We start from the raw sequence: 70,682 nt of genomic DNA on the forward strand, positions 1-70,682 counted from the left end.
CCTTAGGACTGTCATTATCATTTTCCTTTTTAATAATAGACGTATGTCCGTGGAAATGGAGGTAACGACGACGGTGTGTTGGTGGCGACGACTAATAACGGTGGCGTAGGCGTTGGTTGCGAAGTGGTTATATGATTATTAATGTAAAAGTAATTAATATAAAAGGGTATTGTGGTTAATTTATAGATTGTCATTTTATAGGTTGAGAAATATATGTTGTAAATTATTTTATTAAAATGTATGTCCCGCGATGCGAAGGTCTTGTACTGGCAGAACGGGTGACAAGGTTTACCCCTATTAGTTATCGTTTTTCGGGCGAATTAAAAGAGAATTTTTCCTCTTAATAGATATTGGGTGGGGGTGCTCTTTAACACTTTAATGTGAACCCGGTTAAAATAACATAGTCGAGATTGGATCCGTACATGTGGGTAAAAAAACTAATACTTCATACAATGTGATTATTATTAAGAAATTGCTAACTAGTGCCCTATTTAATACGAGTATTAATTACAATCCAAATAATTTTAAGAAATAATAATAAGTTATTAATTACAATTGATCTCTTTGCTCATTTGAATTTAGGAAACATCTGCAATGAATCTCCATCACCACCATCCTTTGATCCTTATATGAATTTAGCCCGAAAAGGGAAACTCCGGTCCTTGCCATAAATCAAATTGATGTCTTTCCTTTTTTAAATTAAGGAAAGGTTGAAACAAGTCATGTAAATTCTGCTGGCATTCGTTAATGTGTCTTATTTATATTAAAAAAACACTCCTTAATTAATAATACGTACGAAAGATATCGATTGATTGGCGACCAAGCTTTATAAGTCGGCTATAAATATAGATGAAATAGATCCTAATGTTGCATACATAATTCGATCATATCATTCACTTTTATCATCAACCCAATAATATTCCCTTCGATCTTAACATACGAAATCGCATTGATGACTGTGTATACTTACTCACATCTCTTAATACATACCTGCCCATTCCAAAATAGCATTCACTTTTATCATCAACCTAGTTAGCTAATATTTACTTCAATTTGATATATATCTTAATAGTAAAAAGATAAAATGAAAACTTAAAAAATATCGAGAACCATAAAAACTCTTTTCTCATCAATATATATAGGGACAATATTGTAATTTTATAAAATCAATAAATATAATTAATAGTTTAAATAAAAGTTCCCCATAAATATCTCCTAACGGTTTTGTACATTTTACTAGTAACCTATCTTTTTCTTTTTCCAACTATTCTCATCATCATCATTTTTTATTTAAAAACATACGTTCATTTCCTTGATCATTAAATTTGTTTTCTCAAATTAAATTCATTAATTATATTTTCCTTTACTATCATATGTAGGAACGAGAATAATAACTATTTCTATGCCCATTGATTCTTATTAGATCGAAATCATCTACCACATTATAATATTATATAATAATTCATGATAATGGGTATGTAACAATGTTAAAATGTTTTATTATAACAACTATTTCTCCATATATAATTTTTACCATCTTTAAGTTATCATATTTCACAATGTTAACATGTGTGCACAATATTCTTCATACTTTCAGATACGAATGAATATAAAGATTTGTGAATGGACTATTTGCAAACTTTGTTAAAATATATATATATATATATATATCAATACACTTGTGAATACGATCATTCACATATGTACAACCCCAAAAATATATATAATCGATTTGCCGTTCATACGTGTACTAGCCAAAAATATATTGTTATATTAATACATTTGTAAATATATTCATTCACATGACCACATGTGTACTAGCCAAGTGAATAGGGTTGTTTACATGTATACCATCATTTTAAATATGATCATAAATCCTATATTAGCAAACTAATAAAATTGAAACAATTTCATGTAACTTTTGTTGATGGAATAAAAATACACATTACTATACAACTTGAGTTGCATTAGAAATCCGCTGAATAGATTAAAAAAAAAGGAAAATGCTAAAGGAAGCCCTTAGGGCTTCACTTAACGTGCATAAAAAGTTTGTACTTTTCCATATTAGATGTCGGTCCCTTGAATTTTATGGTAAGTGTGCAACTAATTAATATACCTTAACGAAAATCTTTAGGGCTTTGTTTAGCAAAACCCAACTTAATTTATTTATATATCATACCCGTTACTATTTTTAATATCTATGTATGCATTAATAATATAACGTTGTATAACTATATATATCAAGTTATGATATAACGTTTATGATATTCTTTTAATAATGTTTGTACTGACTTCATGTCTTTATTGATCTTGCGTGCTGATTAGTTTGTTGTCTATTTTGTGTAATTTTGACTTACTTTTCTATAATATTTATTTATTGTGTATGTTAAGAAAACTGTTCACTTTTAATTATTTATGTAATTATCACATGCATGATCTTAATACTCGGTAAAACATTTACAGTGGGTTAGCAGTTGACAGTTAATGTTCGAAACACCATGTACATTGATATTAATTGAGAAAGCCTAATGCATTTCATTAAAGTATAAAACCTTACTAATGGATCACCAATCTATTGATAATATTACTCATATTAATTAATGTTATTCATAAATATTTGTAATAAAATTAACATATTAACAAATCTTATTTTCTTGATATCAAATTACATGCAAAATCCTTTATCGAAGAATTAAACAACTAATTTATATTATATGGTAGTATCAAATCATGTACTATGTAGCATCGTGGATTCGTGGTAAAGATAAAGCCACCGAAATATTAATCTTAATCTTATCTTAATATATACTATAAGACAGTTAAATTAATAACTAATTAATCAATCAAATTTTTCAATTTCATCAAATTTACTCTCGCTTATGTCATCATTTTTATTAACTATAAATTAAAAATCGTAATTAATCATTATCCAAATATATTATTATATTAGTATTTATATTAATTTGTAGAAAAAGTTTCATTAATTTACAATTTTTAGTTTTTCATTTTACCCCTGAATACTTAATTTATAATTATTTTTACCCAATTGTATATTAGTATTAAATAATTTATTGAAAAAGTGTCATTAATTTACACTTCTTTGTTTTTCATTAATAATTTACACTTTTTAGCTCTAAATACTTCATCTATATTTATTTTTAGCCATCAAGTTGAGGAAATTTTTTAAAAATTTTAATCATTTAATTAATTTTATAATATCAACATAATCTCTCAATCAAAAAGGTATATAACTTTTTCCTTTTTTATACATTAGTTTTGTGTATCTTACTTTTAATATATATTATAAGACAGTTAACTAATGACTTATCAATAAATCAAATCGCTTAATTTCATCAAATTGACTATCACTTATGTCATCATTTAAATTAACTATAAATAAAAAATCATAATAATCATTATTCAAATATATTATTATATTAGTATTTATATTAATTTGTAAAAAAAATCTCATTAATTTACACTTTGTTGTTTTTCAACAATAATTTACACTTTTTAGCCCTAACTACTTAATTTATATATATATATTATATATATATTTAGCCATCAACTTGAGATGATTTTTTAAAAAGTTTTAAAAAGTATTTATATTTAATTTTCTAAAGTTACAATTGTTATTAAATCAAGAGTCCTAATTGTTATCAAAATTTATGAAAACAATCCTAATTTGTTATCTAATTATCATTCGACAAGTGATTGAAATAAACCTGTTCGTGTTATGGGTTAGCATCATGATCAAATACATATACTTGAATGTCAAGTATAAGATTACAATTGTTTTTATATTTTAATTCTTAATTATCTTTCATAATAATATCACATTATTAGTACAACTGATTATAAAAATTCCATGATAGATAAATTATTGTACTATGTGCCTTGTGGTATCACTACGACAAATAAATTCATCAATATGTCTCAGCTAATAATGACAGTGACGAACCTGTGATTATTGTACTACAACTTGCAAAGTATAACACTTAGAACCGTATATATTCAAAATTATAAGTTTTTATGAATTAAATGTATGAAAATCTAATATTAATAATATTGTAAATCTCATGTCCAGTGTTGGACACGGGTCTAAAATCTAGTAAAACTCCTTAAAGGGCTGTGGCATTTGGATTAGGATTTTCTAAAGCACTCCAATTTCATAGGTGAAGTTGGAATAACTTTGAAGAATCTCAATCCGTAACATTTTTCTTTCTTAATTTAAAAAGTCTGACTTCATTTAATTAAGATCAAAACCTCTTAATTTAAGAAATACTCCATAAGTTATTAATTAATCATTACAATGTATTTCCTTTTTTGTATTAGGAAACATAGATTTTCCTCATATGGTATCTAATAGTTCGAAAAAAGAATCTCCCTCACCTTATTTGAATTTAGCAAACGCGCGATTTCGTTTATGTTTTATTTTTTTATTTATTTTTTTTATATCCATAATCTTTTTTAATATTCAATAAATATAAATATATTAAAAAATTACTAAAGTATAGCTCCAAAAACATGTATAAAAATAATTAAACCTTTCATATCAAAAGTCGTCTTTAAATTTTAGAGTAAATTACACTTTTCGTCTCCAAACTTGGCAGCTTTTTCACTTTTCGTTCCTAAACTTTAAAAATTATAATTTTGACTTTAAACTTCTCCAATTTTTGCAATAAACGTCCGATTGGCTTACGGTGTGACATTATGGCCGTTAGCCATGACACGCGCTATTCACGTGAGGGCAAAAACGACATTTCGCCACTCCCATCATATATATACATCCCTTCTCCGTTTTTTTCACTCAATTTACTCATTTTACTCTAATTAATAATCAAAACACACACACATAAACCCTAAAATCGATCTTCCAACAAAACCCCCAAAAATTAGGTCAAACCCAATATCTGCTCGATCGACAATCAAGTTTCCATGGATGTTCGTTGCTTTTGCGGTCTAATAGCAAGTGTTCGTTGCTCATGGACTGAGAGGAACCCTGGAAGAAGGTTCTTTTGTTGTTCTCAAGTAAGTATAATGTAAATTTATTTGAAAACCTTTATTTATTTGAAAAAAGTTATAAACTTTGAATATGTATAATGTAAAATGATATTCCAGATCCCTAGCTATGGGTTATTTGCATGGATTGACCTACCGATGTGCGAGCGAGCTATTGATATCATACCCGGATTGCTCAAGGGAAGGAACAAATTGGAAGCAACAATAAAGAAGAAGGAAAATGAAAACCGCTATTTGAAGAGGTCTTTATTCCCCAGTTGGTGTATTTCTGGTTTGGTGATCGATTTTCTGTTGAAAAAATGTGAAAAAATGTGAAATATGACTACTAAAAGTCAATCTTTTGGGCAGTTGTGGTAAGAACAATTGTAGTTTGGGAATGTAATATGTAGATAATGTGGAACGTATTATGTAGATTATGTGTTGTAAGAACAATGGAAATGACAGAAGGAAGTACTTGACTATGTAGATTATGTGTTGTAAGACGGAAGTGCCCTCACGTGATTGGCACGAGGGCTAGTTAACGGCGAAATTATAACACCGTAAGCCAAAAGGCCGTTTATTGCAAAAATTGGACAAGTTTAAGGTCAAAATTGTGATTTCTAAAGTTTAGGGACGAAAAGTGAAAAAGCTGCCAAGTTTAGGGACGAAAAGTGTAATTTACTCTAAGTTTTATGGTAAATATGGGTTATATTTTTAGCAATACCCATATATATTAATATTAATATCTATAATACCTTATAAAGCAAACTGGATTCATACCTTAACTTAATTAAGAACCTGATAAGACAAAAATGCCCTTAAATAATTTTCCTTGCTAAGCACCCTCTCACGTGATATACCAACTATGCCCTTCAACCATTTTCGTCTATAGCAAAGTAAAACCCTATCAACGCCACCACCAGATTGTCTTCCCCATCACCGCCGCATTGCGCGGGTACCATGCTCGTTGTTATAATATATATTTGGCAACCATCTAATATTTGTAAGCCACGCTAAGCTTATATATATATTAAACCTTTATGCCGTAAAAAAAAACTATATCAAACAGTTATATCAATTGCCGCGCGGCCGGCTATTCACTTTTATGATCAACCTTAAACTTGTTTCTTGACAAATTAGCCAAAGTCAAAATCTTGTAACAATGTTGGCTTTGGATCAAATGGGGTCTTATTTTGCGGGAAGTATGTTTCTGCTGGCCATATTCCAACAATTGATTCTGGATGAAATTCGGTATCGAGTCAGCAAATACTTTGGTAAAGTTGTTGCTTACTTTGACCCTTATATCAGAATTACTTTTCATGAATACCCTCAAGGTGAAGAGGACTTCATCCAAAGCAAGACCTATTTGGCCATCCAACAATACCTCACGACTCACTCCTCAAATCAAGCTAAACGACTCAGAGCCAACGACATCAAGCATTGCAAATCCGTCGTCTTAAGCATGGATGACAATCAAGAGATCACCGAAGAGTTCCAAGGCATCAAGGTTTGGTGGGCTTTATCAAAAATCACACCACAAAAACCAAAAACTATTTTTGAAGAAAAGCGCTACTTCAAGCTTACTTATCATAAAAAACACCGCGATTTCATCACTAAAGTTTACATGCAGCATGTCATCGATGAAGGCAACGCTATCGCGCTTAGAACAAGACAAACGAAGCTTTACACCAACATTAAGGATGAGGATGTTTATGGGAATATTACCCCTTGGAGGTATGTCATATTTGATCATCCTTCAACCTTTGATACACTTGCCATGAACCCGGAAAAGAAGAAGGCTATCTTAAACGATCTTTTCATGTTTACCAAGTCTAAAGACAACTATAAGAAGATTGGCAAGGCGTGGAAGCGTGGTTATCTTCTTTATGGTCCCCCAGGAACCGGCAAGTCTAGTATGATTGCAGCCATGTCTAACTTTCTTAACTATGATATCTATGACATTGAACTAACCTCTGTCAAAAGTAACATGAGTTTGAGGAAGTTATTGATCAGTACGTCGAGTAAGTCCATAATTGTGATAGAGGATATTGATTGCTCCCTTGATTTAACGGGCCAACGCAAAGGGAAGGACGTAGTCAAGAAGACATTAGAAGATGAGAAGATCAAAAAGGCAAGTGAAGTGACTTTGTCGGGGCTATTAAACTTCATTGATGGGCTATGGTCGGCGTGTGGTAGTGAAAGACTAATCGTTTTCACAACAAACCATGTTGAAAAACTTGATCCTGCTTTAATTAGGAGAGGAAGGATGGATATGCATATTGAGATGTCTTATTGTTGTTACGAGTCGTTTAAGGTTCTTGCCAAGAACTATTTGGACATTGAGTCACATGACTTGTTTGCAACCGTTCGTAGAGATCAACATGTCTCCAGCTGATGTTGCGGAAAATTTGATGCCAAAGTCACCAGAAGAGAATAATGCTGAATGTTGCTTGAACAACTTGATCAAAGCTTTGGAGGATGCTAAAGAAAAACAACAAAAACCGAAAGTTATTGATCAAGAAGAAGGTGATGGTAATAAAAAGAAGAATAGAGATGAAAAAGTACAAGAAGAAGAAAGTAATGCAAGGTTGGCTAATAACAATGAAGGAGACAAGGCTGGAAAAGATGATGACACAAGCGACGGAGAATCAAGCGATGGAGAATCAAGCGACGGAGAATCAAGCGATGAAGACACAAGTGTTTAATTGGTGTTTTAGTTACGTACTTACTTTTCTTTTTCAAATTAGATCAGTGTTGTTTTTGTTTCGGCATTTTAATAGTGTTTTCGACTTTATTTTTATGGCAGAGGTTTAATATTTTCCAGGATTACAGTAGTTCTATAATTTTGGAAAATGTTCATATAAGAACAATCTGAATTGTAAGAATCATAAGAACTTATAAATTATAACTTGATGTTTATATGCAAATGCTACATGTGAACATATTCGTTTACATATGAATTATCAAATTATACTTAATATTATATGTTTCTTATATGACTTTACTTTTATATATATTTTCATATATATGCGTTCATATATTTTTTCATATGTGAGTAGTTCATATGTTGTCCTAAAAATTTTCATATATGACTCTACTTTTATACATATTTCGTTTATACGTGGCCGGAATATTCGTTACAAAACTATAAATACGTAAATTAATTTATACTAGCACGACGTAATGCGACAGTAGTCAAGGCGGCGACGGTATGATGGTGGGGGGATTGTTAGTAGTGGATGCGGCGTTAAGTGATGTAGATATTTGATGTAAAAATAATTATTGTAAAGGGTTAATAGAGATATTTAAAAAAATAAAAGACTGATTGTGTACTTTAATCATTAAACGTATTTTAAGACAATTCGTCCATGTAACTTTTAACCTAAGGCTATGTCTTTTATAAAAATAGATATAGTTTAATATATATTAATATTAATATATACAGTGGAACCTCTATAATTTAATACTCGATAAAATAATAACTTCGATAAAACTAATAATTTGTCCGGTCCCAACTTGGGACCAGTACAAAATTGGACCTCAATTAATAAAATAATAAGATAATAATTTTTTTGAAACCCCAATGTAAATATATTAGTCCCAATAAAACTATAAATTAATAATTACTTAAATATTTTAAAATTCTAACATTGTCTAGCAAAAATGAATCTATAGATTGTTTTTTTTTATATTGAGTTCATCTTTAAATTTGGCATATTATAATGAAAAATCTAAAATCATGTACATTCAACTATCTATCTTTAACTTAAAACAATGCACTTGACAAGCTCATTTAATTTAATGTATAAACATAAATTGAAAATGAAAATTAAAAAGGGAATTTTTGAAGGTCATACATGGACATCTTTAAATTAATAATTTATTAATTTATCGATATAGGAATATCTCGATAAATTTATAAAAAACCTTGGTCCCGACATTATTAATTTATAGAGGTTTTACTATACATAAAGGTATAAGAAAAAAATATTTACAGTTATAATCTATATTTATTATTATATGCATCAATATATTTATCAAATATAATAATAAATAAACAATTTCGTCAATTGTCTATACAAATAATGACCGGGATTGTTTATTATATAAGTTAACCTACAATAAAACGTCATACATATTGTGATGTGAATTGTTGATATATAATGTTCTTTTTCGGAAAGTTTGGATTACTCGCAGTGGACGGTCTTACAGAAGAAGAAACCACCTACTAAATCGCCAAAAGACACGACATTTAATTGAGATAAAAGAATGCACCCTCATCAAAACTCGAACTCGGGTCTTATATCACCGGAAAACTTTGTGAGATTTCTCTAATAATTTGCAAAGCTGAAACATAGGACATTAAAAAGCCTTGTATCATCTTCTTTAAGGAAATATATATCGCCAAGTACATATAATACTTTTAAATATATATCGCAATGAATGATAACCGTATGTTGATAGATCAAATCTCAAACCAGTGAAACATACAATGGGATTTCTTGACAACACTATTAAGCAGAATTTTTCAGAAATCTAAACGAAACAAAAATAATTAGACATTGTGTACTTTTCATCTAACTTACAAATGATTACAACATAAAATCCAACATAAAGTTGTGTTCATATTTTTTCATAAAGATAACTACGAGTAATATATTCATGTCGTTTGGATGTGCTCTTAAACGAACCCAAACACTAACATTAACATATAACCAGGTGTATATTACAATGCAAAGTTGCAAACTCAATATTACCAAATATGGACATAAACATATAAGTCAACTAACGTTTAAGAACTAATTAAACATTGGGGTCTTGGGGACCATAAACAAACAAACCAAGAATCAACTCCTGAAATAGGTTATCAACAGTTTGTTTGGTAAACCCATATTACACAGTATCTTCTATCTTACTACAATTTCCCTATATGCATGTTGAACTATGTTAGACTGTTATCAAATCAAAGCAAGTACTATTTCAGAATTCAGATTGATCATCACACCATTACATGCTGAACATTATAATTATAATTGTATTTTGAGAACTTGCAAGATATAAGGTTAAAATAGCATGAACAATGAAATGAATAATGATGAAAAGGAAAGCTAACTTTTCTGAAACGACTGTCTTCAATAAAAAAAAAAAAAAAAAGTTTAACATGTTCCTAACTCTAACAACAGAACTCCAACCACAAATCAAAACCTGAAAGTAAGGTGCAGAACATGCTCCTTCCAAAGACACCGCCTTTGAAAGAATGAAAATGAATAAGCATCTTACATAGCCAAATAAGTGCAACATTAACATCTTCATCTTTAACGACAGTCGCTGGCTATTCTTTGAGCTATTAAAAACGTTTTACAAAACAAGAGACATGTAGAAATAAATAAACTCAAGATGCTACTAGATCAGGTGTTTCTGCTTCAACGGATGTCAAAGCAGTATGGACCTTGCCGACCCAGCCGTCCAGCCGATCACGCAAAGATTTTATTTGAGCTATTCCCAAAACTCTAGGTTGCACCCATGACACGTAAACTGTTCCCTCAACTTGATCAATTATTCCCTCTATAAGATGCACCTGCAACATCAACAGAAGTATTAGTTTAAAGAAAATAATTTCAAAGGTTTTGGAGCCGTTTGAAAAATAATACGTAAACCAAACTGACCCATTCCCACCTTAATGTAAACAGAACAGACCCATTCTCCAAGAGAATGGTTCAGAACTGCCACCTCTGAACCACATACATGCTGGAAGAAATATACATATTCCATTAATTTAAACTTACAGATAAACTCTTCATGAGAAGATGTTCAACGTCTTCAACAGTAAGCTTTGTTCGCTCTGCAATGATGCTCAATGGGATAGTTCTGTCTTCTGATGGTCGGCTGCAACCAAAAAATGTATCAGAAAACATCTTCTGTGGTCCTAGTCATTACTTTAGAGATATATCACCAAGCATTAGGGCAAAAGATGTAAAGAAATAGTAAATAAATTTCACAAACCTGAAGATAATTTCCATCAAACAGAGGATGTTAATCTTTTCTAGAAGCTTCTTCTCATTCTCCACCAATGCAGGCTGAGCATTAAGAGAAGCAGCATGAACACGACATAGTTCTTGATAGCGAACAAGATCTCCAGAATTGAATGCTTCAAGAATATAGTAGAGCCATTCAACCTTTGTCCCTAACAAACTTTTGATCTGCACAAGTTCAAATACAGCATAAGCATCATTTAGTTTTTCATGCAACTATATCAATACGATTAATTCACGTGTTGAAATATTATCAATTATTTATTCTCGGAGTCTGATTCATATCCAGAGCTTGCATAAAAGTTTTAAGTGCAATTTTTTGTACATCAAAGATCTATGTCTCTAACTATACCATGCATTTTTAAATGTATATATTAAAGATCCTCAATCATGTTTTTGAAATCAGCAATTGTGATTTCAATGGATAATTGCATAAGCTACTTGTGGAGACCAACTTTTGCCTTGTTTGTGGAAACTAAAAATCTAAGACATATATACTTTGGATAACACGAATACAGAGTTTCGTAGCTGATAACATCATGTAAAATTCATTTGTATAATAAATATGGTTCAAGAAATAGAAAACAAATGAAGCCTAAAAGTAAGATAAACTAAATGTTCATGTTGTAAGGAACAGTAAAAAAGAATAATGCCATGTAAAATAGTGATGACAAACTCACTACTGGATTCGCAAGTAGTTCCCCAAAGTTGTAAATGTTTTCTCCGAGCAAAGCAGACAGCGACAGATCAAATGCAAGATCCTATAACCCAAAACATAAACAGTGAGATAAGAAAATGTAAAACATCCACTAAAGACATCCATATACTTCCACATAAGTTGGGTTGTTAGACATTTAATTCCGCGTTGGACACAGTAGACTATTTAGGCACTCAAACCAGGCATAAAAAAACGCTTCTGCTAACCTCAGTTCATATAGGAGTCAAACTAAGAATCTATCACTATCACCTTAATCCAAAAACAGCCAAAATATAAAAAAACTGTATCCAAAGGTGAACCAAACATGTATAGTATCACTAACACCATGTAGCTGTATCGCCGTACAATACAAAACCCCTCCCCGGTTCTAAGATTAGGTAACACCAATACAGAAGCAACACCTCAACATCCTCACCCTTTTTTCTCACTTAATAAAAATATGAACACCCCCTCTCTTCATCCTCTCTCACACCATCTCCACCAGCCCTATCTGACAGCAATTTAAATGTTTTTTTTATTTGCAAATAGTCAAGCTCAAAACTACCTGCAACCACATTATGTTTAGAGAAAGATGGCTGAAAAATAAATTACACACCAGCTTAAACGCATTCGACAGGGACTCTACAGATGTGTATGCTAAATAAAGTAAAGAGTTCTTGTAGAACTCAGCAAACTCCTGACGAGACTTGTGGTACTGAGATGACACCCAATAATAGTTGGCATATACGGACGGATCAATGTCAGTCATGCTATCAAGGGTACTCTTCCCATCCTCTAAGAGATTCTTGCACTCCTTTTGATCTCCTTTCTCGAGATTATTCATGGCTATCTGCATCTTAATATAAAGGATTGGCTCCTCGATACGCATCTCTTTTGTAGCTCGAAGCTTCTCGATCACTCCTTCAAGGTAACTGTTGGCAGCTTCTTTCTCTGCATACTGTCGAGATACTATAACAGCAAAATGTGCAAGCTTGAGAAGGTTGATCTTGGTCTCGAATTTGGTGATGAAATTATGATATAGTTGAATGAGAGCATCGCCAGCCTGAAATAAAAATAAAGGAAATGTGTGAGCCTATATGTTAAAGAAAATAAATAAGGAACTTATGCCCCAATTAAAAATATGTTAAGAAGTGAGCGCCATTGAAATTTACCCAAATCCCACGATGTAGGATGGACCAGTAACTAAAATCATGTGATATCTAGAATATCAAGACATATATGTGGGAAAGCAAACAGACACCTAAACGTTCTCGCTAAACAGCCTTAAACCACACCTCAACAAACACTAAGGATGCATAGTAGCACATGAGGTTGACAACAAAACGCTACTTATCAGTATGAGAGACGTCCATATAAGTTTTCTCACTCTGAATTATGTTATATAAAAAAAATGAATATTAACCTGTATTGTAATAAACAATGATAGGATTCAAAGGGGCTTAAGCAGATAACATAGTCGATCTGCAGAACAGCAGTAAGAACAGGACCACCTTAACCTTCAACTATTTTCATCATTCATTAACTACCTAGCTATTTAACCTCATTGTACTAAATAGCTGAACCTTTAGCACAACAAAACCCATATTATATAAGGAACTAAGGAAGTAAAACAGAAAAAACTAAAGCGGGAAGAGTCAAGCTTATCAACTAAACTTTATTTTCCAGGTTGAAATGATGTTTCTAGCTTAAAAGGTAGCTCATGTTTCTCCATATTCCAAGATTACATACAGCTAATACAACTAAAGGGCAACCAAACAGGGAAGCAGAACTACACTACCGCATCGGATAAGTAGCCAGGAGTACCGCCGGTCACAAAGTTCAATTTTGATTCTTAAAAAGTTCAATTCTTTGTTAGTACTACGAGCCTTGTTAAATTGGATACCGGTCCTCTTGGCTACAAGTCGTCTTTTTACTTAAACTTATTTACCGTAACGAAATCGCATTATTTTATTTTCTTTTAGATAATATTAAAAAAGTTGTGTCACTTCTTCCTACGATAAACCGAAAGCATAACTTACAATACACAATGTAAAGCTAGCAACATAATAGCCCTTCAATAAAGCATATATATATATATAACATACAAAAAAAGAACCTAAATTTTACAGATCTCATTTAAAGCAAAAAACCCTATCAATAAAAATATTCAAAAACTAAACCCTAGATATATAGTAGTAATAATATGCATATATAGATACAATATGTGTATGTATATATACCTGAAAGACAGTGAGAGCAATGAATTGATCAAGCTTAATAGTAAGTTGATGCCAAAGCTTCCTTTGATACAAATCAGCAATTGTTTGATACCAGTCCGAAAGCTCCGGGTGAGTTGTACATAATGAATTCAGATATTCAAGATCTGCCATCGGATTTTGATTTTGTAAACCCTAATTTGATGATTTTATATGATAGAAGATGAAAATAGATGCCTCTGTGTAGTTAACTTTGGGGAAAAGAAAGAGATCAAGGGCAGACTTGGGTTTTTATAATTGGTTTTGTGATAGTATTCGTATTCGTATTTGTTTTGCACCGCCCACCCGAACCGGTTTTCTACTAAATTGGACTTTTTATTAAGATTTGTGACATATTTATTGTATTTTTTTTTATGGTATTGCTGTACGTATTTTATTTATTTTTTTGACAAAATTAGTGAATTTTACCTTAGATGTGTGCTAATCACAGAACAAAAGGGTCCTGCATTAAGCGGATCTTAAATAGTTTTTCTCACCGTACCACCTCCTTAATTGCAAAATACCGTCAAGGAGAACCTATCAAGGCTCAGACCTTGGAGTAAACTCCCCCGGGACCCGCATAGCTTAATTAGGAAAGTTATGCAACCCGGCGTTGCCCGGGAAAAATAACGATAAGTACATTACAAAGTACTTTTAGTCCCTATATTGCGACTGAGTTTAAATAAGTTGTTTAAAGGCTTTGATATATCGAATATTGCTTTGTACTCTTTGTACATCATGATGATGGGTATAAACTACCTATAGGATTTAAAAAACTAATTCAAAAATAATTTGTTACAATACTATAATTATCAAATTTAAATGGAAAACATGAATATATATTACAAATAATGTCATTATTAATTTACATCAACTATTTAGTACCATCAAATAGTTTATAACTACTATTACTAATTGTGAAACATACTTATACTAAGTTTTATTAATACAAATATTATATTGGTAAAAGTGAGTGTGTGGTTGTCATGTACTTAAGTTAAGTATAGAACCAGTTACATATTAATTTTTTAATATTTTGAATAAATGATGGACCCCATGTATTTTATGGATTAAAAAAAAATGTGAGATGTTCTATATCCAAGCTAGGTACATAACAACCACATATCATATAAATAATAATAACAAAAAAAATTCTAAATAAAAAAAGTAAACTGAGGTTACTTATTATATGTTGCCACATATCAACTTATCAAATCTTCATGAACCAATAGAATGCAACAAAATTGATGAAGTTGAATGTTGTACCTTATGCATCATATGTAGTAAAAAATAGCTTTTTAGTATATAGGTAATTAGAGTTATGTACTTAAGTTTAAAAGAAAGTAATGATTTTGTCTATGTAGCAATATGGCTAAAAGAAAGTAATGATTTTCTCAGAGAGAAGTTGTGCAAATTTGGGAAAAGCTCATCGGGAAACAACTCGAAAAAACATACCTATCCGAGCAAGACTTTCTCAATATCATGAAAGGTGACAAACTAACACAATCTATTTCGTGTCACGTTTTCATGTTTAAGTCATTGTCTCTGCAATTTCATTCATGCTAATTTCAACTGTTACCATAGACATAGTTTCTTTCAACTGATCGGTTGATGTTCCGCTTATGTTTTGGGACGTTGTAGGTCAAGCGTATGCGGAGCAGGTTGGGTTGACACATTACTACCATGTCTACTACCAAGGTTGTCTTGCGAGTTTTGATATTGGAAAAGATGAAGAGGCTTCTGCTCTTTACCCAGATATCAAATACACCAAAGTGGAAGACTACCTTACACAATATCTTTAAAACCGATTATCTATTATATTATTGCAACCTGGAGCTGCAATACACAAGTTTGATTGTTTGGATCAATGTATTAAGTTTCTGAATATTGGTGTTATGATTACTACAACTTATATAGTAAAGTTGTAGCGAGGGACGATGTGTTTTGCTTAAAGAAATATAAAATGCTCTAACCAGTCGATACTATTTGCAAAAATAGTCTACATTTACAGTGCAGATACTAAGCCCTTACAAAATTAGTATGTGAGAAATTTCTTTTTTAAGCTTAGGTAAATGACAATCTCATATTCACAATATAAAACATCAATCCTTTCTCTTTTTTTCCTCCTTAAATTGCAACTTTGAACTACTCCAAACGTCACTCCATTTTTATTCACTAATTTAAATATTTTCATCTAATATATCTATGATACTCTAATGAAATAATTTTCAATATAAATCATCCGACCCTTAAAATAACTACATTTCACATCATTACGACACCTTTAACATCAATTACTTTTACATTTATCACCATTTTCGCCCCTACCACCCGTCACCACCACCGCTGTCGTCACCGCTGCTATACCGTCGTTACCAATATCGTCGCCACATTATGGGAGAATACATCTAATATATTACCAACCAAGTCGATAAACTACCATTCAAAACTTGAAAGCCGGTTGTTACTATATTTGTATGTGTAGTAACCCCAAAATATGTAAAAAAGAAAGGCTTGTTTACGAGGAGTTATATTTTGAATGAAGAAGATGACGAGTTTTCAAGTCGATGACAAATTTAGGATACATCTTACTCATCAGATTTTTAAGCTTAACATCAACCAAACTCTTTTTATAATTAATGTAAATGTAAATCATGTCTTAATCTCTCACCAACAAACAAACGTAGGCACCTATCACCAAAAGTTATAATTTCTATCTTTTCTCCGTTGTGTGTCCTCGTAATGTTGGTCAAGTTTTTTGACTAAACGCAATCAAAGTTAAATCATGCGTGTGTCAATTTCGGATGATAAATTTGCTGTTTCTTAACTTTTTAAAAAGCACTTAATTAGAGTTTTGCTGTTTCTTAACTTTTTAAAAAGCATTTAATTAGAGTTAGAAATACCACCGATTGATAAGTACATATCATTTATATCTTTGTTCCCGGCTAGGGATGTGCACGTCTGCACGAGTCGAAACCCGGCCCGAACCGCGATGACCCGCGAGAGCATGAAAAGTGGAACCGTGACCCGGCCCGTGAAGAATCGGGTCGGATTCGGACGGGTTACGGGTTTCCTTCACAATTTTTTGGTTTTTGACTTCACCCAACCCGGCCCGACATGATCCGTCCAACCCGTGACCTGCGACCCAGGACGTTAAGGCTTCAGGCGGGTCGGTTCGGACCTGTTCTAGGTCAGACACGGGTTTCCTGGTCTTTTCCTCATCCCTATTCCCGGCCTACCAAAAATGTAAAGGTAAATTCTCAATTGAGTTCACGCGTACTCAAAATAGCATGCCAAAAAACATTTATTCTTTTAAAAAATAATTAATTTTCTTATTGTCAAAGATAAGCAAAAACATGTCGAACTCTACCAATATTTAGATTTATTTCTATTTGAGACATACATACGTGGAGTATTTGTTCAACTACCAAGCTACAACTTTGGAGATTTGGAAATTGTACTCAAAGAATTCTATGATGGTGATGACACGTATTCAATTAGAAATTTTAAATTAAACCACACTCCACATAGATGATTGATGTACATGTTTTCAAAAACAACCTAGTAGTAACTAATTTATACTAACTCGAATTCAACCATAACAGTTTAAGATAATTTCTGACACAAAATGAATAATTTTTGTATTAATTCATTCATGACAAGATGTCTTTGTTTGGAAATTGGAAGGGAACAAAATTTATGTGATGTACATGAGTAAAGTTTGATGTATCGTAATTTTGGGGCTACAAGGTAAATTTGGATTATTATTCAAAACTTGTTGTATGATGACTTTTGAGTTATAACAAGTATGCTGCTAAAAGCATCATACTTTCATGATTTTGTGAGGGGTGGTTTTGTATTTACACATGTGATTTTCAATTGGAAAGATTATGAAAATGAATGAAGAAGAATATATGCTTCTAGTAGCATATTTGTTTTTCTCTTATTCTATATTTACAAAATGGCAAAATGCCCGCTAATATTTCACCATTTGGTAGAGATTTCTACCAATATTTGCAAGTTAAAATGTCCAACGAGTAGACTACTTGTACGTGCACCACGTGATCTACTTTAAATCAGTACAAAGATCGCTGTTCCATATCCTTCAAGTTTCAACAACAAAGACTTCTAAGGCTTCCAACATTTTGATTTTATATATAAGGGCAAGTGAAGGTGGTGCAGTTATGCACTCAACTTTTATATATATATATATATATATATATATATATATATATATATATATATATATATATATATATATATTCAAAGGGGTGGGTTATTTTGAGAACCATAAAAAAAAAAGAACGCGAGAACCAATCTGGGCCACACATCTCATCTCCTTTTTTCTCTCTCATCAGTTTCATCCAAATTTTTCAAAACGTTTTATCTCACAAACCGTGCATCGTTAGACGAAAAAAAAACCATGGGTAGTCTTAAAATTTCGTCCTCTTTCATTAGAGATGCGACTTGATATACTTTTGACAAACTTTTAAATTTCAAAATTTTTTTTTTTTTTTCGAATTTTTTTTTACTTGCACATGTGTAGGATGTGTATGATGTATACCCTGCACATGTCCTGCACATGTGTAGGATTATCGCTAAAAAAAAAATTAAAAAAAAAAATCGAAATTTAAAAGTTTGTCAAAAGTATATCAAGTCGCATCTCTAATGAAAGAGCACGAAATTTTAAGACTACCCATGCTTTTTTTTTCGTTTAACGATGTACGGTTTGTGAGATAAAACCATTTGAATGAATTGGGTGAAAATGAGGAGAGAGAAAATTGAATATCATCAAGATCAAAATCAATTGCCAGGATTGGTTCTCGCGTTCTTTTTTTTTTATGGTTCTCAAACTAACTTTCCTCTATATTCAAAATATTAAAATATTGGTATGTGAGAGGTTTTTCACTGAAGTTAAGTGCATAACAGCCTCATACTCACTTTTTTCATATGAAAAAGTGAAGGTGTGAGACAACACTACCCAATTTAGGTGAAAAACCTCTCACATGTTAAATTTTTTAATATTTTTTGTATAATTAATAAATGATGGGGCCTTATGAATTTTATAGAATAAAAAAACAAAATATGAAGAGTTTTTCATCCAACTTAAATGTGAGACAACCTCACATTCACTTTCCTATATATATATATATATAAAAGCCCATACATATAAGCCATACAACATAAAGTTTTCTCATTCAAAACTTCACACAAAAAAAAAAACACAAAGAAATAACGAATGGGGTTGAAGAGCAAAGTTTTGATCATTGGTGGTACAGGATACTTAGGTAAGAGACTAGTGAAGGCCAGTTTAGAACAAGGCCATGAAACATATGTGCTTCGACGACCAGAAATCGGCGTAGACATTGAAAAAATCCAGATGTTACTTTCCTTCAAGAAGCAGGGAGCTCATCTTGTCATTGGTTCATTTAACGATCATCGTAGCCTTGTTGAAGCCGTGAAGCAAGTCGATGTAGTGATATGTGCAATTTCTGGTGTTCATATCCGTAGCCATCAAATACTTCTTCAACTCAAACTTGTTGATGCCATAAAAGAAGCTGGAAACATCAAGGTATATATGTATATATTAATATTAATATATATCCTCCCTGTTCTACAGTTTCTGACAGACATTTGATAACAATGTTATATTAGAGGTTTTTTCCATCCGAGTTTGGTACCGATCCTGCAAGAATGGCAGATGCATTGGAACCAGGGAGAGTGACCTTTGATGACAAGATGGTGGTGCGAAAAGCTATCGAAGGTGCAGGGATTCCCTTCACCTATGTATCCGCAAATTGCTTTGCGGGTTACATGGTTGGAGGGTTGTGCCAACCAGGCCACATTCTTCCTTCTACGGACTCTGTTGTCTTCCTTGGAGACGGCAATAAGAAATGTACGCTTTATAACTAGGAAATCATTATATACGCATATGAATCTGGATCAAAACTAAACATATATGGCTAAAAGAACGTAATGATTTTGTCTATGTAGCAATATTTGTGGATGAAGATGACATAGCTACTTATACCATAAGAATGATAGATGATCCACGAACTTGTAACAAGACTGTCTACATCAGGCCTTCTCAAAACATCCTTTCTCAGAGAGAAGTTGTGCAAATTTGGGAAAAGCTCATTGGGAAACAACTCGAAAAAACATACCTATCCGAGCAAGACTTTCTCAATATCATGAAAGGTGACAAACTAACACAATCTATTTCGCGTCACGTTTTCATGTTTAAGTCATTCTCTCTGCAATTTCATTCATGCTAATTTCAAGTGTTACCATAGACATAGTTTCTTTCAACTGATTGGTTGATGTTCCGCTTATGTTTTGGGACGTTGTAGGTCAAGCGTATGTGGAGCAGGTTGGGTTGACACATTACTACCATGTCTACTACCAAGGTTGTCTTGCGAGTTTTGATATTGGAGAAGATGAAGAGGAGGCTTCTACTCTTTACCCAGATATCAAATACACCAAAGTGGAAGACTACCTTACACAGTATCTTTAAAACCGATTATCTATTATTATTGCAACCTGGAGCTGCAATACACAAGTTTGATTGTTTGGATCAATGTACTAAGTTTCTGAATATTGGTGTTATGATCACTACAACTTATATAGTAAAGTTGTAGCAACGGTCGATGTGTTTTGCTTAAAGAAATACAAAATGCTCTACCTAGTCGATACTATTTGCAAAATTAGTCTACAGTAACAGTGTTTACATACTAAATTATCCTGCATACGGTCACATCTATATAATTTAGAATCGGTGCAGTATTGCAGTTGCATTCAAGTATGGCGTGAGAGACTGAACTCTGAGAGGTGTAAAAAGTAAAGACTGATTTCATTAGTAGCTTAAACCTTTTTTACCTCCTCCCCAGAAATGTAAATATACGTCAAGTCAAAAGACAGCTGATTAGATTTACAGGAACACCAAATAGACAATGAAAGCCAATTGGCGAAAAATATATTATGATTTGAAAACAACTCTTAGAATGTTGATTACAGGAAACAGCTTTTACACACCACAAGGTTACTCCATATCTAAAAATTTAATTAACTTAACAGGAATAACAAAACTATTACACTTCATAAAATCTAAATAAAACCCGGGACTTCCCCTGGCATTGGAGCCAACTCATTGGTATTGAACCTATCTTCGTCATAAAAAGTAGCACGTACAACCCTACCCCCAAAAAACCGACCTTCAAGATCAACAAGGGCTTTTGTTGCTTGCTCAGATCTCTCAAACTGCACAAAGATTCTAACCGCTTCATCAACTGGAAAATTAGGCTCAGTTATTTCAAATATCAAGACCCTCGTGACTGTCCCGTATTTCGCACATTCCTCAGCTACTTCAGTTTCTAAATCATCATCTACCTCGCCAGGACCCACCTTTAAATATAAAAGATTCATGTCATTCATGTAATGATGTATCCCAATTTCAATACAATGGTTCACTATCATACATACCAAAAGATGGTTTCAACTTAATATTGCTTAATACTAAAGATTATAAAAGTAAAGTGAAGAAGGCAAGTTGGGTCATGGATCAAAACAGGTTTGAGGTGACAGGTCATCTATTTGTGGAAGTCGAAACAACAAATCATTTTTTGTACATTTTTAGATAGTTCTATTGATAAGTGTGACAAAAATATAAATAATTACAATTACTAATAAAATATAAAAAGGTGAAAAAACCACATCCAAATAACACAACCCAAATGGGTAAAACAGTTGGATAATTTGGGTTTTGAATTTAGCTTTTGGTTAACCCATACACTTTAAACCAGTTTGGGTTACAGTTATTATTTTTAAGATTTGGGTGGAATCAAAATATCCGAATAAGGGGCTACAACTCCATTATTTATTTATTTTGTTCCATCATCTTTAGATTAGCCATGCTTTTCATCCCATCATGTACAATCTTGCTTTAATGGTGATTTTATCTCAATTTACAGCTTCATTGTTCTTTCTTATTGGTTAAGAGGTAATACGTACTAATTTTGAGTTCTAAACATCAATTGGTGTTCAAGAAACACATACAGATTATTTGTAATGTATGATCGATCCACTGTTTCTGGTTTCTACCCAAGGAAATAAGTTTTGCAACATCTACTAATATTCGAGTGAATTTATATTTATTTGCCAAGCAAAGAGATGTAGATTCACAGCCATACCAAAATAGGAGAGGGACACGGTTATATACTTATATTAATATCGCCTTAAAACTATTTGTCCATTAAAAAATAGAGTATGTTTTCATCTACTATTTTGCTTAGTTTAGGTTACCTTGAAATTTGAACAATGAAAACCGTCAGTTGCACCAAAATAACCTGAGAATCAACAGCCAGCAGACTGGAGTCTACCTAGTGGATAGTAACCCAGTTTCTCAGTATACCTAATATAGGGTAATTGGGTAAACTGAACCCAAAAGGCGAAAACCTATTCAAACCGAATTCTTATTTGCTTGCTTACAGGTGAGATTTTGAAATGTAAAAACCCATATAACCATCCCATCAACACCCCTGCGACATGTTACATTTTCAACTAAAAAATATAACTTCACCCTTCTGGCAATAAGCCTACCCCAAGTCGACCCATTCATGAATAAATATTTAGTTCCTTCTCTAGGGGGAGGGGCACCTCTACTTCATATTACGATAAGTGAAAAAACTGGTTATTCTGAAAATGGTTCTTGCAGAAGAAAAAAAATTGCTGAAACAAGAACAGGAGACGTAGGAGAGCATGTCTTAACCCCGTCCTAGATAAATGAGTATGGTAAAAAGCAGTTTAAAGGGTAAAGGGGGTAAAAATGCAATAGCTGGCTACTTTGTTTCCAAATTTCCATCATTACTTGGTCACAGAACACTCGTATATGACTGTCAATCTGTCATATGTGGACCTACTACCATCTACACTACATTATGCTTAAGCTCATTGCACTTTATGTAGACATTTATTAAAAGTAAAGAAATGACATTAAGATGCATGTGTTGGACACATTGGCTTCCAGGTGGCAACAATGTCAAATGCCAAGGGATTGAGAGAAAAAATACTTATTTTTCTAACTGTTTTGGAATAGCACAGATACTAATAAACTGTATTATGACATACTTAAGTCGGAAAACATCTACAAGTGAACCACTAGTCCACTACATCAGAAATGATCTTCATGAACCAGAACCATTGCTTAGTTTATACTAAACTTTATAATATGATTACAGAATATTGGTTTGTCTGAGAAAGACTACACTCGAGTACTTTCATAATATAATTATAGAAACTTTGCAAAAGATATGCAGTCAGTCATAAAATACAATAGCTATAAAATTTAATACAAATGTTGATCATACGACTCTGCTAGTGAAAACTAAGTTACCCTGATCCTAGGAAACCTAAAATATGTACATATAACTTCAATAAATAAGGGCCATTTGCTGGTTGGTTTGAGCTAAAAGAGAATCCTGCAATTGTAACTATGTCTAGTTGGCACGAGCAACGTTTTAAATGGACCACTAACAACGTAAAGAGAAAGAAAAATCATATATACAGCCAAGGTGTTGTTATCGCCACGGTTTTGTGAAGTTAGCTATGTCTAGTTGGCATGAACATTCTACTATTAGCATGTTCTCAAAATTCTTTGTACTAGACAAGATAAAATTTAAATTCTAGGACACATAGATCAAGTTTCTGTTAGGCCTTACTACTCAAAATTAATGTTGCAACCAGCATATGTGAAATTTTCATATATTAACCAAATAATTATTTGGCGGACAATGGTTTCTACATAGTCAAAACTTGATTCTTATCCCAAAGACTAAATGCCACAATAATGCATTGGCTTGTCTTCCAAAAAGCCTGCTTTTTAACTAATCTAGCAAACAGGAATGGACAAGGTCCAAATATTTTGTGAACCATATGACTTATTTCCTTGTAGCGTTAAAATTTGTTAAAAAAATCTGAACTTTTCTGAAAATGCACAAGGTCCAAATATTTTGTGAACCTGATAACATTCGGTCAGGGTCCCCCCCTGCTAGTAAATAGCAATTCCATGTAATTACTAATTACAAGTAAAAGGATGCATCTTGTCACACACATGTTTAATACGAAAAAATATGCCAATGTCAAGAGATCACAAACTCTCAAAATGCAAGAAATATAATACGTGATAAACCTCCATACTTACTCAAATCCTTGTTTAACTAACTCGTCTCTTTCATTCCTAATCTCCTATTAAGCTAATCGTATAACTCAAATCCTTGTTTAACTAACTCGTCTCTTTCATTCCTAATCTCCTATTAAGCTAATCGTATAACTAAGGCATTTGAATAAACTATAAACTATCTATTTGTATATTACTCGTATAACTTTTAAGCATAATCATAAATAAGATAAAGTTCGAAACTTTTACCATATTCCGAAGAAGCACAACACGAGTAGGCTCCCCATTAATACTAACACCTTTCACCTTCTTTTCCACCGCCTGCTTTTGCTCGGTTGCATTCACAATAACCCCGGCTCTCCTATCCGTTTTCTTAGCCACTAACGGAGTCGTGATCCCCTGTTCTTGTTTCCCTAACCCCTGCCCTGCCTTCCACCCCATTTTCGCCATCATTCTCTGCGCCGCAGTCATCTGCCCACCTGCCCCAACTCCCAACCCAACGCTTTCCGACTTCTCAATACTAAACCCTCCTACATCCTCTCCTCCTCCTCCTCCATTCGAACTCATCGCCGCGCGTCTTTTCCACGCTTCTTCACCCGAAATATTAACATCCAAATCCAAATTACTACTATTACCCTCTTTCCTTTCCCTTTCTCTTTCCTTCTCCCTCTCTTTTCGCCGTTTTTCCGCTTCTCGCTTAATCTCGGCCTCAGCCGCCTGTCTTTTCCTTTCCCTTTTGTATTCTTCGTAATCATTCGGCCTAGCCGGGTCATATTCCTCTGCAACAGACCCCACAAATGCACCTGCAGGTTGCTGCAAAGATGGGTTTTTGTTTGTTACAACATCTGAGGATGGATTAATGATTTTGGGCTTGTTTTTAATCATCATGTTTTGTGTTATTGGTTTGACTGATGTGGGTTTTCTTAGTGTCGGTGGTGCCATTTTCACACTTGATGACCAGACATTATTCGATGATGTTGGTTTTGGATCATCGTCTGTTGTTGTTGTTGTCGCCGATGATGATGGCGGAGGGAGATCCCCATATAATCCACCAAGCATTTTTCTTTTCTTTTTTTTTTTCTTTTTTTTGGTGATGGAATTGATTTTGATTTTAATTTTTAGGGCTTTTTGCACAGGTTTTAAAGAGGGCAACTAAAAATACCTCACCGAGTCTCTGTAGTAACCTTGATTCGGATCGGTTGTTTAAATTTTTTTCCAAACGAAACTTTTACACGATTAAAGGGTTTTCTTTTCCTTTTATTTTGGTTATTAATTTGGAAAGATAGATTATGTCACATGTTGATACATGGAATACTTTCAAATCAAATTTTGATACTTCAAAAATATATAATAACTTATACTCGTAATATATACGATTACTGGTTAGTTAACTAAAAAAACACATATCATTTACGATCTAATATCTAAAAAAAGTAACACTTTATAAACAGAAGTAAATAGTTTGTCATTTATTTACTTGTTTTATCTTTAAAGGAAAAACAAATAGATAGAATATTAAATTAATGTGATAACTTCAAATAAAAAGGTAAAATTGTGAAGTTTTAATTAAATGAGAATTGTAAAATAACTAAAGAATGATTGCAAATTATAAACTTAAGGGACTTTTATGTAAATAATATAAAATTTTGATGATGTAGATAGCTTAATTGGGTTTTATTTAATAATGGAAAAAAAAAGGTTACTCTTCTTTAATCATTAATAAAGAGTAAGATATGTCAGTGATCGCGGCTGACTCTATTCGCTTCCAAAGTCGATGTAAGTATGTTTTGAGATTGGCTGAATATGTTTGTAATGTTAAAAATAAAAAAAGTAGATTATAATAAATTGGGACTTCTAATTGATTAATTCACGTTTATACCAATTGTTTTTTTTATTAATATAAATAACGATGCGCTTGTCATTTGTAATCCTAGCAGGCTAGCATTGCGAAAATAATACCAAAACCTCCTAGTCTCCAGAGACCAATCAGTCAATCACCCTGATTGGATATAATTAACCACGTTAAATGTTCTTGTAGAATACTTAATTACTTGTTTATATTCCGTTTTTACTGTATGGTGTGTTACAACTTACAAGAGGTATTTTTGTGCATTGTTGAAGTCCAAAATTCGTAACATATGATTGGGTTGAGTTTGATATAGCAATTGCATTGTAAGTTTGTAACGATGTAAATTTTTTTCTTTTAGTTTTCATTTGTTTTGCTATATTATCTTGTATCCTTTATAGTTTTTGCTGGACTTTTTATATATATTTTACTTGACCTTTATAAAAAGTTTGTAACTCATAATTTTTTAAAGTAAAAGTTCTTACAATCAAATCGGACTTTTATAGCGACAAGTTATCACATAACTAATAATTGTTGGCACTCATATATATATTATACGGGAAAATGAAGATGGTGATGTTACAACTCAAGTGCGTGATAGCATCACTTTTACTTTTCCCGTTGTACTAGCGAGAAGTAAAGATGGTGCTGATACACACGTAAATTAGGTAAAATCCTTTCATATATTAATTTTTTAATCAATAAAAAACATGAGGCTAATATATGTGACATGTAGCATAAGGTCTTATCAAATCTCGTACCAAAAGTACCTATTGGCAAAAGTCAAGCAATAATGTTGTTTAAATGAGACTTAAATGAGAGGTCGACATTTTGCCACATCTTAGTGTCCACACATTTACAGGGTTAATATTTTTTTAAAAATGATTAATCCTCCTATTAATTCTTCTAATGCCTTAACTCAATGTAAATGTAATCCATTAATTCTCTCTCATAATTTCAACATTTGATTGCACTATGTGTCATGATCTCATTATTAAGAGGATATTTTAGAAGGATGAGTTAAAAGTATAAATCATTGTGTACGAGTATATATGACAAGTAAGGTTTTGTGAGTCTCTAGGCATGCACTTTTGTGTTGCACTTGATAAATCCGGCCTTTGGGGTTTAGTGGTGCAAGTTTCTTTGTATACTTTTTGATATTGGGCAACTAAACTCTAATATGTTTTTTAGATAGTTATTACCGTATAATTATATTTTTTTGAAAACAAATAAAAGGTATTTTCCTCAACTAAACGTGTCTTAAAATAGAACACTAAATGATTATGGCTCATCACTATCCGTGTCAAGCAGTTTTATTATAGTCTATAATTTTGGATTTTCTCTTTTTCTTGAATAACAGATGTCGAATAGTAGATTAAAAAATAATTGTGCCCATAGTCCGAAGAGGTTGACAAGTGAGAAATAGTTGCAACATGTAACCTGCAATAACGTACGAGGATATATGTTATATGTTCACCTACTATATCTTAACTTGGACACTTGGTAACCACAATTTGAAAGTGAAATTAATGTGACAATAACCAAATGTATGTTATTGTCATACAATTTGAAAGTGAAATTTTATTTTGATTTTTTTCGAAAACAACCAATCAATCTTCATTCATATAAAGTCAAATTTAACGGATTTTTTTATACAATCAAAGGGATTTTTAGCCACTTAAAATTCAAGAAACAAGATATTCATAAGACTAATTAACTTCGAGATTCTACAACTTATATATTACTATGATCATTGGTATTTAATGAGTAACAATAAATTCAAAAGATTTGATTAATCCTTGTTTTTGAAGTTTCAACAATGACTTATTGATTTAAAGTCTATATAAAGCTTGATAATGTTACATATTTCACATAGACTAATTCTTTTCATTCAATGTGCACAAATCTAGATATGGGTACGAAGAGCAAAGTTTTGATCGTTGGTGGTACGGGATACATAGGGAAAAGGCTCGTGAAGGCCAGTTTAGAACAAGGCCATGAAACATATGTTCTCCAACGACCAGAAATCGGTCTCGAGATTGAGAAAGTCCAGATGCTACTTTCGTTCAAGAAGCAGGGAGCTCATCTTGTCATTGGTTCATTTAACGATCATCGTAGCCTTGTAGAAGCCGTTAAGCAAGTAGACGTCATGATATGTGCAATTTCTGGTGTGCATTTTCGTAGTCATCAAATCCTGCTTCAACTTAAGCTTGTTGATGCCATAAAAGAGGCAGGAAATGTTAAGGTAAAAAGTCTGTTTTATCGTGTCACACAAAGGATGCTACAATACTGTTTTATCGTGTATTTGTATATGGGTTAATGAATTACTACTAATTTTTAACAATACTTTTCATATATATATATAGAGGTTTTTACCATCCGAGTTTGGTACCGATCCAGCAAGAATGGGGCAGGCAATGCCACCAGGACGAGAGACGTTTGATGAGAAAATGGTGGTGAGAAAAGCGATTGAAGATGCCGGGATCCCGTTCACCTACGTATCCGCAAACTGCTTTGCCGGATACTTTGTTGGAGGGTTGTGTCAAATGGGCCATATTCTTCCTTCAACAGATTCCGTCACCTTGTACGGAGATGGTAATCAGAAATGTAAGTTTGTAATTTTCAACCATCTTTAGTCACCCTTATTTCTAAACTCCTTGTAAATTATCTAACTATATGCGTAAGTCACAATTATTAGAACCCGTAATTTATTTTTGTCCAATGTCAAAAAAATCTTCTCATTAACAAGATGGGGTTAGAGGATTTTGACTCATCTACGTATAAATGGGTTAATTTACATATGAAAACGAAGTTACAATTCAATAATTCTAACCGTTCTTTTAATTTAGGGATTAGTTTACTAGAATTTATCTATCTTTAACCGAATGTCTATAAACCGAATGTTTATAGTAGGAAAAAACTAAAGTTGTGTGTATTGTATGTAAGTAACTCAAAAAAATGTTTATTGTATGTAAAAAAATATACGTAGCAACCATATACAGGTGTCACTTGTCATATTTTAATTGGTTGAAACGAAATTCTTACATAATAAACATTATTTCGAGTTGTTTACATACAATACACACGACTTTAGTTATTTTCTACTATAAACATTCGTTCAAAATTTCTTACATTCCAGGAAACTAATCCCTTTAATTTAATTCAATAGTTTTTACATGAACTTTTTCCTATTTATACATATAGTTTTATAAAATTAATGATGATGTCAAGTAGAGAAGTAAAACAAATGCATTGCTTTCATTCACATCTTACTTATGGTTAATTTGATCCTTTCAATTACACCTGTTCTTCATGCTTAGTAATACTATAGATTGTTTTTGAAGCAATATATGTAGATGAAGATGACATAGCAACATATGTCATCAAAACTATCGACGACCCTCGCACTCTTAACAAGACGCTTTACATAAGGCCTCCAGCAAACATTCTTTCGCAACGACAAGTTGTGGAAATATGGGAGAAGCTAATAGGGAAACAACTCAAGAAGCCATGCCTCCCGGAGCAAGAATTTCTCAATAGCATAAAAGGTGACACCATTTATCTTCTTTTTTATGCATTCGTAAAAGGATGGTATTATGTGGTAATGTTTTTGGCCCATGTCTATTCCTTAGGTGCACCAATTACTTTACCTTAGCACAATTTTTAAAAACTTCAAAAATAAAAAAATTGGGGCCTAAAATTTCTTTCTTGATGACATATCCAAAGTCCCAACGGTGCTAACTTTTAAAATAGGAGCTTCTTAGCTTTAAACTTTCAAAAAGCGCACAAAATTTTCCAAAGGCCAAAGTAACTTTTAATTGGGCCAAAATTATCAATACATGAACTGTTATACCTTTTGGGTGGGTCAAAACCCATTGTGCACACAATCTGTGATAATAACGCGAACATATTGCCTTTAAGCTTTCATTTTGTATATGTACGTTTATAATGTTTCACATATATATGTAAAAGAGAAAAATGTTGTTACAATCAATGTTTATACAAACTCCTGTTGTAAAACTCACCGAGTAGAGCCGAGTACTCTTCGAATACTAGCTACAAGGTAGGGTGTCGAGTAGACCCGAGTCGGCCGATTACTCCGAGTACTCCCCGACTTGGCCATTTTGACCCCCGAGTACTCACCGCATGCAACCGAGTACTCCCAAATCACTTGTCGACCGACCTGGGAACGATTAGCGACTTCTGCGACCTTGTTACAAACTAACATAACACCAATCGATATGAATGACAAATTTAACTTAATTTGCTACAATTTGGTTATTCATATATGCACAAAACACTGATTGGTATGAAATGAAGCCTTTTGAGATACTAATGGTTTTTCTAAATATGTTTGGGGACTTGCAGACGAAGAATATGTAGTCCAGTCCGCGATGACTCACTATTACCATTTCTTTTACGAAGGTTGTCTGGCAAATTTTGACATCGGAGATAATGCTGAAGAAGCTTGTCATCTCTATCCTGAAATCAGATACACCACCGTGGAGGAGTACCTAAAACAATACCTTTGACTGACTTTGTCAATTCATACTACTTGTGTATCAAGTATGTTGCGATGTCAATATCACATATTTTATATGGCCAGATATGTCATAATGTTGGAAGCAATCTTTTTCTACTTTATATAAAAGTATGGTTGTCTGTATCCTATCTTCCCTATCTTGTTTTTGACGGGATTGGGTATACTTGTTGTATATGTGCTATTAATATACGGAGTATGAAATAAGAGTGCACAACGTTTTTCATAATCTACCATTACAATGTTTTTTGGTGATATTAGTATAGTATCATCAATCGACGTATATATATTATCATAGGTATAAGTGTGATTAACTGAGACCAAAAAAACTATTTCGTAGTTATGTTATTATATGGGTTGGGAGCAAGATCATTCCATGGTTTTCAGGGCCTGTGTCATACATATAGTAAAGCCACATAAACGCTGACATTTCTAATATATGTTGAATAATTAAGTGACCGAATGATTATATAATGTGAATTCAGTTAATATAATAATTTTTTTTTTATCCATAATTTTTTATAAAGTAAAGTGGATTAAGAAACTAAACATTTTTTCATTATCCCAAAAATATCCCTAATTATTTTTTCAACACTTTTCACATTTTTCTCTTTTTCTAATCCTAACTATGTGTGTATGTATTTATCCCTAAAACATATATGAATAGCCTAACCCTAAAACATATCTTCTCCTTAAGTCTCCGCCCTCTCTCGCTAGCTCTCGCACCACTGTCACCAAACCATCGTCATTAACACCATCTCCGTCGCATCGTGCGAGCATACAACTAAGAAACAAACATATTTAATTGACTTAATGGATTAAGCCTTAAGCCAATTAAGTCATGACTTTTTAATTAAGTCCCTACTAAACACTAATTTAAATTTTTTTTAATTAATTAAATCAACACATGTTATTAATATACTTACATTTTTTTGTTTTTTTTTATTTCTATCATCAATTTATACTTTTTTAAGATAATGATGATTACATCAAAAAGTTACTTCCATCTTTATTTTGTTTAATGGGATAAATAAAAAGTTGTATTTAGTTATTAATAATGAAATTTAATTAAACAGTTAAACATTAAACTTTTTTGTTTTCTCTAATCTCATATTTATGGGCCATTTAGCCCGTTTGTAAAACCAACTAATCTTTTAAAGACCGCCTGCTTTACAGGTAGCCCATTAAAGACACATCTTATTTCGCTTTTAAAAATTAAAACTCGAGATTTCTAGAAAGCTGAGCACCGTTCAGCATCAACTTAATTTATTCGTAGTATGTAGATTAAACGTACAATCTAATAAACATGTTTACTAACACTTTTGTTATTCACTTTATAATTTTCATGAGTTTTATAGTTGTGCTAGAAACTATATGATTGTAATTCAACATATTGACATCTCTAATCTAATTTCGATGTTAAAAGCTACCTCTATACTAAATTAAAAGTAAATTCAAATGAGAATAAGGTAAAATGGTAAATGACACAAAAGTATTCATCAATTAACTTCATTGATTTACAGATTTTACCTTCTTTTTTATTACTAACAAGTGAGAGATAGCGACAATATATAAGTTGTGAATCTGCGATACGAGGATATATGTTATATGTTCACCTACTATCCCTAGTTTGGTAACCGCAATATTGTACTTTTCACCAACCTATATATGTTAGCAAACCGTATATACTTTTAATTATCATCATAAAAATAATAACATACAAGACAATTCATTGTAAAAATAGTGTTAAGGTATACTACTGTACGTTGAAAAAGATTTGAACTGATTTACAAAGATTCACTAGATCGAGCAGAGATGCATAATTAAACAAACATAATCTGATGCATCAAGAACCAACTACTTGATGATGATGCATTTCATGATTTCTCGGTTATAACTAAACATCATGTATCGATTTTCGGTTGATATTTTTATTTATTTTATTTTAATATTTCTTTTAATTCAAATCCAAAGCCTAGTCTCTAGTTTATTTATGTACTTTTTGATAGTGGGCATCTAAACTTTAACACTACCCGTCTCATTAAAATTGTCAAATTTTTAATTTTTCAAAGTCAAATTTTACGAGCTTTAACCATAAATATTTTTGTTTGTGCTAGTTAATATTTGATAAAAGTTATATGAATTAATTATATTTTAGATGTGTGTTTTATTGGTATAGCTTTTATTAATTATTATATACGATAACAAAAATAAAAGTATTTATAGTTAAAATTGATAAAATTTGATTTTAAAATTTTATAAGACCGTCCGGAGTAGCCCGTTCATTTTCGAAACTATCACCCGGAATGCCCCCTGAACGCCGGACATCGGTCCCGGGGGGGCGTTCCCCAGGCGTTCCACACGTTCCGAATTGAAGCCTCCGGATTTTGAACGGGCTCCTACTTTTGTTTTTTTCTTCCTTTTCCCCTTCCCAATGCAAATCTTTATTATTTTTATTTTTTTTAAACTCTAACTTACACAATACACACTATATATACATACACATACACTTATTATCAAACCAATTCTCATTTTATCTCCAAAAATTTCATATTTCTTTCATTCTTCTTTAAAAATTTATACACTCATACAACAAATGGCTAGAACTTGGACAGTGGATGAGACTATGAATTTAGCAAGAGCTTGACTTGACGTAGCCGAAGATCCAAATGTAGAGGCTTTTCAACAACAAAGAACTTTTTGGAGTCGTGTAAGGGAGGTATTTATTAATCTCCAAAATCATCAAGGCGAGCAAAGGAGCCTTGAGAGTGTGCAAGGAAAATGGTGGAAGATGCGCCACTCTATTCACGAGTTCGGGCACATCTATGCTCGTTTGCACGTCTATGAAGATGACCCGAGGCGTGTCGAACTTGCTTTAGAGGAGTATCGTATGACGCATCCTGATTTTCAGTACCTCCCAGAGTGGGCATTGCTACGAGCAAGTGCAAGATTTATGATGTGATGTTCTCGAAGATATTTAAGTTTCTATGTTTTATGTTTAAAATAAATGTGTGTTTTATTTATGTTTAAAATAAATGTTTGTTTTATTTATGTTTAAAATAAATGTATTTATGGTTTTATTTGTTAAACACGAAATTAAAACACTTAAAACATTACATTTATTAAAAACGAAAGATTACAGTTATTTCAAACACTTAACACTTAACACGAAATTAAAACACATAACACAAATACATTCAATAAAAATTAAACATCAGGAGAGAGTGGCGGGTAACGCCAGCCATAAAGGGAATCGGTCGATGAAATGTCACTGTCACCGTCATTACGGCACTGGTATTCGTAGTGATAATCTTCCTCTTTCGATTGAAAATCGTTGACGTACTTTTCACCAGGATCAGTCTCGTATCCTTCAGGTCTCCCGTCATCGTGAATTCGGTTCTGCCCTGCATGTCCTAAGTTGGCCGCTTTCGATTTGAGCCATGGTAGAATCCCATACCTCGTTCAGTTCTTCATCAGTGAAGTCGTTTGTTGCTTGCAGGTTTACGCGGGTTGAAAACTCCGCCGTCAATGTGAACTCCAGACGACGAGGATGCAGTCATTCATGTTGAACTCGTGGTTGAAAAGGTGGTGGAATGGGTGACTGAACAGGGGCACGAGTTGGTCCGCCTCCTGCTCTGCCTCGTGTGGGTTTCCCCCGTGCTCTTCCTCGTCCTCTGCCTCGTGTGGGTTGCGGTTGTCCGATAGGACGGGTTGGTTCATCTCGTCCTCTTCCTCGCCCAAAGTTCATCTCAAATGTGTGAGTTTTTGAATTATTTGAAATTTTGAGTTGTGTTTTGAGAATGAGAGGATGATGGAGTATTTATAGATGAAAATTCAGAATTTAAAAAGTAGCCGTTACTGTTTAATATATCCATTAATATGTAAGATCTGTATATTTTTATATTTAATTTCAATATTTAAAAAAAGAAATTTTAAAAATAATAAAAAAAAATCAGGAAATGCCCTTGGAGGGAATGCCTCCGATCCAAAGAAATGCCCCAAAAATGAGGAAATGCCTCCAATCATTAATTAGGGATATGTGTCAAGAGGAGAGTGGTGGAAGGGCATTCTCAAAGTGGAGGGAATGCCTCCACTCTTAGTAGTCTAAGCGAACAATATTCCTCTTGGATGTATGACCGTATTTCTCCATGTCACTTACATGAAAACAGTAGTTCTCACACATACACGTACATACATGAAGTCATGAACCCACCATAGCCACCAACCTTAACCCAAATATTTAGGATTATTATATATGAATTAATTCTGTTTCTAAAATAATATCCTCTTCGGTTTTGAAATAAATTTGTAAATTGTATACTCATTCAATTTTAAAGTGAAAATTTATTTTGACAGTTCTCAAAAGCAACCAATCTTTTCAATATAAATGTGAAAACTTTGAAATAACTTTCTTATTCAATCAAAAGGAAATTTTTAGCCAATAAAAATTAAACAGACAAGGGGTCATAAGACAACTTTAAAATTCCACAACTAATTTTATTGAAATTATATTAAGATTGGTGATGAAGTAACTAAATTCAAAAGATTTGGTTTTCCTTGTTTTTCAATTCAAGTTACAACAATGACATACTTGATTTAAAGGCTATAAAGCTTGATATTATGTAACATCTTTCACATAGACTAAGTTTTTTTTTATATCTGAATGCACACAAATATATACTATTAGCTAGACACAAGATACATAAATAGAAATGGGGCTGAAGAGCAAAGTTTTGATCATAGGTGGTACGGGATACATAGGGAAGAGGCTCGTGAAGGCTAGTTTAGAACAAGGCCATGAAACATATGTTCTCCAACGACCAGAAATCGGCGTCGAGATTGAGAAAGTCCAGATGCTACTTTCATTCAAGAAGCAGGGAGCTCATCTCGTGATCGGTTCATTTAAGGATCATCAAAGCCTCGTTGAAGCCGTGAAGAAAGTAAACGTTGTGATTTGTGCAATCTCCGGTGTGCATTTTCGTAGCCATCAAATCCTGCTTCAACTTAAGCTTGTTGATGCCATCAAAGAGGCTGGAAACATTAAGGTATTTATCATGCATCTATATTTTTATACTTGTATATAAAATCATAGCTCTGCGTTGAATTGAAAGTTAAAAAAGAATAGGACAAGTGAATTGACTTAATGAGTTCAATTAACCACCAACCAACCTTTACTATTAAATTACACCATTATTATCTTATATTATAAAATATCTCTACTACCTCTTTAAATCAAACATCTTTACGTAAATAACCCAAACCATTTGACGCCTCCACCACCATCACCATCCGTCGTCGCCATCACACCGACGCCGCATTGTACGGGTACCATGCAAATATATATTTATAAAAAGTTTGTTTTATCGTGTTACACAAAGGATGCTTCAATACTGTTTGTATAACACTTGGTTTAATAACTACAGTAATTTTTAACGGTACTTTTCATATGTATAGAGGTTTTTACCATCCGAGTTTGGTACCGATCCAGCAAGAATGGGGCATGCAATGCCACCAGGACGAGAGACGTTTGATGAGAAAATGGTGGTGAGAAAAGCGATTGAAGATGCCGGGATCCCGTTCACCTACGTATCCGCAAACTGCTTTGCCGGATACTTTGTTGGAGGGTTGTGTCAAATGGGCCACATTCTTCCTTCAACAGATTCCGTCACCTTGTACGGAGATGGTAATCAGAAATGTAAGTGTTGTAATTACTGATCCAATCATGTAGTTAATATATAAGATGGGGTTAATTAGTCGATTTTGACTCATTAGCGTAAAGTCAAAATATATTACACTTGACGCTACTTTTCGTGTTTGAGGTTTCTAATATGATGATAAGTTTAATTAGGTGAAAAACGAAAAGAAGAAAGATACGTACACATTGCTTCGATCAATATAGTTTAACTAATGATGATGTCAACAAAAGCAAACAAATGCATTATTGCTTTCATTCACATCTTACTTATGGTTAATTTGATCCTTTCAATTACGTACACCTGTTTTTCATGCTTGGTAATACTATAGATTGTTTGTTTTTGAAGCAATCTATGTAGATGAAGATGACGTAGCAACATATGTCATCAAATCTATCGACGACCCTCGCACTCTTAACAAGACGCTTTACATAAGGCCTCCAGCAAATATTCTTTCGCAACGACAAGTAGTGGAAATTTGGGAGGAGCTAATAGGGAAACAACTCAAAAAGTCATGTCTCCCTGAGCAAGAATTTCTCAATAGCATAAAAGGTGACACCATTTATGGTTTTTTTTTTTTTTTATGCATTTGTAAAAAGATGGTATTATGTGGTAATGTTTTTGGCCCATGGTCTATTCCTTAGGTGCACCAATTACTTTATACCAACGTAACTTTTTGGTATATATGTTTGGTTCCTTAATTAAGTTACTTGTATTTTATAGTCTTTTAAAAACGTTTCTAACTTTTAAATTGGAGTTCTACTACACTTCTACTTTAGAAGTTCTTAGGTAGTTAGGTTTACTGAAAATCGATAATTATTTAAAACCTTTTGCCAAGCCCTACAATTAGCCGTGGGCATTTTTCGGTTTTGGGCCCGACCCAGACCAAACATATAGTGGGCCCCTAAATTCTGGTTGGGCCTAAAGTATTTCAAATGAAGACCAGAGTTACTTTATATTGGGCATAAAGTATTTCAAATGAACAAACTGCTGTACACAAATTTTGGTGGATCAAGGCCCATTGTGCACACTTCTGAGTTTCTGCCACTTCCATCTGTAACTACATGATCTAATGCAAAGTTGCAAACATATTAACCATACTGTTACTGTTCTTTAATGCTACAAATTGCTGACTTTGATATTAAAAAAATGATATGTGTGTGGCATTATATAGTTACAAACTAATATTGCACCAATCAAATATGAATGGTACATTTAACTTTATTACAATTTGATTTATTGAATATGCACAAATACACTGATATGATTAGCATAGAAGGAAGCCTTAGTTTCGAGGTACTAATTAATGGCTTTTATAATTTTGTTGTGTACTTGCAGACAAAGAATATGTTGTCCAGGCCGGAATGACTCACTATTACCATTTCTTTTACGAAGGATGTCTGGCAAATTTTGATATCGGAGATAATGCTGAAGAGGCTTGTAATCTTTATTCTGAAATCAAATACACAACGGTGGAGGAGTATCTTAAGCAATACCTTTGACCGACTCCCTGTAGTATGATGTATATTCTTGTGTATATATTAAGTATGTTATGTTATGGTGTCAATGTTACATTTTTTTATATATTTAGATATAGTGTAATGTCTGGAAGTAGTCTCTATATCCTCGTGGAAAGGTATTATCGTCTACATCTGGCATATCTTATATCTTGTTTTTTACGGAATTGGGTATTGTTGTATGCATGCTACTAATTAATATTTGAAATAAAATCGCACAACATTTTTCATGATATAACTTTTCGAATTTTTGTTTTGTTTTGGGGGGATTACAAACAAAGTATATATGTTGGTTACCTTGGTGATTTTAGTACGATGTCGTAACTGCGATCAACTGAATTATTTCAAAGGACGTCGTCCCATGGTTTTCATGGCCCCGGCAAGCGGTGAGGTTTATATATGCAAAATAGATTAGCTAGTAACCATTGCTCTTTATTTTATTGTTTAAAGATTTTGTTAACATAAATCCAAGCTATTAATTCAAAATGTTGATAATTGCTTCACTATGATGTATTGATGTTTTCTTAATTTCAGACCATTCGAATAATATTAAACCATCCACTTAATTTTATAAGTAAAATTTCAATAAAAAGCATAAGCTATTGTTATTATAATATCAAATCCATGGAATAATCTACTAAATCCGGAAATAGTAGATGTACAATAAGAAAGAAAATTAAACCCACTGGCCACTATATTGTCGTGATATACAGAATGCAATAACTAATTAGAGTCGGTGTTATATTTGTCTACAACAATTGTATGTTCTCTTGATTAGTTTGTCTATTAGTGGTAATTAAGTTCCAACTTGGCATGTTCTCCATATTTAAGAGACAATTATGGGTTGGATCCTGTTCTACCTTTTGTTTTCTTTCGATATAATTTATGCCATTAATGGGAATGTACGTTCTTTTTAAAAACCGCGATTACGATGATATATTATATGTTGTCACTGCGGATTAATTAATTTAAAGCATATTAATTATCTTAAATATAAAATTGGATTGAATGCTCTTGTAAGTTGTAACTTTTATTTTCATTATATCCTGAATTAGAGTAGGTAGCATGGGTCATAGAGTTTATCAATCCATATTAAAATTCAGGAAAATGCTAAATAAAACTTTTAGGACTTCACTTAACGTGTATAAAAAGATTGTACATTTTCATATTAAAAGTTCACCCCCTGAATTTTATAGGAAATGTACAACTAATTAATGCATCTTAACGAAAGCCCTTGAGGCTTCGTTTAGCAAAATCCTAAAATTTATATCTATATATACTACTAGACCATTACCCGCGCGATAGTGGTAATGGTAGCATGGTAGTGGCGGCGACAGGTAGAGTTGGTAGAGGTGAGTAGTGTAAGATATTGATGTAATTATGTAAAAGGCGTGATGTAATTATTTTAGAAATTAAAGGTATGTATTGTATATTGATTTTATTAAAGGAATATTAGTTATTTAATAGTTTTATGGATAGTGTTAATGATATTAAAAAAAATATTTATGGTATTTTAAAGATAAAAATATCAGATAAGAAAAAAGTTTTGTTTTATATAGTGAGTAAAGTCATAAAAATAACTTTTATCCACTATATAACTGTTATCTTTTTAATGTAATTAACACGGTTAAAATTTTAACAAACAAAAATATAATATATTTTTTTGGAAAAGTCATCATCAAGAAGTCTCTATATTCATTGGCGATCAAAATTCTCATCCAACTCTCATTACCCTTACATGTTTGTCTTGATAGAATACTTCAAGCTTTTTTTAGAAAATTAAGAAATTTAATTAAAACTTGAATATAATAAAAACAAAAAAAGTTATAGTCATCGTAAATTGCACCCCATATTACCTTAAAATCATGTGAATCACAATTTTTTATTTAAGTATATGCTTAGCAAAACACAATTGAGAGAAGAATTGTTCGGTTTTATGGCTAGTCGAATTTACATGATATGATGATTGGTGGTGACAATGTAAGAGAAATGGAGATAGTACTGTGCTATGCTAGGGGGTATCAATGGAGGGGACAAGGTGATATTGTAAAAAAATTTTAAAAATATTAGCTCTAACAGTAGCTATCTTCAACAATTTATACCGTATATATATATGTTGACACTATCAAATGTACAAGATTACAAATTTATCTATACTATATATCTAATACTCATGTAAAACAAATCTACTCCTTTTTATCCTTAAACTTTCTATCTTTGAAAAATCAAAGATATCATTCTTCTTTATTCACTAATTTAAACATCTACATCTAATAACCTATAATACCCTTAATGAAATCATTTATAATGTAGATCCTCAACACTTAAAATAACTACAATATCACCTTTAACATCAATTACTTTTACATTCACCACCATCGTCTCATCTATCACCGTCCAACTTCTGCCGCCGCCACCGTCACCCTCACCACCTCCGCCATTACTACCCCCAGCGTTGCCGCATTGCGCGGGCATAGAACTAGTTTACAACCAAAAAAAAAAAAAAAATCATGCAGTAGTAGAGATCTATATAAATGAAATAAAAATTAAATTTGCATTTCGAATTAAACACTCACAATCCCATAATAACCTATGAGTAAAAGACTCTGATTGGTACGGATAACATATTTTATCTCGGTATCGGTATGAGTTAATTTGGATTCAGGTTAATGAGGTCGAAAATGTTAAAACGAGGTCGAAAATCATAATGACATGCAATTGTATCTACATGTCAATGTAATTCGCCAGTCGCCACATTATAGGCTTTTTGAATTAATACGAGTAATATATATCTTTTCTAAAGTTTTCTCACTCTATTACTTACATATATAGCTTATCACTGAGCGGTATCTTAGTTTTCTCATGAAGGTTTTGGGTCTAGGAGACTCAAGTTCGAGTTTCGGTAGACAAAGTTTACTCATATTAATCGTCGTGGCATTTGACGGATTAATAATAGGTTTTCCTCCTTCCATGGTCGCTAAAAGTTCGAATGACATCCTGTCCGAAGGATATACGTAGGTGCCGATAAGTGGGACGCTACCATTTGAACGTTAAAAAAAAAAAAAAACTTACATAGCTACTTACATTAATATTTTGTACAGCTCGATTCACAGTATAAATATATTAAACAAGTTGCTAAAAATACAAAAATTTAAGTTTCAAAAAAGATGCTAGCTAGGTTACGGACTCTGAACTTCATATTATATATAATGGCTATGGCTTCCTACTCAGCAAGATGATATATTCATATCAATATTCTAGCAGAATAAACCCATCATTTTAATTAAATCCATATATATATATATATATATATATATATATATATAATATAGAAAATAAATAATGGACTTAGGAAAGAGCAAAGTTTTGATCATTGGGGGGACTGGATACATAGGAAAGTGGCTAGTAAAGGCCAGTTTAGAACAAGGTCACGAAACATACGTTCTCAGACGACCCGAAGCCGGCTTTGACGTCGAGAAAAACCAGATGCTGCTTTCCTTCAAGAAGCATGGAGCCCATCTCATTACAGGTTCGTACAATGATCATCAGGGCCTCGTTAAAGCCATGAAGCTAGTAGACGTGGTGATATGTGCCATATCTGGTGTCCATGTTGGTAATCAAATCCTTCTTCAACTCAAACTTATTGATGCCATCAAAGAGGCTGGAAATATTAAGGTATATATGTATATATCTATATCTATATACTGTACATTATAAAACGATTACTGTAGTTACTTCCATTTTTTTTATTATTATTTACTATTTTGAAAATATCAACTTGAAATATCTACTTGATCAATATCTATAATACCCTTGATTTACAACATCTACCCAAGGGTGTTTGATAAGAGGGAATCATAAAAAATGTAAATGTAATAAATAATGGAAATAGTGAGAAAGAGAATGAGTATTTGGAATAGAAAATAAATTCCGTTGTTTGGTACCCATAGATAATGAATATATATAAAAAAAAATAAAATTTTAAATAATAATACATTTAGTACATATAACATCTTAAAAAAAAAAATTCCATTCTCACTCATTCTCTACAATTTGTAGAGAATTGAGAGAATAGAATTGATTCTCCTTTCTCATTCTCTTTCTTCGTCGCAAACAAACAAGGGAAATCTTTTGCATTTCCTTTCTCCCATTTCCATTCCATCGTACCAAACACCTCCTTAACTCTTAAATTACTTCAACACTACCCTTTTACATCAATTATTTTTACATTAATAACCCACCGCTACCGCAACCACCGGCGCCACCACCGTCGCATCGCATAATTATGTCTAGTATATATATATATATATACTTGTATACAGTGGCGGTTCCACATGGGGGCAAAAGGGGCTAATGCCCCCTCAAAATTTAGATTTTGTCAAGTATTTTTCAATTTTTCATCGATTTTTAAAAATTTTATGTATATATTTTTATGTTTTTAATATTTTGACCCCTTCTATATTTATTTTTCAAGGACTTTTTAATTTTGCTCCCTTTACGATTTTTTTCTGGTATCGGCTTTGCTTGTGTATATATATATATATATATAGTCCCTTATAAAGAGAATAGGGATTAAGACATTAAGCATTTTTTTCTTCCAAAATTACCCTTATTTAAAAATAAAGCTAACCTCTTTCCCCTGATTCTAACTAATCATAACACACAACCGACCCTTCCACCACCGCCTTCCATCTCCACCCTAAGACCACTGCCTGCACGTACCACCACCTTCCATCTCTACCGCTGCCCTCCATCTCTACCGCCTCAATCAACACCATCAGCACCGTTAATCACCGCCGCAACGTGCGGACACCATACTAGTATATATAATATATAGATATTTGCAAGTATAGCTGACACTAACATTAACTTTATATATTAGCGATTTGTGCCGTCCGAGTTCGGGACGGATCCATCAAGAATGGCGGATGCATTGGAACCAGGACGAGCAACGTTTAACGAGAAAATGGTAGTAAGGAAAGCAATTGAAAATGCTGGGATTCCGTTCACATATGTATCGGCAAATTGCTTTGCCGGTTATTTTGTTGGAGGGTTGTGTCAATATGGCCACAATCTTCCTTCAACCGATTCTGTTATCTTGTATGGAGATGGTAATCAGAAATGTAAGTTAATTAATTGTTGTAATTTCTATGCATGCATGTTAGATATATAATATAGAGGCTAGAGCTAGCTTATTGCATTGAAAATATATATACTTTCATCCGTTTTCTATTTTATACATTCATCTTTTTAATTCTTTTTAAATATTTTGCTTTATACTCCGTATATCTTTTTTTAGGTTATGTTATCACCGAAATCTTCTACCGTTATATGTGGTTGGTTCATTAATATATAGCTAGTATTATATGTAATTCTGTATTATTCTTTCTACTAGCTAATTAACTCGGGTTTAACCCGGCATATCAATCAAAGTTTTATAAGATCGTATTTTCGCCACCGAAGTTGCGATAGTCTAAGAGCACTCGTCTCCTCAAAATAGTATATCTTATAAGTTATAATTAGTTTATTAACTCACATAATATGTGAATAACTAAAAATATGTTATGATAAAATTATTTAGACGATGAAACTTATAAGACAATGTATAATTTATTAGAGTTTTTTTCTAAAAAGAAATAAAAAATATATATCTCTAAAATTTTTTTTATAAAATAATAAAAACAAAAATGTAATAAATCTTAAAAATAAGAGTGTTTATGACATCATAAGTAAATATAAAAAAAAACAACTTAATATTAAGAAATAAATTGGAGTTGACAAATAAACAATATTTGATGTCACAACAATCCTCTTTTATTTAATACTAGCATGGTGTCCGCGCAAATGCGGCGGCGGTGACGACAATGTGGTGGTGACGGGTGACAGTGAGTGGATGGCGGTGACGACAAATAGTGTAGGCTATTAGGTTAGTGTAGTTATTTTAAGACTTGAGGGACTGGTGGTGTAATTTATGTTATTAAGGGTATCTTAGGTATATTAGTGGATATAATTAAATTAGTTAATAAAATAAAGAAGGTGGGTAGGAAAAGAGTAAAGGTATTATAGTCATATTGCATAAAGTAATTTCAACATTTCCATAAATAAAAAGGCTATTTTTTTTAATATATAGGTATAGATAAAGAAAGATTGTTATTGGCATTTAGTGTGACTGTGATTTTACTTGACCTTTAATATTAAGTACGAGTTGTCGAGCTAGATCCAAGTGCAACTGATCAATTTGAGCTAGCTCGAGATCAAAGGGATCTATTCTAGTACACCACCTAAATATCCCATACACTTATTTGTAAGTGATATTAAGACCATTAATTTTGATATATCTACTACATGTTTACATTCATGGTTTGTATAGTTAACTATAAAATTTGTATATTCTGGTACCTTCATTAGAAATAGTAATACCTAGATGACTGGTTTCTAAATAAAAGGTTGTCTTAATTGAATTGGTTGATTGTTGTCTTTTTAAAATAACAATTTTTTAATTGCTTACAAAGACACATAAACATACACAGTTATACACCCTTTCAAAACTTGTATAATATAACGTTTGCATTATTATTATTATTATTATTATTATTATTATTATTATTATATTATTATTATATTATTATTATTATTATTATTATTATTATTATTATTATATTATTATTATTATTATTATTATTATTACACACTCCATGTTATTGGTTTCAAAAATTCGCATGGAAATTAACAATGTACTTAAGTAGTTTTGTAGGATATGGATCCTCTAAAGTTTGTTTTCAACTTTACCAATAAAGTTGGAGACATTTTGACCATTGGATTAAAATCAATAGTCAAGATTCAAAAATCATCTTTGAATTTTAACCTTTGATTTTAATATACTCCCTCCGTTTCATATTAAATGTCCAATTTAAACTTGTCAAGTCTTCTTCTTTAAACTTTGACTGCGAAAATATTTGTCTATATCATATAACACTTTATATAAAATATATTGACGGATTGAGTTTTCAATGTACTTTTCATTTATATAACTTTCGTCAACTATTATGTAACACAAAAAAAGATATTTATGGTCAAAGTTGCAAGCAGAAAACTTAACAAGTCAAAATTGGACATTTAATATGAGACGGAGAAAGTAAGGGTCAAGATCCCCCAATTTTACTACAGTAATAAAGTTGAAGATAAATGTAGAGGATCTCTTTCTTTAACCTTCTTATGTTTTTGGTTAGAGTTCAAACCTTTATTGTATTTTTATAATAACATACTTTTTGGTAGATATAATATAAGGTTTTGCTAAACTAGTCAATATTATAAAAAATAATTTTAATTAAATACAAATTCCTATGCCTATAATAGCATACCACTTATAGATCGTAAGAGACTTATTTATTATGAACTCTTAGTCTAGTTGTTTAACATGGATGTGAGAAGTTGTCAGATCAATAGAAGTTTTGATTTCAAATCCAAACATTGACATTTAATTATCAACTTAAAGAAGACCAACTATTAACCATTTACATTTGTCATTCAAAAAAAATATATATAATTGTAAACTTGGTGTTATATCTGTTAAGATCATTTTTATAATGTTTTATTCATGTCAAAGACTTGACAGAGAAATGAAATTAATTTGTCAACAAGTTAAATGAAACAAATGCATTATGCCTTCGATCAGTTCACATATCACTTTTAGTTTGGAAGATTGTTTGATGTGATATCAATCCAATTACATTGCATCTATATATTCATGCACGCTTATATGGAGCATCGTTTGTTTGTGTAGCCATATTTGTCTATGAAGATGACATAGCAGCATATACTATAAAATCTATAGATGATCCTCGCACTCTTAACACGACGATCTATCTCAGACCTTCCGCAAACATTCTTTCACAACGAGAACTTGTTGAAATCTGGGAGAAGCTCATTGGCAAACAACTTCAAAAGTCATGTCTTCCGGAACAAGAATTTCTCAATATCATAAAAGGTAACACCATATTTTTGTTGACATAATCTAAAATGATCTTGCATACATGTTTTGACATAAACATTAAATGCGAGAACGGGGTTCTGATGCTACAGTATTTGTAATGAGCAACAAACCACGCAAAAAAAACCACACTAAAATTTGGACCTCATAATACCTGGCCCATTGTACATAATGTATTAAAAGTTGCTAGAATTGGGCTACCTTTAGTTGGGAACTTGGGATCATCTCCCTCCTCCCATAACATTGTACCGCCAATGGGCAGTGGCTATAGCCTATAGCCACTTTGAGCCCAACCACGATGAACCACAACGGTTATGTGGTAGACCAACAAGGTCTGACATGGGGGACAACCACGCCATCACCAATGGGTTCCACCATTACAAATATTTTTAAAAGTTAGACTAGCCTGAAACAGGTTAAGGACTTGGTGGGTTGCTGCTTTTTACTATTTTAACTAGAATAATCTTTCAACATTTCCAAATCTAACCAAATTTTATAGCCATTGGACGAGGCCTCTAGAATTACTAATGTTTATAACTTTTTATAATCTCATTCATTTATGTTTGAGTGAATTGCAGTGAAAGACTATGCTGAACAGGCATCGATGAATTACTACTACCATTTCTTTTACCAAGGCTGCCTGGCAAATTTCGAGATCGGAGATGATGCTGAAGAAGCTTCTAGTCTCTACCCAGAAATCAAATACACTAAAATGGAAGACTACCTCAAGCAATACCTTTGATCGGCTCAGTTTAAATTCACCTGCATGTTCTTTCTTTTTTTAAGTACGCTTTCTTATCAGAGTTGGTAATATGTACCTATGTACTACTGGTACTTATGGTTATAATAAAAACTGTTGTCCATGTGATTATCAGATTTTTATGGTATAATAACGGCAAATGAAATGAGAGCATGGGAACCCTTGAGGGAAAAAAAAAACATGAGACGGTAAGAACTTGAGAAATTTAGAGTTTAGAACAAGTTATGGATGACACTAAAACACCCAATATAGAACCAAAGACAGATCAAAGCATATCGACACACTAAAAAACAAGTAAAGACAATTAAATTCAATGAGAAGTTGTTAGTAGTGAAGTTAGACCGACTACAAAAGTAGAGCAACCAGCAAAAGTCTTTAGGGTTACAGGTGATTAAGCACCATTCTATAAAAACTGGCATTTCTTATTATAAGAAGCTACATGAATAACTGAGACAAAATAGACCCCTTGACTCCTTGAGGACATGGACTTTAAAGTTAGAAAAAACAAAGATTTGAGATAGGGTGAGCAAGGCAACAATGATACAAAACCAGGCTGGTGCTACGATGTCTAAACAAGCCATGAACCTGTCAAACGTTTAGTGTTGTTCGTCTAAACTTTATGTAAAAATCCAGTTTTAGATACAACCGGTTCTGTACAAAGAGCCAGCTTCTCACTAAATTTGAAATGCAGCGCCCGACTGGGTACACTCAGTTCGTTTCTTATGGTATAGTTTCATTATGATATAAATTTGCCCCCAATTTGTCAAGTTATCCTTCCATTACCTGGCTTAATCACATTGTAAGCAAAAAAACACTCATTTTCTAAATAAAAAATATATAATTTCAAGTAATTGTGAGCAATAACCAGGCTGGCTATACCAGTTTCATCCATTACGGAATAGTTAAGGTCTACTGGTCCGTCCCAGGTTCTGCACGCTCTTAGGGTTGGGCCATTCAGCAACAATTGGGTTTCACGACACATATGGAAGTCAAGATTCTAACCTAAATGTTGCAACATTTTTTGAAGAACAGATTATGTTTTCGTTTTGGATTGAGGCGAGTTTTTTTATTATTATTAAAATTGGAACCGGGCTGAGTATACTAGCTTAGCCGCTTCCACTTTTTACAGTATTCTACCAGTTTGGTTTAACCGTTTGTCCCAAGTGTTGCATAGTCCTACTTATTGAGTCATCTTTCCAAACACAGTGAAGGTATATCTAATGCATGCAATGCATAGTGAGAAACTGAGAATCACAACTATGCTACATGAAATCAAAATAATGAACTTCCCATGTTCCTTGTGAGTCAAAAGCATTGGATATACTAACTTTCAACTCTCCCGAAACTATGTACCAAATGTGGTGTAAATTTATACAATATTTTAGTTCCTTATTCTTCTCATATAGGAATGGATCAAAACCTGTTTTCATGAGGTCCAAGATCCCTTGGATGTCAATTCGAAAATCATTGCCATTTACATGACTTGGAAAACGAAATGAATTTGATCAATTTTGTAGAATGTCACATTCCAGCTTCTCATATTCTTATCTTCAAAGTATCTGCTTCACATTGTCCCCTCAGTTTGCTGGCAATAAAATCAAAGACAGATTATGACAACGACAATAACAATGAGAATAAAGTTTCCTAAAATAAAGGGACACTAATGCTACCTGCTGACCCGCAATTAACTTGCCAATAGATTTCAAGGTGATCTCTATGTACCTAAAAGTTGGATAGATCTGAACTATATATCAACTCTTATCTATGAAAGAGGGGACATTATTCCTATATTGGAAGAAAATTCCAGTTGAAATCAATGTAAGAATGGGAACAAACCACATTCAAGTAAATCCGTTTGTACTTTGAATTAACAGAGGTCATTGATCTGGTTCCAATTTGGGAATGACTGCAGACTTCAGTTCTAAATGTGAAACCCGAACAGCGCCTATAAGCCGCTCTGGCAACTCATCGGTTGTGTTTGCCTGATGAAAGAAACGAAGAGAACAATTGAGTTAAAACAGAACTAACTTTTTCTTAGACGTAAGTGTTATATTAAAAGATACAATATGTGTCAAAAGCAGGTCAGGTTGAAACACTTTTGAACAAAAAGTATATTAATTATAAGTAACTAGCATGTCAAAGATGAGGCTTGAAATTATATTATCAGATAAAAAAATATTTATTTTCTGAATAAAGTGACTTCCGAGTATATATGTATGCATTGAAAATACCATTCGTGTGACTTCCATTCAAGTATTCAACCCATTTGACCCATTTCCTCTTTAGCTAACTTCCTCTAAAGTACATTCTCACATGTTGGCATGGAGCAGGAATTCTAAAATTGTGATATTAAAAATACAATTTAGATGACTTTCCACCCAATCAACCCAGTTCCTATTCAATTAACTTTCTCTATATAATATTCTCACATGTTGGCATGGAACTCGAATTGACACTTTGAATTATATACCTGTACAAGGAAAGCCATGTCAACCACAAGGCTAGTAATAACACCAATTACAAGACCCAGGACACCATTAGCTACTGTAGAAGAACCAATGTCAACATCAACCTGCCAAGTGGGAAAACAAACTCAGCATTCTCCTGGAAAAAAAGACAAACAGGCATGATAATCGACCAATTATGCGGATTTTGTCTTGAATGTATGTGTATTTCCTATATGTAATGGAGTCTGCAGGTGGCAAGTTGGGCTAGTTGTCAATCAATCAAAACATGTCATTTCTAGTAGATGACCCAATAACACTTTTTGCCCTGATCTTTCAACAACACAATTCAAGGAGTTGCATTAACTTAAAGTAGAATCCAGGCAACTTTCAACCCACTCGAGCAGTTCCCTTTGAAGTTAGATTCTCTGATTTGACACGCTTGAAATATAACATATCCAAAATCAGCTCATTTACAAGAGGGTTGAAAGTGATTCCTATAATGTGCACATTATGTGGAGAGATGAAAGAAATATTACTTCTAAGTAATTGGCGCCACGAATATAGTTGCAGTCGACTGCTTTACCCAAAAGACAAGGAGTGCTTCCAACACTTTGGCGCACTATCCAGGAACCCTGCATATGAAAAGTATACCGATTTATGCAAACACACAGGTCAATATTAAAAGAATCTAGAATAAACTATTCGATATCCATTTAGGCAACAAGTGTTGTTTGTGACAGATAATTGTGTGTAATCAGCAATTGCTGCTGCAAGTAAAACTGTTGTTACGGGCTTATCACCTTTTGTTGACCTATTAACACTTTCTGTTAATTCTCTTTGACCTTTATAAAAGCAATTGAGCAGACATTGTGAGCATATAATACCTTTGACCCATAACATCGCCATTCAAATCACTTCCATACAATTATACTACAACATGTTATCTTTAGTAAAAAAAATTAAACTAATTGCATATTTTCAAAAAAAAATAAAAAAAATAAGCGGACACTAGTTCTCTTTGGCCTTCTCACCAAATGACACGTTTTGACCCAAACCAGTTTCACCCCAACCAAACCCTATTGCCACCTTAAAAGACTGGAATGGATATAATTGTAACCCACACGATGGCTGCTAAATATATAACCAAAAAAATAATAATTTAAATTAACACCATCCAGAATACCCTAGATAACAAACTAATATTCCAAATACAACAAAAAAACTAGATGAGATGGATACCTTAGGGACAGAGGGTATGAGCTTCATCCTGCTATTACGGAACTCATCATCACCATCAACAAACCGTTGCAGAAGAGAGCCAGGAGTTAATTCTTTGGTCACAAAGTAGAAAACCATGCTGTAGTGTGTAGAACCAGGTACCTTCAGCCGCAAAAAAATGTTATTGTTTATTCCAGAGCATCATGAACGTTATCAATATCTTGTTACATGAAAACAGCTTACTTGGACATTGATCACCATACAAAAATGACCTTTTTGAGAGGCAACCTATACATAAATTACAAAGAGTTACATAATAACACACCCAAACAGGAAAAAGAATAAAGGAAGCTAATAAAGAAAGAAAATAAAATCCTCTAAAAATGCAAAGGCGTCAATCAAACTCTAAATTGAAGAACACATAAAATTTCTGAAAAGTAGACTAAAATATATACTCATACACAAGCATATTGCGGACTAAGGTAGCATACTACATTATTTTTAAAATAATTCCATTCTATGAGTTTTTGTAAACTAGAAATGAGAAGTTCAACTGTGAAAGGTGTCTTTATCTCTGTTCTTTTTATAGTTTTTGACAATCAGAAAGCACCACCATTAATAAATGCTAGATAAGATATCTCATTCTTATTTTCTCTGAAATACTAACTCACCATATTTTATTTTGTCATGCTTATGTTAATAATACTTAAAACTGCATAAACATCTACAAGGATTAAACACATGAGCATACATTGAGACATCACATAAGGAGTTTTGAACTTTTGATCGAAAATCTCCCTATTACTTCGCATATACTGTATAGTCATAAATACCTACGATATTAATTATGACTTGCCACTAAAGCAAATCGAAACACATAAAATTATTCGAAAAGTTATTCTATAAACCAAGAACGAATTTACACCAATAGAAACTATCAACAAAACTATAACATTGCATAGATTATCTAAACATATAAATTGAAATAGCCGGATTGAAGAGACAATTAAAAAGTTTAGCTTATATAGTTTAAACACCTACTTGTGCAGCACAACCAAGGCGTCTAGCAACATGGTCCATTCGTTTTGTGTCTTTGAACCAGTCAACAGCAACAAGATCCATAAGGGGCTTGCCTCCAGGCATCTTCAATCATTCAAAGATATTGAAGGAAAGCATGACATATTCAGAAAGCAAGGTCTTAAGTCTCAATAAACACTAATTTGAAAGAATTATATGGTAACAGACCTTCGATTTATCATAGCAAAAACGCTTGCTACGAAGTTTAAAGTTGTTCCCATCAGATATTCTCCAGCAGTCACGGGCATTTTCGTTATCATCTCGACGAAGATTACCCGAAAAGCAAGACGAGTCAATTTCAACTACAGGTTCTTCTTCAAAGGCTTCATATAGGTAAATCGCATTGTAAGTAAAAATCTCTAGTTCTAAAGTAAGATGCAGAAAACTTGGCATAAAATCTTTATACACATATATACCCACCAACATATTTGGTCTCCGGTTCATTGATATATGCCTGAAAATTTTTTAAATGAAATCAGTTGATAAAATAATGCTATACAGAATTAAAATATATATATATCCAATCTCACCTCTTCTTCAGGAATTTGGAAATCTTCATCCTCATCTGAGTACTCATCCATCATTTTTGCAACGTTATCAAGAGACTGACTTCGATTATGAACAGAAGTCAAGTGTATCTTTTGAGTCTTCTTTGTAGGAACAGAGCAGGATGTCATGTTAACCATAACAGGGATTCTAGGAGGAGCAATCCTTTCATCAGTTTGAGCAAAATATTCCCGCAGTCCTATAAATAAAAAATCAAGTTCACTAAAAGTTTGCATTACAAAATAATTGAACAGTAAAATATTAACTCATTTAACAGATGCAGTTTTAGACTTTTAGTTATATATATATATATATATATATATATATATATGTAGTATATTGGAACCCACCAGCAACACTATTTAACATTTGTAGCAGGCAATGTTGCTGAAATGATGAAACATAACCCACGCCCCATCCCTTTAGATCAATTTGCATAAGATGTTGAACTTGTGATCTGGGCCTTCCATTTCGAGGCTTGAGGGGGGAAATATTAAACCCTCCACCTACATCAAGATATTTAAATTAAAAATTACAAGTATGACAGGGATATAAAGACCTTAAAGCTGCTTATTAAATGACAAAAACGGAGTTTACTCTCAATATGAGCTCGCACATATCCTGGTTGTGGGCCACAATTCTCATGCTCTCTTGAGCAAAATAATACAACTGCAAGTATAAAAATATATATGTATCAGGGATTCAGGGATGTAAAAACAAATTTTGGAAAAGCTGGGGAGCAACTGATAGTGCATACACTCACCATAACTCCCATCATCATTTCGGCGCCAATAACGCACGTAACAAAGATCACGCGGCCACACAAACCTGTGACAGAAACCAAACACATGAAGTGATATTCTACACTTTCATAGTTTAGAACCGACTTGTAATGATCTCAGATCATATAGCCTTAATTATGTTATTAGAAAGATAAGAATATAAAAAACCAAACTGAATTTTTCCTCCTTGAATATATAATGCGAGAAAGCAATCACAGGACAAACAAAGACAAATGATATGATAAAGTAAATTAAATACCTGAAAATTTCTAGTTGCCAGATACTAAAAACAAGACCAAAAGTTATGTTTAACATGTCAACAGGTATTATCCCAACAGGGTCCAACAGGGTAGCCTAGTGGTTGGAGGGTTCAAAATCTCTAGTGGAGAACCAGGTTCTAAGGTTTATTCTCCACGGGCTAGTTCTAAGGTTCTAAGGTTGGAGGGCAGGCACTATCCTGAGTGGGTCGTTGAGTCAGCCAGGAGGAGTATAAGCTGTGGACTGATCATTGTTCCCGCTAGTCAATGTTTTTTTGCGATCGTGCCAACGGTTATAACTATAATGTTTCAAATCCGAAACATGCACATGTGCACCTTATGCAATGTATAAAGTATAAACCCTAGAAACACACACTACAAAAGGCATTACGTTGGAAACCAGTCTAGTTGAAGCCTGTGATATAGAATTGCTGTATGTCCGTCCACCTCGTCAACCAGACTACCATCTTGGAAACTACAATCCCATCTGCACAGTAAGGAAATCATGAGAAGCCAAACTATAAGCATAATTCTACAAGTACCAGTAATTAATAATAATAGCAAAAAGAATTATCTGAATTTGAACTTTACTCTGATTTTATTCATTACTTTGTAAACTTGGTCAGAATCCATGGTAATTAGGATGTAGGCAATGCAATGTCAATCAGCAAAAATTGGACTTAGAGTTGCTCTAGTTACACTTGCTTAATGCAAAACCTTGGGTCCTGTTGTACTTAACAAACATAACCTGGTCTTTAAGCTTGACCAGTTTTGTGGATTGTCACTACACCATCTCAAAAGCCTTAGACCATGATCTCTTCCAAAATTTCCCTTCCTGGGCTCTTTCACATTTAAGGGAATATTGATTTTTTAAAGTAAAAACATTTTTGACAAGGAAAGCCTTTGTTTCTTGAATATGCAATTTTAAGAAACTATTCAATCATAGTATCATACAAATCCTCAATCACACAAATGCAGCTAAAATATTTGTGAAAAAGGTTACCATCTAACTGGCACACATACCCAATGTCAGGCCATAAGAGATCTTTTTAATTAATGACAAGAGAAGAGTCAGGCAGAAAGTTATCTGATGAGGGACAAAGTAGTACAAGAAGGCCAAAAAGTATACATTTCTCTTGAACACCTAAACAAAATAGTGCTACTATTATCATCCATACCCAAACGTTTGGGAAATTAGCTTTCTAATCATAATACTTCTGATAGTTAGAATTCATCCTGAATTTTGAAGTTCTGATATTTCTTTTACATAATTCTATAAGATGTAGTTTTTCCAATACCCACCCAAGAAGATTGGAGAAAGTAAAAGAGATTGTAGTAATATGCTTATTGTCAAATATGTCACATCACCTGTGTTATGGGCCATTATCACGACAAACATTTCAAGCTACAAGACAATTAATATTTAATATTATATTAAAGTACAAAAGAATGCTTACTCAGAACGTGTTCCATCCATGCTCATTACAAGCTCAAATATTTCTTCACAGCTTGCTTCCACAACACCAACAGCCTTCATAGCCCTACTACAGCTCTTTGGCTGCAATGACCAGTATAAAATGTGATCGATCTATAATAATCGGTGAGTAAATATTAATTTATGCTTCAAGTGATAGGATAGGTTAGAAAATAACCCATACAAGAAATTCAACTTCTAGAAGCTCTTCAAAGATTCGAAGTCCTGCATATAATTTTGCATAAGAAAGATAAATAATGTAGATTACCAAATGGGGCAGTAACAAATTAACCCAACAGCCTAGATTTTCAAGGTTCTAGTCCCATTAGGGGCAAATGATGAATATAAGGTAGAATAATTGAATTAACCACCTATTCTTATTTTACATATTACAGCCTGATGTTCAGGTTCCGGTTCCTCTAAATATTTATGAAAATACCATTTTGACATTGAAGAAGCCGCCAATGTTTCCTTGAAAATGCCTGATTGTCAGTATTCTGGCTTGCCAATGTTGAACTTTCCTGGGTCCAATCCAATATAGATTCAGGAGGGCCTGCCAATTAATATAGTACAGAGTTAAGAAAAATGCAAAGATTAACCAACATACTGCTAACAAAAGAAAAGAACCAATCACCATTGCCAATGGTTGTTCTTCGCATTAAACTTGGCCGTGAATCTTCTTCATCTTCAGCTGCACTGCACCTAAAATTTAAGTGCTTACATAAAATATATGGTAATATATATAACCAGGTAGCAGAAAGAAATCCAATAGGGTCCCTCTTAAAAGAAAGCAAAAATATCAGCTAATGCTTGGGAAGTTTCATAGAAGTGTAATAACGAAAGTTCTAAGAAATGGGAATTATACAGTAACTTTACTTACTGGCTATCCTGATCCGATGAGGAAGCATTTCTTCCACTATCCATCCCAGACTTGTATTCAAAAGAATGATATTTATTACCATTGGCAGTTAATGACTCCTGATGCTGTAAATCATTATGGAGTCATTAGCTTTCACAAGTACATAGGTAAGAAAACTTGAAAACAGCTTATAAATGAAAAGAAACTCTTGTGCTACCAATAATGAGTGTGCATAAAAAGTTTACCTGATCAATAACAGACTCGATTTTTTCTTTCCATATAAGTGCCTCCTGGATGTTAAAAGCAGCCATCTGAAACAAGAGAGAGTTTTTATGCAACTCCAAACAATAAGAAACTGAGTTGCATTTTTTTATTTGACTATTTACAACCAACAGAATATGAAAACAAGTATGGATTAAAGATGAATGTCATAGATGTCAGAACGTCTAAACATCTGTAATCTTCGGTGAAATCTACGATTCTGTCTGACACTCTAACTCGGTGAATTGTCATAGATACCAAGTCCTACAGTTGAACGCTCAAACCATGTAGCAGAGATCTATTAATATGCTAAGTGACAATATACAAAGGCTTCACAACTGATGAACTAAAACAGCATTTTACCAAGAGAAAAGGGGACATTTTTGCTATTTGATCTCTCCAACATATGCAAAAAAACACTCGAGTCACAAGTAAATTATTGCACTTAAATGAAGAAAAAAGAAAAGATCACGTACAGTAATCCGATGGTATTTCTCCTTCTTGTTGTAGATCGATAAAACATATACCATCTGTTGCAATAATTGTGTAGCAACATTAAAACAGTATCACAACAGCAGATAGAAAGTTCTACTAGTTCCATCAATAAAAGATCACACAAAACATGGATTGTAAATTCATAATGCTACTATATTAGAAATATATATACAACCTTCAGAAATGAATATATATATATATGTATATCATATCAATTGCTCATATAAAGTTATGGAGACTGGCGGATACATAAAGAGAAAATCAAACTAACATTATATAGTCAACTACTGATTTTTGTGGACTTAGCTTATATTAATGAATTGATAGCCAAGAACTATCTTTTTACTTACATTTTGCCTTAAGTATAAAATATTTTGAAGGCTGCAATTGAAAATCTACATGTTCTAAAAAGCCAACTTATATCGTTTCATTGAATCATTGATAATGATGCAACAGACTGAATCGAAATCCATTTTGATAATACAACCCACTGGCTAACATACATAATGCATAAGGTCACGGATTTTGAGCAACGAAACATCTTTGCTTGAAGGTGCTTACATTGCTTTGCTCTCTAGTCCTCAAGATCCAAGAGGGTTAAGTGTCCATAGTACGACATATTGTTATTGGAAATAAAGGGGGAAGGATGCATATATTGCTCTGTAATGAAACATCTTTGCTTTGCAACGGTAAGGCTGCCTATATTGCTGTTCTCTCCAGTTCTCAAAATCCTAGAGGATTTCAGATTCCAAAGTACCACATATTGAATGGAAAAATGTATCACATCAAGTGCTACATCTTCACATTATAAAGTATCAAAGTAATAAGAGGGAGGGCGAGAAACTGGTGCATACATGTATTTGTCTTTGTATACAGGGTCCCTCAAATTAATTTGGTCTACACGCAAAACCCAACATGACTGGAATTTCTATTTAATATTTTCAGGTAGGTTGAATTCTCAAACAGCTTGTTAAATCACGGAGGAAAGCATTATAAGCCTTCTTTCACTTGTAAAACAGAGAGTTTCTGCGCTTGTGTTGGTACTAACAACTAACAAAGTGATACTGTGCAAGTGTGCAGCCTTTTCATTATATGCATAGTACTCAACAGGCTATCATTTGGCAGAAACTTTAGGTTTCCTTAATAGTTTGTGCTTTACTGCATTTTTTTCTCACATTAAGTAACCATCCGGATCATAACTAGTGAACATGTATAAATTTTGGCTTTCCGAACAAGTAAAGATCCAGTCACAACTCACACCCCCAATTCTAATTACATGATGAAACTAAAAACACATACGTTGACTTAAAAGCATATAATCAGGCAACACCAAATCCATAAATTCTAGTAATTGACTCATTATCACTAGTTTCATGTTCTCATTCTCACAGATTCACCAACACTCGTATCTCTATATAAACGCAGATATAAGTGCATATTCAAAAGTTTGAACTAGTAGTTATTTAAATTATACACTTTCAAGTTCCAAACCATAAACCAAGAACCAAAACTGACTTAAAAAAGACTCACATGTCCATGTTGCGTTTTTAAACCTCGGTCCTCCACTCTACAATTTCCATCAATAACCAAAGTCTTGATCGGAACCTAATGCAAAAGAAAACACTTAACATCAATATATACACTCCACAATCCACACAAAAACTTCAAAAATACGAAAAACTGAAACATCAACAAATTCCATACCACATTATCTTGAGGCTTCCTCTTATAATAAGCAAGCAACCTCGACTCAAGAACAAAATATCTCATATGTATAAAAGATCTCCCAATTTTTCTTCTCCCATACCTCACCATCCATCCATCATAAACTACTTTGGAATTCGACATCTCGCAATTATATTTCCTTCTCTTTCACTTCAATTCCTCAAATTCACAACAATTCTAACAACTCATTTACCCTCAAAACCCCCAAACTTAATCAAAACCTATAAAAACAAACATAACTGAATCAAAAACGACGATCCTGCCAATCTAAACTTCACCGATTCACTTTCGGAACTTCAACGTGTAACGAAATTTCATAATTCAACCTATAGATATATAAATTGAAGTGAAAATATATACATATTTATATATAGTAGTTACAGTATGATGAACATACGATCGGTGTGATTCCGGTGAGAATTGAAGATGACGGACGGCAGGCCGGCCGGCCGGCAGCAAGTAAAATTGATGGCGATTGTGCTGACGTATATAGATATAGAAATTTGTATATATATGTAATTGTGTATGTATATGTGTCTGTGTGTGAGAGAGAGAGAGACAGTGGGATCAACAAGGGGCAGAGAGAGAGCAGGAGAATTGTGAGTAAATAAGTTGAATTTTTAATTACTAAAATTTGAAAGATTCGGGGATGGGAATTGGAAGTAGGCCAACTGGATTTTAAGCAACAAGTCGCAGTCCATGTCAAATTTTTCTTTCTTTTTTCTTTCTTTTATAAAAAAAATTAAATTAAATACGAGTACTACACAGCTACACTTACTTTGATGTTGTTGTATTGTCATTTTTTGGTCCATTTGACTCGCCACTTGATACCTACATTTTTTGGGTGGTTTGGGATTTTGTTTTGATTTTTTTTAGTCAAATAAGAGTAAAGGGTGTGTGGTTTGACATTGTTTGATATGTGACTCGATGTGATGTTTGAGTGGGGTTATCATAGCTTATTGATGCTAGGAGTTATTTGTTGTTTCGGGTAGCAGTTTTGTGGCTTAGGAGTTATTTGTTGTTTTATAATCACTTATAGAAGTTAAAGAAATAAATAACATAACCAACTTATTTACATGAGTTTATCATTGGAAATTTAGATTCGATTTATTTATGATGGACTCAATAAAGTTTTTTCTTTCCGGTTTTAGGTTTGAGTTTGTGAAAAAAAAATTTATTGGAAGGTTTAAACTGGGATCAATTTTGTGAAAGAGTTATCAAGCACAGACTTAATTAAGACAATGATGTTAGATCTTCCAACATTCGCGAGTATTTAACAACTTTCAAGAAAATAGAAAAAAACAAATGACATATGTCTCAAGTGAAAATATGAGGTTTTCGTTGTTTCGATTGAAGAAAGTTATCTAACTTGGATTTACATCCAATTGAGAAATTCTACTTATCGTTTTTTGGCTTTTTTTTTTACCTAAACCACTATTTAAACATTATATATAACGTGAGGTGTTTGTTCATTTACATCCTTAATTTTCCATGAATCTCAAGGGCTTAATCTTAGCCCTTGGATCATTCCCATCAATGGTTAAGATTAACATTTACCTCTAATTAAAAATAAAACACGGAGGGGTATTTTCGTAATTTACACCCAAAAAAAGAATCTTATCTTCCAATTCTCTCATCTTCTCTATTCACCTGATCAAAAAACACACACACACAGTCTCTCTCTCTCTCTCTCTCCCTATCTTCTCCTCCTTGGACAGTGACCACCACCACCACCACCATATCCGACCGCCGCCACCACCACCACTACAATCTGGATCTTCATCTCAAATCACTAGCAACAACAACAAATGGAAGATGATGTTTTAGATATTATTAGAGTGATATTTTATGTAGTTTATATAAAAAATGGATAAACAAACCATTTTTATCCATGATTTGTAGTTTTTTCTCTTATTTTTGTTTTTTCATATGATAAGAAGTTGTATCTTTAGTTGTTGTTGTTTAAAAATTTTATAATGAGTTTTGCCCACAAAGTGTTTGATGAAATGTCTAAACCAAAGTGTATGTACGAAATCAAATTTTGATTGTACAAAACAAAGTTACAATGTATGCTTAAAATCATTTATGATTATGAATAAGTTTCAATGTAAGAAACTCATTTCATTTTGTCACATTGTGCTATACAGAATCATATATGATTTTCTATAACTATTACCCATGTTTACGTAAAATCATTTTTGATTTTGAATAGTTGATCTTGTATAAGTTATGATTGTGTATGGAAAGCATATAGAAAATCATATATGATTCTAAACAATGATTTTAAATATTTTTCTTTGTAGTAACATCAAATATGATTTTGTATGGGTATGTCACAATGTATGCTTATAATCATTTTTGATTTTGAATAGGTTTTGTCGCAATGTATGCGTAAAATCATTTTTGATTTTGAATAATTCGTTATATATAGGATTTTCACACTGTAAGAGTAAAATCAAATATGATTCTAGGCATAAGAACACAAGTAACTAAAACCTCAATACAAAATCAAATTTGATTGTACAAAACAAAGTTACAAAACACAAATCTATAGAATCTATATACAAAATCAAATATGATTTTATACATACAGTTACAAAAACAGAAATTTCTATAATCTTTATACATAATAAACTATGATTATGAACATAAAAGTAAACAATAGCAGATAACAAATCGAATTTGATGTTACTCATACATTTCCACAAAACAAATGGAGTTTATATCCACAAACCTATACACCAATTTAATACAGAATCATAAAGTTGATTAAATCATATTATCAAACATTGATTTAGACATTTCATCAAACACCTTGTGCAATACTCAATCAAATGTGATTTGATATTAAATCATATATAAGAAACTTTGGTTCAGACATTTCATCAAACACCTTGTATGCAATATTGTACCAAACAACAAAGTCAATTGAATAATTAATAAAATTTAACAAGTTCAAATGTTAGAATAAATCTAATCACATATTATCAAATTACATTTGATTATCACCTGAGAAAATTAGAATTCACATAACAAAAAGTCGTAATGTTCGTATTCAATACATCCTTCAATGATATTAACTTCTCAAGATCCATTGATGATGAATGATGAAGATGATGATGACGACGGAAATGATGGTTGTGCCATTTCTATTGGAACGCGAAGGTGACCTAAACACGATGAGGGTAGTGGTGGTGGTTGTGATTTTCCAAGAGGGGGAGTGAGAGAGAGAGAGATCTCTGTGTGTGTTTGGAACTAGAAAGGAAAAAAGTGGGATAATGTACAAAATTACCAAAGTACCCCTCCGTGTTGTTTTTTTTTTTTTAATCTCAGCCGTGGATTGCTTTTGATCCAAGGGCTGAGATGCAGCCCTTTGGTTTCACCACTTTTTGTAGTTTCACATGAGTACAACTCTATAACATGATATGAACTTGAAATCTCTTGTGAACTTAGAACATTAGTTTCAACAGGTAATCGCTATTTCCAAAACATTCGTTTACAATTGTGAAAAGCACTTCGTATTGCTAAATTTTTCATAATTTTTCATTTCAATATTTCATATGATCACTACATATTAAGGAATGTTAGTATCAGTATTTATATGGTTACCTAAAGGCTAAGGGTAACATTTTTGTATCCTACCGTACAAATTTTTCTTGCAAAAAAACTTTAGAGAAAAGTATATCAAACAAAATTGAAGATTCCATAAAAGAAAGAGAGAGCTCTCCTCATTTTCTCCACCCTCCTAAGTCCTAATAGAGTAATGTACTTTTTTAAAAACTATGGGCGAAAGAAATTCTCAGTAATTGATTAAACTAGCAGGGATCTTGTTAACGATATTTGATAAAATTACTGTTAACAACAAAAAGTTTATATATCACTCAATGGTCTTGATGGCGCAACAAATTTTGATTATGTCTATTCTAAATTCTCATTTTCTTAGTACATCTTTAAAGAAATTAAGTTGAACCTCTTCGCTAGCTAATTCTTTCATAATACGGAGTTTAAATTGTTGTATATTATTTATGCTAATGATAATAGATGTAATAAATTGCAGGTCTATTTGTTAGTGTTGCTCATTTTCAAATATGATTGAAAGAAAGAAAGAGACGGGTTTTAAGCCCCGATATTTTGATGGTGTATGGGAGAGGTTAAAATATAGACAGGCATTATATCTACCTAAGTAAAAAGGTTGCTTCCATTTTCAGAAAAGACTCTCCACCTTTGCATGGGATGAGGATCAAACCCATGACCTATGTGTTTACCACTGATCTAAACCATGCTGCTTTGAATTCAGAGCTTTATGCCAGATTAATAGATAAAGTATACAAAGTCATTGTACCAAGGGGTTTTTATAAAGTTTTTTACTATATGAAAAAAAAAAAAAAAACTTTAGCAAATAACTTTGACTAGATGCTCCAAGATAGAGGTGCAAATACCAGTTAACTGGTTCCGGTTATTTTTTTTAGTAACCAAAACCGGTTATTTTTTTTTTCAAAAAAAAAACGGTTTCGGTTAACCAGTTTGGGTTCTAAAAAACTATAACCGATGTAATCGGTTTCGATTAATAATAATCGGTTAACCGATACCGGATAACCTATTTGGGGTTTTTTTTAACCACCCACTATCAATAATTATATAAGCTAAAACGAAAAGGGTTTTCCTTTTCAACATAAAACAACGTTCCGTCTGGATCTACCCACCAACATCGTTATCATCTACTCACCGACACCATTTTTCTTCATCACCATTTACCCCACATGGCTGCCACATATATCGATGTATATATATGACTTGGCGGTTAGTGGAACACATAGCCACATAGTGCGTAATATTTTTGATGATCTTAAAGAGATGGAGGATCTTGAAGAGGTGATCAGTGGAAGATCTTGAAGAGGTGATCAGTGGAAGATCTTGAAGAGGTAGTCAGTGGGTTCCTCCTCCGATCTCCGTTGTTTTTTTCTTTCTTGCCAGATGTATGTGACTTCATCTTTTCTTTTTATGTATCGATGTATGTGTGTGTATATATATATATCACTGCCTCGTGTGTGTGGGTATGTTATTAATATAAATATATAAATATTATTAACAATATATAGATTAACCGGTTATAGGTTAATTTTACTAAAAAATAACCGGTTATAAGTTAATCGGTTTGTGTTTTGGAATTGGTAATCGATCAGGAACCGACGGTTATTGATAACCTATAATCGGTTTGTACGAAGTCGGTTCCTATCCGGTTAGGTTAACCGGTTTTGCTTCGGGTCGATTAGGTTAACCGGGTTCTTTGTGCATCTCTACTCCAAGATACCTTGGTATTGCAACTTGCAAGTACGCAAAGGCAACCACTTAAAGATCAGTTATGATTTTGGTTTCAAAAAAGCTAGGCGGCATGGTTTAATGGGCTTGGAAGAGGTAAAATAAACCAGTATTGGTTGGATAATTTGGGCCTAAGGCATGTTATCTATTTAGTACTATTAACAACTCTTATAGTTTTAGGGGAGTATTAATTTGCCTATATTTGGTTTATATAAAGGAAAAGGAAAATGATTAATCTTTCTATAAGACCATACACATCGGTAAACAAATTTTCAAGTCGGTTGGAGAAAGTGAGCTAGGCCCACCAATTTTCTTCCATAAATTTTCAAGTCGGTTGGAGAAAGTGAGCTAGGCCCACCATTTAGAAGAAAAAGAAAAAGAAAAAAAGTAAACGGTTGTAGCTTATTGAAAAACTAATCTTTGCCTTCAGCCTTTTAGAAAAGAAAAAAGAGAATACGATATAATTAATATTGTCGCTTGTCAATGATATGAACTTGAAATTAATTTAAATGATCCAAGATGATATGGCCATGAATGAGTTATTAGGTACGCACCATTTGATCTAAAACTTATCATATTGTTTTTTATTACATGCTAATGAACTAGACTCTCAAAATTGATCTAGCTTAAGGCCCCAAAAAATTTAAGCCAACACTACTTATATAAATGAGAAAAAAAATGAAAGAATGAGTTCATTCCTTCCCTTCCTGTGAGATGATTTGTACACCACCTATTTTTGACCGTACACCACCAAATGTGCTTTAGAGTGTTGTACAAGACAATACTATATAGCATGTTTGGTGGTGTACGGTCAAAATCTGGTGGTGTACAGATTACTTCCCTTCCTAATAGTATTGCTTAATTTATAGGTACCAGTCCCGTAAAAATGAGCATACTTAAAAAAGATAGTTACGGGAAAAATAAAACCACTACAAACAATGTTGTATCTGTTCACATTTTTATTTAATGTGAACAAATAAAAATTTTTGTCACGCTTTTATGCGTGTAAAATTATATAAAAATAAAAGTGTGTAGAAAATTCCCCCACTAAAAACTAAAAAGTGTGTATAACTAAAAGTTCACACTTTTTAGTGTGGACTTTCACAATTATTTTGTAACACCTCATTTGTCCATGGTAACTAAAAAGTTAGCGTGGACAAATAATGTATTACAAAATAATTATGAAAGTCCACACTAAATAGTGTGATCTTTTAATTAGTTTTACACACTTTTTAGTGTAGAAAAATTTCTACACACTTTTAAAACTATATAATTTTACACACATAAAAGCGTGACAAATTTTTAATTTGTTCACACTAACTAAAAATGTAGATAAATGAAACATTATTTGTAGTGAATCGAACTTTCATCGCATTATCATTAGTAAAAGTTATCAAGTTCATTTATATTCTATGTATTTATCTTTATTTTACGGGAAAAATACTTAGAAAAGTAACATATTTACCTAAAATTCCTAAAAAGGAGAACCTATTTTGTTTTCGTTTAATTAAAGGATACAATTTTCATAAATTTCCTAATATGGGGAAGATCGTTAGTTTTAGACGCCAGTTAGCCGTTAACATCGTTAGTCTGCTTACATGACATTACTAAAACAACTATTCATCTTATTCTCCCCCTTTCCACTCCATCCGCCGGCAACCACCCCCTTGCAGCACCACCGCCGCCTGCCACCTCTCCCTCGTTGGAAAACAGATCCGGCAGCCACCACAAACAACCCTCTAGGGTTTTCTTCAACTCTAAACTCCAAATACTCCATCACCACCACTGCTCCGCCGCCGTTGCTACTCCGCCGCTGCTTCTGTTCGACTTCTAGCTGCCACCACTCGACTCCATAATCGTCCAGGAGGGTAAGGAACAAGTGGGAAACGTTTTTAGGTTTTGCAACATGAAAACTAAGCATGGATAGATCTATAACGACCTATTTAGAAGCTTGAACGTTCCCCCTTCTTCCTAGACCGTCATGGGGTGGTGATGGTACGGCGGTACGTGGCTGCGACGGGAAGAAAAGAGAGAAGAAAAAGAGAAAACATTAGGTTTTTAAAGAGAAAAGAAATGGTTTTGTTTTAAAAGATTATGGAGTCGAGTGGTGGCAGCTGGAAGTAGAACAGAAGCAGCGGCGGCGGAGCAATGGTGGCTATGGAGTATTTGGAGTCTAGAGTTGAAGAAAACCCTAGAGGGTTGTTTGTGGTGGCTGCCGATTTGTTTTCCGGCGAGGGAGAGGTGGCAGACGACGGTGGTGCTGCACCGGGGGGGGGGGGGTAGGTGGCCGGTGGATGGAGTATAAAGAGGGGGAAGAAGGTGAATAGTTGTTTTAGTAATGCCACGTAAGCAAACTAACAATGTTAACGGCTGACTGACATCTAAAACTAACGATCTTCCCCTTATTAGGAAATTTATGAAAACTGTATCCTTTAAATAAACGAAAACAAAATAGGTTCTCCTTTTTAAAATTTTTAGATAAATAGGTTACCTTTTTATGTATTTTTCTCTTATTTTAACTAGTTTAGGGTTTGGAATTCAAGTTGATTCTCATATACATTCCAATTCCAAGTCATATTAAGCCAAACATCCCTTAAATTTTAGGTAAATTTCGATGTTTTTAAGTTGAATTTATATATCGAGCTAATTATGTTAAATCCAATTTAAAAATGTAAACATGTGATCGCTAACTATATAAAATGCGCTCTATTTTTATCCATTTGAAATATTTAAATGATGCAACATCATTTGTAAGTTGTTTTTTGTCACTACTTACTAACTCGATAAAAAGTTGGAATAAAACTTAACTATATAAATCTTAAATCTTTTCTATATAATCAATTTGATCATACATGTACGTTATGTTACTAGATGCTTTACATAGTCAATAGTTATGTATGTACAATAAGAAAAACCAAAGAATTTCAATGAATCAAATAAGAAACAATCTATGAATCTATATACCGATCGATCATGCCATGAACTTCAACTTTGGCTCCTTGTGGCTGTTATATGAATTTTCATTTCATAGCTTCAAGTCGTCCATGGCTGAAGTTCGAACAAAACGAGAGATTTCGATTTGTTCGTTTCATCTAAGCAGGGTATGAGAATGCTTGAGGAGATTATTCAATGGCGTGTTTCGTGCATTACAAAGTATATTCTTCACCTTTTCTGTCATCTGTTTCAAGCAATAATTGAGCAATTAATGAAAAATGAGCAGAAATAAGTAAAGGTTATTGAACCTTAATTTGCATTAATTAATATGTCTTGAGCAATTAATGAAAAATGAGCAGAAATAAGAAAAGGTTATTGAACCTTAATTTGCTTTAATTAATATGTCAGGAAGGAGAATTCGAATTGTAGCTGGATGTATATATTATGGTTCATGATAATGACTTAACTAGTGCACCTGTCCAAGACTTCCGGTTGGATAGGGGACGACTCGACGACGGCTGAGTACAGAAGGAGGAGATTTCCGACTTTTTTCTTCGCCATTATTTGGTTTGCTTCTACTTCTTGTTGTCATCGTTGGAGTTGCCTCTTGAGGCCATCTTTTTTTCATTTTCGTTGTCGTGCTTGGTATGCTTGGTTCCTTTAAAGGTACACATATAACAAATAATAAGTATTATTGTAAACAAATATTTGTCGATATATAATATATTGAGCATGGAATGAAATTTATGAAGAAGCATACCATTACAACATTGCTTCTGCTTCTTGTTGTGATGTTGGAAGCCAAATTATGTTGCCATTGATTCTCAAGAATGCCAGGAAGGGACGATTCCTAAATTTATCATATGCCAAAAAACATTATATATATATATGTACAACACAAAAAAAATGACTTATGAAAGCGTTTAATATATAAGTTTAGCTCGTTTGATTTTGATTTACCAGAAACAACACCGTCGCGCAATTCTTGAGAACTTCAAGATTCATTCGAACATCATCAAGACTCCTGCATATATAGTAACAAAAAAATTAATCTTGATTAATTAATTAATCTTTTTTCTTTCAATTCTCTTTGTTTTCGTGTACAAATATGATCATGAAATGATATCGATCTATATATATGTACCTGTGTTTTTGTTCACCAAGTCCAAAATAAGTAGCTAATGAAGCCATTTTCATATCACCGGCTCTCCTTCCGAATTTCTCAGACAAAACCCCTAGAGAATCAATCAATGCTACGGGCTCAGGTGAAGGCTTACCGATTTCCTTAAACGCTTCTTTAATCCTAACGCAATCAAACCGTCGAATATTATGTCCAGCCCAAATCCTACCATTCAAAATCTCAAATATTTTATCAGCAACTTCTTCAAAAGAAGGAGCTTCTAAAACCGTCCCCCTTGATATCCCATGACACCTTGCAGGATTCACCCCGACCGCGGTCAAGTCACCTGGTCGAATCAACGTGCAATAACTCTCGAGCTCGAGTAGCTTTCGTGGACAAACCACCATAGCTCCAAACTCTAACACCCAGAATTTTTGTCCAGGTTTTCTTGGGACGTTTGTTTCCAAATCGAAAAACACAATCTCGTTCGACGACATTTCTTGCATTGATCAAACAGTTAGTTAATCTAGCTTTACTATAACTTATGAATTTTGATTAAGATATATTGACTTTGAGAGATTATCAACTGCATAGATTGCATATTGGTTACATATATATAAAGAAAAATGAAATGCATGGAGGATATGGTTGATTAACTTGTAATTCAAGTTAAACAAAATGTTGAGGTCTATAGGGTTTAATTAGAGTTATGATCAGGAAGTCCTTATGGAAAAGTAAAGCAATCCCAGGTATGAAGGAAACCTAGCTAGCTTGATGTCGTGTGTGATATAGGGAATGTTTTTTTGTTTTCCTCCATTAAAGATGGAAATATATGTTTTTAGTTAAAAGACTAAATTTACAAAAGTAGCCTTGAATAGAAGCAAAGTGTAGTCACGCAAGAAACTGGTTAACTCTTGGCTTACGTAATTTCAATTTGAACCTAGCTAGCAAGCTGGCTTGGATTACCCCAAATAATTAATTTGTTGTCAATGAAATTGTTATTCTAAAAATTAAAAAAAGTGCAAATTTTATTCCTTAAAACAACTCTTAATGGGGTTATGAAACTCGACCGATACATACAGCCGAGTTGGATATATATATATATATATATATCGGTCGATTGACGATACGAGTTTGTCATACTTGGTCTAAAAATCTATCCGGATTCCAGATTCGGGTCAACTTGGTCAAGATTCGGTTGTATCGGTCATGACTCGGCTATATCGGTCAAGACTTGGCTGTAGCAAATCGGGTCAACCATAGTCAAATTTTTTTTTTTCTTTTCTTTTTTGAAGCTTTTATGAATTATGTAATTGTTTCCAGACAATTATGTTTAAAAAACTATTATCTATATATATATATATAAGCTATAACTAACCAATCCGATTCTGATCCAATTTTTAAAAAATTCTGATCTCCTTACTTATCCGATTTCAATTCTAGAGTTTTGCAACCTTCCTCCTAGGCTGGACGGAGCGCATAGGCAACGAGTAGGTATCAGATCGGTACTGGTTTGAACACCACCCATCCAACCGGTACCGGTAGGGTGGGAAGGGTTTTGGGGAAGGTGGTGCCAATTTCCTATTGTTTTTTGTCTTTTCTTTTTGCTTTTTTTTTTGTTTTTGTTTTTTTTCTTTTATTTATTTCTTTTTTATTTTTTTATATGTTTAAATAAAATAGAAAAAGGTAATAGTGTAAAAAAGTAAAAAAGAATAAAAAAGAGAAGCGCCTGGGTAAGTTACTAAAAACACTCCACCCCCTCTTTTGTCTCACACGAATACCCCCTCCTCCTCTTTTTTACTCTCTCACTCTCCGGTGACACGTCACGCTCTTCAGCCGGTTGTCGTCGCCGCCTATGGTTCCTCCTCCGCCGCTGACGTCCGGTAACACTTCTTCCTTCTCTGATTTTGTCATGTAACATTGATGATTTTGTTCCCGAAGCTGTTTATTTTTGAGTTGATTTTTATTTGATTTGTATCTATATTTATATATCCTGTATCTATTTATTAAGTTTAACCTAATTTTCGTTTATTAATTTGAGAATCAAGGTAATTTCAAATTTCACACTTAATACATCAATTCACACCTTCTGTATGTATTCTGTATCTATCATAGCTGTTAAGGGCGAAAGCGAACTCAAAGCGCAATGACCCCAAATGGGGCGTAGGCGAGAGGCGCAAAAAAAGCGCGGGCCCGAATAAAAAAAAAGGCGTAGAGGAGTATTAAAAATTTCAGTGTCTCTAACAAATGATAATGAAGAAAAATTCAACTAAGAAGGTATATAAAATAGCATAAGAGTCTTAATAATATAAATATAGAAGAAAACTTACATTTTAGTTAAATGAAGAATAGCATGATGAATGATGATATTGATGATAATGATGTATACCAAGAGATTTTTGGAACAAACATTCTGTTGTGATATCCTTATAATAAACATGAACTTTTATGTGGAACAAAAGGTTTATTTATATGGAAAAGTGTAGCTAGGCGCTTCATACAGTTAGTGGGCCTTGGGCCTAGGGTTTCAGGCGTTAAGGTTGTGCCTTGCCCGCCTTTTGCGCCTAGGCGCAAGTGGCGCTCGCCTTTGACAACTATGGTATCTATAGGTCTATTAGTAGGTGCATATACTAATTTGAGAATTTTAGTGTGAATTTGAAATTTTTACTGCAATAGAACACGAATAGTGTGTACTGTACTCCTGTCTCCTGTAGTTACTCTCTCATATGTCTCTAATATAGATAGATACACGCTTATATGTACATATAGGTTTGTTAATTTGACCTAATTTAGAGTATCGTGCTTATTGAGTGTAAATGTGTAATTGACATTCACACCGATAAAAATGAGCTTTATGTAATTCGAGTTACATGAATCTGTATGTTAATAAACTAAAACTAATTCTATCCTTGAGGCTTATTGCAATGTGGATTCTATTCGAGTTAATGAAGTTTGAGATATTTATTGCTTTCATTGAAGTGAATCTGAATTCTTTCAGAAAAGTGATACTATTTCGCATAATTGTTGGATGAAATGATTTAACCATTTGGTTGTGATGCTAAAACAGATGGTATTGATCTATATTGTTTAATTTAAGCTTGATCTTTAAAAAAAAATTTTTTTTTTCACTCGTTCCCTTTTTATATATGTATTACTTACATCTGATGGATTGTAGAGTAATGAAGGACTTCAATCCTAATCTATTGGAATCGTCATCTGCTGATGGTGAAGGTGCATACTTTCTCTGTGTTTGTTATTTTACTTCAATTATTTCTGGTTTTGTTTATTTACTTTCAAGTTAATGGATTGTTGCAGACAAAAAGGAGTCTCCTAATTTGTTGCAAGCGTTATCTTGTTACGGTTAAGGTGCATAATTTCTTTTTATTTTTGTTTTTGTTTTTCACTTTAATCAATCAAAATCCCAAGTTTAATTTATTTCTTCATTTATTAACAATTTCATTAATTGTAGCAGGAACGCAGAACTCCTTTTTTAGAGACTTAGAATTATCAATTGCAAAAGGTGCCTAATTTTTTCTACAAATAATTTATTCCATGTTTAATCAATTGATTGACATGTAATATATGTAAAGTATACTGAAGTTGTTAAAATCTTTTATGTGAATTGGTATGATGATCACTAGTTACAAAGATCATTCTACTTGCACT

General features: G+C 32.9%; 9 protein-coding genes and 1 pseudogene across 17 annotated transcripts in view; 6 read left to right on the top strand and 4 right to left on the bottom strand.

The window, feature by feature from the left end:
* The first annotated feature begins 6,163 nt into the window (after positions 1–6,163).
* LOC122601722 lies at positions 6,164–7,706 on the top strand (annotated as a pseudogene).
* Positions 7,707–10,249: 2,543 nt separating this feature from the next.
* On the bottom strand, positions 10,250–14,210 carry LOC122599248 (26S proteasome non-ATPase regulatory subunit 13 homolog B-like). Its single transcript, XM_043771729.1, has 6 exons — positions 13,971–14,210; positions 12,347–12,793; positions 11,714–11,794; positions 11,005–11,201; positions 10,788–10,887; positions 10,250–10,579 (listed from the first exon to the last, which is right to left on the bottom strand). The coding sequence occupies exons 1-6, from the start codon at positions 14,118–14,120 to the stop codon at positions 10,394–10,396; spliced, it is 1,161 nt and encodes a 386-aa protein (XP_043627664.1). The 5' UTR covers positions 14,121–14,210; the 3' UTR covers positions 10,250–10,393.
* Positions 14,211–19,200: 4,990 nt separating this feature from the next.
* LOC122600922 (bifunctional pinoresinol-lariciresinol reductase-like) lies at positions 19,201–20,521 on the top strand. The gene is made up of 4 exons (XM_043773699.1): positions 19,201–19,557; positions 19,641–19,881; positions 19,980–20,183; positions 20,336–20,521. The coding sequence occupies exons 1-4, from the start codon at positions 19,225–19,227 to the stop codon at positions 20,497–20,499; spliced, it is 942 nt and encodes a 313-aa protein (XP_043629634.1). The 5' UTR covers positions 19,201–19,224; the 3' UTR covers positions 20,500–20,521.
* Positions 20,522–20,934: 413 nt separating this feature from the next.
* Positions 20,935–25,368, bottom strand: LOC122600149 (DNA-damage-repair/toleration protein DRT111, chloroplastic). The gene is made up of 2 exons (XM_043772816.1): positions 24,406–25,368; positions 20,935–21,386 (listed from the first exon to the last, which is right to left on the bottom strand). Exons 1-2 carry the CDS (start codon positions 25,213–25,215, stop codon positions 21,090–21,092), a joined length of 1,107 nt encoding a protein of 368 aa, XP_043628751.1. The 5' UTR covers positions 25,216–25,368; the 3' UTR covers positions 20,935–21,089.
* Positions 25,369–27,674: 2,306 nt separating this feature from the next.
* LOC122600817 (bifunctional pinoresinol-lariciresinol reductase-like) lies at positions 27,675–30,728 on the top strand. 2 transcript variants are annotated; one of them, XM_043773587.1, is made up of 5 exons: positions 27,675–27,758; positions 27,913–28,247; positions 28,369–28,609; positions 29,347–29,550; positions 30,371–30,728. In XM_043773587.1, the coding sequence occupies exons 1-5, from the start codon at positions 27,749–27,751 to the stop codon at positions 30,532–30,534; spliced, it is 954 nt and encodes a 317-aa protein (XP_043629522.1). In that variant the 5' UTR covers positions 27,675–27,748; the 3' UTR covers positions 30,535–30,728. The 2 variants fall into 2 exon arrangements, with proteins under 2 accessions (XP_043629522.1, XP_043629521.1); XM_043773586.1 differs by lacking the exon at positions 27,675–27,758 and having other exon boundaries at positions 27,765–28,247.
* A 4,477-nt stretch (positions 30,729–35,205) lies between these two features.
* LOC122600894 (bifunctional pinoresinol-lariciresinol reductase 2-like) lies at positions 35,206–37,965 on the top strand. Its single transcript, XM_043773672.1, has 4 exons — positions 35,206–35,587; positions 35,997–36,237; positions 36,584–36,787; positions 37,574–37,965. Exons 1-4 carry the CDS (start codon positions 35,255–35,257, stop codon positions 37,735–37,737), a joined length of 942 nt encoding a protein of 313 aa, XP_043629607.1. The 5' UTR covers positions 35,206–35,254; the 3' UTR covers positions 37,738–37,965.
* A 3,129-nt stretch (positions 37,966–41,094) lies between these two features.
* On the top strand, positions 41,095–46,484 carry LOC122602236 (bifunctional pinoresinol-lariciresinol reductase 2-like). Its single transcript, XM_043774946.1, has 4 exons — positions 41,095–41,427; positions 42,635–42,875; positions 45,536–45,739; positions 46,321–46,484. Exons 1-4 carry the CDS (start codon positions 41,095–41,097, stop codon positions 46,482–46,484), a joined length of 942 nt encoding a protein of 313 aa, XP_043630881.1.
* A 1,316-nt stretch (positions 46,485–47,800) lies between these two features.
* On the bottom strand, positions 47,801–58,264 carry LOC122599387 (protein ENHANCED DISEASE RESISTANCE 2-like). Of its 4 annotated transcripts, none has more exons than XM_043771892.1 (25): positions 58,041–58,241; positions 57,623–57,864; positions 57,449–57,523; positions 55,900–55,953; positions 55,408–55,473; positions 55,184–55,287; positions 54,938–55,005; positions 54,743–54,856; positions 54,488–54,528; positions 54,287–54,387; positions 53,221–53,316; positions 52,554–52,618; positions 52,388–52,459; positions 52,141–52,296; positions 51,775–51,989; positions 51,665–51,698; positions 51,413–51,567; positions 51,209–51,310; positions 50,411–50,455; positions 50,189–50,329; positions 49,486–49,581; positions 48,973–49,074; positions 48,364–48,484; positions 48,173–48,224; positions 47,801–48,087 (listed from the first exon to the last, which is right to left on the bottom strand). In XM_043771892.1, exons 2-23 carry the CDS (start codon positions 57,764–57,766, stop codon positions 48,380–48,382), a joined length of 2,151 nt encoding a protein of 716 aa, XP_043627827.1. In that variant the 5' UTR covers positions 57,767–57,864; positions 58,041–58,241; the 3' UTR covers positions 47,801–48,087; positions 48,173–48,224; positions 48,364–48,379. The 4 variants fall into 4 exon arrangements, with proteins under 4 accessions (XP_043627827.1, XP_043627828.1, XP_043627826.1 ...); XM_043771893.1 differs by having other exon boundaries at positions 48,339–48,484; positions 54,938–54,999; positions 58,041–58,238; XM_043771891.1 differs by having other exon boundaries at positions 48,339–48,484; positions 58,041–58,238.
* A 7,557-nt stretch (positions 58,265–65,821) lies between these two features.
* On the bottom strand, positions 65,822–67,522 carry LOC122602239 (protein NEN4). The gene is made up of 5 exons (XM_043774950.1): positions 67,041–67,522; positions 66,857–66,920; positions 66,657–66,746; positions 66,372–66,554; positions 65,822–66,140 (listed from the first exon to the last, which is right to left on the bottom strand). Exons 1-5 carry the CDS (start codon positions 67,520–67,522, stop codon positions 66,051–66,053), a joined length of 909 nt encoding a protein of 302 aa, XP_043630885.1. The 3' UTR covers positions 65,822–66,050.
* Positions 67,523–68,795: 1,273 nt separating this feature from the next.
* Positions 68,796–70,682, top strand: part of LOC122599791 — a 6,898-nt gene continuing 5,011 nt past the window's right edge. For 2 of the 5 annotated variants that reach the window (XM_043772373.1, XM_043772376.1), the window contains exons 1-3: positions 70,100–70,247; positions 70,332–70,382; positions 70,486–70,536. The gene's annotated coding sequence lies outside the window, so the exon portion shown is untranslated. The other 3 variants (XM_043772372.1, XM_043772371.1, XM_043772374.1) reach the window with 3 other exon arrangements.

Source organism: Erigeron canadensis, chromosome 5 (assembly GCF_010389155.1).
Source record: "Erigeron canadensis isolate Cc75 chromosome 5, C_canadensis_v1, whole genome shotgun sequence".
NCBI lineage: Eukaryota > Viridiplantae > Streptophyta > Magnoliopsida > Asterales > Asteraceae > Erigeron > Erigeron canadensis.

Bases quoted from the DNA above. Each gene is read 5' to 3' on its own strand.
- LOC122599248 (XM_043771729.1), bottom strand. From the start codon at position 14,120: ATGGCAGATCTTGAATATCTGAATTCATTATGTACAACTCACCCGGAG. The intron at 12,794-13,970 runs GTATATATACAT...TTTTTATTTCAG, and splicing joins TTGCTCTCACTGTCTTTCAG to GCTGGCGATGCTCTCATTCA. The intron at 11,795-12,346 runs GTGTGTAATTTA...TTTGGGTTATAG, and splicing joins TGTCGAATGCGTTTAAGCTG to GATCTTGCATTTGATCTGTC.
- LOC122600922 (XM_043773699.1), top strand. From the start codon at position 19,225: ATGGGGTTGAAGAGCAAAGTTTTGATCATTGGTGGTACAGGATACTTA. The intron at 19,882-19,979 runs GTACGCTTTATA...TTGTCTATGTAG, and splicing joins TGGAGACGGCAATAAGAAAT to CAATATTTGTGGATGAAGAT. The intron at 20,184-20,335 runs GTGACAAACTAA...GGGACGTTGTAG, and splicing joins CTTTCTCAATATCATGAAAG to GTCAAGCGTATGTGGAGCAG.
- LOC122600149 (XM_043772816.1), bottom strand. From the start codon at position 25,215: ATGCTTGGTGGATTATATGGGGATCTCCCTCCGCCATCATCATCGGCG. The intron at 21,387-24,405 runs GTAAAAGTTTCG...TTATATTTAAAG, and splicing joins TTGTGCTTCTTCGGAATATG to GTGGGTCCTGGCGAGGTAGA.
- LOC122600817 (XM_043773586.1), top strand. From the start codon at position 27,897: ATGTGCACAAATCTAGATATGGGTACGAAGAGCAAAGTTTTGATCGTT. The intron at 28,248-28,368 runs GTAAAAAGTCTG...ATATATATATAG, and splicing joins AAGAGGCAGGAAATGTTAAG to AGGTTTTTACCATCCGAGTT. The intron at 28,610-29,346 runs GTAAGTTTGTAA...TTGTTTTTGAAG, and splicing joins CGGAGATGGTAATCAGAAAT to CAATATATGTAGATGAAGAT.
- LOC122600894 (XM_043773672.1), top strand. From the start codon at position 35,255: ATGGGGCTGAAGAGCAAAGTTTTGATCATAGGTGGTACGGGATACATA. The intron at 35,588-35,996 runs GTATTTATCATG...TCATATGTATAG, and splicing joins AAGAGGCTGGAAACATTAAG to AGGTTTTTACCATCCGAGTT. The intron at 36,238-36,583 runs GTAAGTGTTGTA...TTGTTTTTGAAG, and splicing joins CGGAGATGGTAATCAGAAAT to CAATCTATGTAGATGAAGAT.
- LOC122602236 (XM_043774946.1), top strand. From the start codon at position 41,095: ATGGACTTAGGAAAGAGCAAAGTTTTGATCATTGGGGGGACTGGATAC. The intron at 41,428-42,634 runs GTATATATGTAT...TTTATATATTAG, and splicing joins AAGAGGCTGGAAATATTAAG to CGATTTGTGCCGTCCGAGTT. The intron at 42,876-45,535 runs GTAAGTTAATTA...TTGTTTGTGTAG, and splicing joins TGGAGATGGTAATCAGAAAT to CCATATTTGTCTATGAAGAT.
- LOC122599387 (XM_043771892.1), bottom strand. From the start codon at position 57,766: ATGTCGAATTCCAAAGTAGTTTATGATGGATGGATGGTGAGGTATGGG. The intron at 55,474-55,899 runs GTACGTGATCTT...CTCTTGTTTCAG, and splicing joins AGAAATACCATCGGATTACT to ATGGCTGCTTTTAACATCCA. The intron at 51,699-51,774 runs GTGAGATTGGAT...AAAAATTTTCAG, and splicing joins TCCAAATTCCTGAAGAAGAG to GCATATATCAATGAACCGGA.
- LOC122602239 (XM_043774950.1), bottom strand. From the start codon at position 67,522: ATGCAAGAAATGTCGTCGAACGAGATTGTGTTTTTCGATTTGGAAACA. The intron at 66,747-66,856 runs GTAAATCAAAAT...TGATAAATTTAG, and splicing joins GCGCGACGGTGTTGTTTCTG to GAATCGTCCCTTCCTGGCAT. The intron at 66,555-66,656 runs GTATGCTTCTTC...GTACCTTTAAAG, and splicing joins GCAGAAGCAATGTTGTAATG to GAACCAAGCATACCAAGCAC.